The 72,089-nt window shown below is 43.6% G+C and overlaps 1 long non-coding RNA gene across 1 annotated transcript; it reads left to right on the top strand.

The window, feature by feature from the left end:
• The first annotated feature begins 49,071 nt into the window (after positions 1-49,071).
• On the top strand, positions 49,072-66,311 carry LOC122938665. Its single transcript, XR_006390046.1, has 3 exons — positions 49,072-49,130; positions 49,646-49,714; positions 66,296-66,311. It is a non-coding gene; the product is annotated as an uncharacterized LOC122938665 (long non-coding RNA).
• Positions 66,312-72,089: the final 5,778 nt, after the last annotated feature.

The following is a 72,089-nucleotide window of genomic DNA, read 5'->3' as shown; positions in this document are numbered from 1 at the left end:
TAACCGGACCGCTGCTGCATGTGTCGGCATCAGTGAAATCCCTGATGCCGGAGAATTAACTCCTACACAGCCGTGTCGGCGCTGAACGCGGCACGTGGGATGTTCGTGCAAGGAGGAAGCAGCCATTGGGTCCCTGAGCTGCTGTGACGGGGACCCGATGGCATGGAAGGCAGCCAGATGCCTTTCTTAGGCATGGTGGCTGACTTCCGGGAGAGCCTGTGAGATTCAGCCCCCTGGATCTCACAGGCAGGAAGGCTGTAAGTGTATTACAGTGTGTAATACACTTACAGCAAATGCATGACAATACACAAGTATTGTCATGCATTGTAAAGGAGATTAGACCCCCAAAAGTAGGAAAAGTAGACATATTAGGTATCGCCGTGTCCGTATTGAATGGATCTAAAAATATATCACATCACCCCTCAGATAAACACCGTCAAAAAAATTAAATAAAAATTGTGCTAAATAAACCATTTTTTGTCACCTTACAGCACTAAAAGTACAACACCAAGGAATCAAAAATGTGTATGCCCGCCAAAATAGTACTAACCTGTCACCTCATCCCGCAAAAAGTGAGCCCCTACCTAAGACAATCGCACAAAAAATAAAATAAAATATGGCTCAGAATATGGAGACACTAAAACATAGTTTTTTTTTGTTTAAAAAATGCTGTTATTGTGTAAAACTTAAGTAAATTAAAAAAACATATACATATTAGGTATTGCCGCGTCTGTAAGAACCTGCTCTATAAAAATATCACATAACCTAATCCTCAGTGTAAAAAAGCAATTTTTTGTTACCTTACATCACAAAAAGTGTAATTGCAAGTGATCAAAAAGTCATACGCACACATAAAAAATGCCAATCAAACCGTCATCTCATCCCGCAAAAATCAAAAATCATACCCTACCTAAGATAATCGCCCAAAAACTGAAAAAACTATGGCTCTCAGACTATGGATACACTAAAACATGATTTTTTTTGTTTAAAAAATTATATTATTGTGTAAAACTTAAATAAATAAATAAAAAGTATACATATTAGGTATTGCCACGTCCGTAACGATCAGCTCTATAACCATACTAGATGACCTAACCCCTCAGGTGAACACCGTAATTTTTTTAAAATAAAAACGGTGTAAAAAAAGCCATTTATTTTACCTTACATCACAAAAAGTGTAATAGCAAGCAATCAAAAAGTTATATGCACCCCAAAATAGTGCCAATCAAACCATTACCTCATCCTGCAAAAAATAAGCCCCTTTCTAAGACAATTGCCCATAAAATAAAATAAAAACTATGGCTCTCAGACTATGGAGACACTAAAACGTTATTTTTTTGGTTTAAAAAATGATATCATTGTGTAAAACTTACATAAATAAAAATAAGTAGACATATTATGTATCGTCCGTTAGAACCTGCTCTATAAAAATATTACATGATCTAACCCCTCAGGTGAATACTGTAAAAAAAAAGTGTCAAAAAAGCAATTTTTTGTCACCTTACATCACAAAAAGTGTAATAGCAAGCGATCAAAAAGTCATATGCACCCCAAAGTAGTGCCAATCAAGCCGTCATCTCATTTTGCAAAAATTATACCCTACCTAAGACAATCGTTCAAAAACTGAAAAAACTATGGCTCTCACACTCTTGTATAACGTTTGCCCATCCTAAATATCAGTGATATTCAGTCAAATTTTTTCGGCTGCTGGTGGCAGCGACATTATCTGTGCTACATCTCCTGTATAACATTTGCCCATCCTAAATATCAGTGACATTCAGTCTAATTTATTTGTACACACACTTACAAAACCTGCGATACTGTATGTGTGATATACTTGCAAGCATACCATTTAATATGCTGAGGGCGAGCAGTAAGGGACGGGGAAGTGGCCGTGCTGCTGGTGCACACAGAGGCCGTGGCCCTATGGACGTTGAAACTGTGCCTGCTGCCAGAGCACAAGAAACCCACTCATCCACGATACCTATCTTCATGTCCCAGTTTGCAGGGTGGCGCAGGACACCACTCTCGACGTCACACCAGTGCGACCTGGTGGTAGGTTGGATTGCAGCAGATAATGCTTCCAGTCGGTTAAGCACCACCCTGTCTTCCACAAAGTCCAGTCTCAGTAGACAAGAGTCTGGACAACAGAATCCTCACCCTGATCCTCCATCCACCCACCATGGAGAGTCTTGGCAAACAAGTAATACTCAGATATTTCGAGGAGCTCTTTTTATCGCCATTTCATGATTTGGCCCTCTCACCAAACCAGCTTGAAGAGGGACATGGGGAGAGCTTGCGCTCTGATTCCCAAACTCTTGAGCATCCACAGTCACAAAAAGATGACGGTGGGGAAAGGCAATTCGTTTTTCACGATTTGGATGATGATGATAAGATACATTTTCCAATAAATCAACCGCAATTATTGTCTCAAGAGGTTCATGATGAGGATGAGACACAGTTGCCAATAAGTGAGGTTATTGTTCGGTTAACAAGTCAGGAGGATGACCAGAGTGAGGAAGTGGAAGAGGAGGTGGTGGACGATGAAATCACTGACCCAACCTGAGAAGGTGGCAAGCCGAGCGAGGACAGCAGTACAGAGGGGAAGAGATCCGCAGCTCCGCAACAGGCTGAAAGAGGCAGTGGGGTGGCAAAAGGGATAAGGCGGGCCACACCAAACAGGCCTGTAACTGTTCCACGGAGCACCCCATTGCGGCAATCTCCCTTGCCAAGGGGTAGGTGTTTCGCAGTCTGGCGCTTTTTTCTGGAAAGTGCGGACGATAATAGAATTGTCATTTAAAACCTGTGCCTTACCAAAATGAGCAGGGGCGTGAACACTAGAAATCTCACCACCACCAGCATGATCCGTCACATGGCATCAAAGCACCCTAATAGGCGGGTCACACCACGGCCTTATTGTCACGGTTATGGTCGTGACTCCTTGGGAGCCGCATACAGTTGCCCGCGGTTGTGGTTGTTGTTTCAGCCGCAGCTGAGGCATATTGTAGTTGGCCTCAGTGCGGTTGCCGCGGACAACAGCTATGTGTGCGGTTCCTGGGGAGTTGTGTGCGTGTGTGGATGCACTTTGTTTGTATGTCTGGTGTGCACTTGTTGTTGTTTGGTGCGCACGGACATCGTCCTTTCACTGTGGCTGCCCGTGGCAACGTTTGGTATTATGTACATGTGGTGGCAGTGTCTCGGTCTTCGGGCTGTCTCCCAGGACGGCTGCCACCCATGTCATTGCCAGCGGCAACAGCCACAGGGTGATCAGGTTGGTCACTTCCCCTGTATGTGTATTTTCCCTTCTGTGTGCTGGAAGGGTTAACTTCCTTCCCAGTGTGTGTGTTGTGTCACTGGGTGTGGTTGACCAGTGGGTGTGGCCACTTTGCCCTATAAAGCCTGTGTCTGGAGCACAGCTCAGTAGGTTGCTTTCAGTCATGCTTGGCTGAGGCAGCCTCCTGTGGATTCCATCCTTCTTGTAAGGGCCACCCTTCCGGTCACAAGTTTATTTCCTTTGATGTGTTGTTGATGTCCCATCTTTCCTTGTGTTTTAGTGCAGCTATGGATCTGGGTCCCTGTGTGTGGATGCGTGGTAATCTTCAGCATGCCAGCACAGGGATCCAGTCAGCTAGGCTGAGACAGGTAGGTGTGGAACTGTGTGGGTTCACCTGTCTTATCCATAGACCTGTTTATGTTCCCTTTCTTCATGCTGCTTGGCCAGTGAGACTCCTGCTCCTCTGTGTCTAGGAGGAGTGGGTTGTCTTACTCTGTCTCTAGTTCAGGGCCGACTTGAGGGCTTGTAGGGACTATAAGGTTCCAGCGTATGAGCCCTCCTACCATCAAGGTCGGCTCATGCAGACAGGAGACAGGGTCAGCGTTAGGGACGCATTAGGAGGTGACCAGCTCCCTAATTCTGTGGTCCTGGCCTAGTAGCGACCGGACATCTTACATCATCGCACGGCTGAGGATTTCCCCCATCCTCAGCCGTGACACTTATCTTCCCCTGGGTTACGTGCTGGCCAATCCCCTGTCCTAGAAGCAGGCCCAGATGCCTCCTGCCTTGCATCGGACCTTTGCAAGCACCATCATCTACCACATCCACTTCTGTGCCTGGGGATGTCCATATCCCAGGCATTTAAATGAAAGTGCAAATACCCAGCAACCCACCCACAGGTCATAGCACTAAATGAGCCCCTTTCCAAATTGCTGGCACTGGAAAATTTGCCATTTAGGCTTGTGGACACCGAGGCTTTCCGCAGCCTGATAGCGGTGGCTGTCCCTCATTACTCAGTCCCCAGCAGCCACTATTTTTGCCAATGTGCCGTCCCTGCCTTACACCAGCATGTGTCCCGTAACATCACCCGTGCCCTGACCAACGCAGTTATTGGGAAGGTCCACTTAATGACTGACACATGGACAAGTGCTTGTGGTCAGGGACACTACATTTCCCTGATGACACTCGCATTATACGCATTTTGGCCAACACCGATTACTGGTTGTTCACCCTTCTCGACCCCCACCCCAAAGAGAACTTCTTAACTCTCATTCCTGTGGTGGAGAGGCCTAGCAAAATGGTGCAATACCAAAAGGTCCTTGTGGAGAAATTGCTCCAAAAATTTCCAGCTGGCAACCGAGGAGGGGAGATGAGGGAAACACACAACAGAAGCAAGGTAACACTCTCCAAGGCCTTGACAGTTTCATGACTCCCCGCCAGCACTCTCAACCTGATGCTTAAAGCCTGTGTTTTAGACGCCAGTCTTAATAAAGACATATAGCTGGCGGTGGACCACCAGAGTTATAAAGGGGTGCTGGTCTCTCCATAACTTTGCCGCATCCAGTGCCACTTCTAAAAGTAAGACAGCTTCCTACATTTTTGGCGTAGAAAATGGTAAATGAGACGGGCCCGCCGCCACTCTCCTTGCCCACCACGCCACTCCCACTTATTTAGATAGGGCATGAGAAGGGAAAAGTCACAGATAGTGGTGCAACTAACAATTGCAACACCGTCTACTCTTGAAATATGCCTAATTTAGGCATATTTCATATTAATAAATGACCTCCTATATTACTATGGAGCCCTGCCACCGGCAGGATCTCCATAGGAACCTACCTGCGGCAACCTTGGATCAGTCAGGAGGACCGAGGCTTCCACACACACTATCCGGCTCCGCATATCCTTACTAAAGGGAGCCATTGCAGTTTTTAGGCTCCCAGATGCCGTGGTCACAATCGACAATTGCATCTGAGGGGTTAAATGTGCGTGATCAACATTATTGTCGATTGTATACATTAGACCTGAGTGTCTGATGTTTAACCCCTTAAGGACACAGCCATATTTCACCTTAAGGACCAGGCCATTTTTTGTAAATCTGACATGTGTCACTTTATGTGTAAATAACTTTAAAACGCTTTTACTTATCCAGGCCATTCTGAGAATGTTTTTTCCTCACATATTGTACTTCATGACACTGGTAAAACGGAGTAAAAAAAATATCATTTTTATTTATAAAAAAATACAAAATTTACCAAAAATTTGGAAAAATTTTGAAAAATTTGCAAATTTCCAAGTTTCAATTTCTTTTCTTCTATAATACATAGTAATACCTCCAAAAATAGTTATTACTTTACATTCGACATATGTCTACTTTTGTCGCCATATGTCTATGTTTGGATCATTTTTGGAATGCAATTTTATTTTTTGGGGATGTTCAAAGGCTTAGAAATTTAGAAGCAAATCTTGAAATTTTTCTGAAATTTTCAAAAACCCACTTTTTAAGGACCAGTTCAAGTCTGAAGTCGCTTTATGAGGCTTACATGATAGAAACCACCCAAAAATGACCCCATTCTAGAAACTACACCCCTCAAGGTATTCAAAACTGATTTTACAAACGTCGTTAACCCTTTAGGTGTTCCACAAGAATTAATGTCAAATGGAGATAACATTTCAGAATTTTCCATTTTAATCAATTTTTTTCCATTAAAAAAAACAAGGGTTAACAGCCAAACAAAACTCAATATTTATTGCCCTGATTCTGTAGTTTTTAGAAACACCCCATATGTGGTCGTAAACTACTGTTCGGGCACATGGTAGTGCGTAGAGGGAAAGGAGCGCCGTGTGGTTTTTGGAAGGCATATTTTGCTAGCCTGGTTTATTTAAACCATGTCCCATTTGAAGCCCCCTCGATGCACCTCTAGAGTAGAAACTCTATAAAAGTGACTCCATCTAAGAAACTACGCCCCTCAAGGTATTCAAAACTGAATTTACAAACTTTTTTAACCATTTAGGTGTTCCACAAGAGTTATTGGGAAATGGAGATGAAATGTAAAAATAAAAAATTTTTGTAAAAAAATTTCAGTTTTTTTATTGTGTTCATCTGAGGAGTTAGATCATGGGGTATTTTTATAGAGCAGATTCTTACGGACGGGGTGATACCTAATATGTCAACTTTTTTAAAATTTATTTATCTTTTACACTATATTATCCCTTTTTAAACAAAAAAAAAAACATTTTAGTATCTCCATAGTCTAAGAGTCAGTTTTTTTTTAGTTTTTAGCTGATTGTCTTAGGTCAAAGCTAATTTTTTGCAGGATGAGAGGACGGTTTTATTGGCGCTATTTTGAGGGGCATATGACTTTTTGATCGCTTGCTATTACACTTTTTGTGATGTACGGTGACCAGAAAATACCTTTTTTGCACCTTTTTTTTATTTTATTTTTTTACCCTGTTAATGTGAGGGGTTATGTCATAGGGTATTTTTTATAGAGCTGATTCTTACGGACGCAGCAATACCTAATATGTCTACTTTTTTATTTATTTTAGTTTAACAAAATATAATTTTTGGGTTTCTCAAGTCTGAGAACCATAGTTTTTTTTCGATTGTCAGTGGCTAAATGGAATTAAAATTGGGGAAGGGGATTATAAATTTCGTACACCATGGAAGTGTGGTACTCCCTGAAGCAACCAATAATGCAGAGGCCCGGATGATCGGGGCACGTGTCCTTCCATATCCCCCTCCTGTGACACGCTCTGCACCTTTTTTCGGACCGTCCCTTCTTTCCAGTATGGGGGACCACACCTGGAAAGTGTTGGCCAGAGACGATCCGGATGCCTCCAGTTCCAGAGGTTCAGAAAAGATCAGGTCCTTGAGGACTGCCTCATAGAACTGAAGAAATTTCCCTGTGTTGCCAGCGCTCTGGGACAGCACAAAAGAGTCGTACAAGGCAACCTGTACCAAGTAGACCGCAACTTTTTTGTACCATGCCCGGGTTTGGCGCATGGCGTTATATCGCTTGAGGACTTGAGAGATGAACTCCTCCCATATACTGATTATAGTAGACGATACAATAGGGCTTGAGGACCGTTGCCACGGTACCTCGCACAGGGACAGGGGTGATGCCGTTACCATGAATTGTGGACAGTACATGGGCATCCCTCTTGTCCTTATAGCTGACCAGCAACTGGTTTCCACTGGTAAGGGCACAGGTCTCACCCTTGGGGATAGGTACCTGGAGGGGGAGGGTAGGGAGGCCGCGTTGATTTTTCTGCACGGTCTCACAAGTGGACGGTCAATCTGGCGGCGAGGGATTGGAACATGGGGATATTTGTATAAAAGTTATTCACGTACAGGTGGTAACCCTTATTTAGCAGTGGGTGTATAACGTCCCACACAAGTTTCCAGCTAACACCCAGAGGGGGGGGACTTCTGGGGGTTAAATAGGGGAATCTTGCCCCTCGTACACACAAAAGTTGTAAGTGTGTCCTAAGGAACTCTCAAAAAGTTTGTATAGCTTCATGCCATACCTCACCCGCTTAGAGGGAACATACTGGTGGAAAATGAGTCTCCCCTTGAAAGCAATGAGACTCATCAACCGGGACCTCCCTTCCAGGTACATAGGCCTCCAAAAATTTGTCCCCAAAGTGATCGATGACTGGCCTGATTTTGTACAGGCGGTCATAGGCAGGATCAGCTTGGGGGGACATGCTGCATTATCTGAAATTTCCGAATGACCTCAAAACGGGAGCGTGTCATGGCCGTACTGTAAAGTAGGGTCTGGTAGAGGACATCCCCACTCCAGTACAGCCTGACACTGGATCTTTTGACTAGGCCCATGTGCAGCACGAGGCCCCAAAATGTCCTCATCTGCACTGACCGGAGTCCAGCCATAGGCCCTAGTGAAAAAGGAGCCCGGGTGTTGAGCAATGAACTGTTGGGCGTACAGATTCACAAAGTGGTCACTGAAAAAAAGACTAAAATAGTCATATTCAGTGAAGTCCACTGTGGGAAAATGGTTGCCCAACAAAATCTGAAATCACAGGCTCAAAATCCTCTGGGGTACACCATGCAAGTTCACCGGTAGGGGGCTCTGGTGAACTTATTTGGTGGGCTGGAAAACTAGTACAAGCCCCAGAGCTGCTTGTACTAGTGTGGGCCACAGGGTCCCTGGCATGGCGGTCCCCTTGCTCCAACTGGCGGCGTCTCCACCGCCTTGGGGGCTCATCATCATCGCTAGATGATGAGGAGGACACGGATGACAAGAGGAAAGTTGGGTCATCCTCGGAGTCGGAGGCAAGCTGGGCGTATGCCTCATTGACTGAGAACATCCGGTGGGCCATAGGGGAGTGTGTGTGTGCTTGCGTGGAAAACTTTATTTAGTGTGCGTGTGTGTGGGGGCACGGGTGTTCGCGGACTTTGCCCTAAACTTAACAGAAAAAAAAAATGAAATAAAAAAAAGTGAAGACCCCCAAAAAGGCAAACTCGCTGATCAGCCGTCCGAAGCTGATCAGCAGTGGGGTGGGCGATGCGCTAACAGTGGCCGGACACTAAGAGTACACAAAAAAATAAATAAAAAATGTGTGTGTGGGGGGGGGGGGGGGGAAGCTACAGCTGTGCTGTGGACCCCAGACGCCCGATCAACAGTGAAACTTTTTTTTTCCTAAACGTTTCCTGAATATCCCTGCCTAACTTGCAGCGTTTTGATGTCCGTCTGACAAAACTGACACAATATGGCACAATTGAAAACGGATCCGCCCTCCATTGACTTTCAATGGTGTTCAAGACGGATCCGTTTTGGCTATGTTAAAGATAATACAAACAGATCCGTTCTGAACTGATTCATGCGGTTGTATTATCTGAATGGATGCGTTTGTGCAGATCCATGACGGATCCGGACCAAACGTGAGTGTGAAAGTAGCCTAACATATACAACATATAATCTCTTTTTCTCCATTTTAGATGGCCTGTTGTACGCACATTTCTTTCAGCAGTCTTTTCAAACTTTATATGATACCGGAGCTTTCATATTTCAGTTCATTCAGCTCAGTTATATAACCTTTTAACATGTTTTCACTTTGTTTCATCTTATATTATATTTCAAAGGATAAATGCATTCTACAGAGAGACTATGGATATTCCAGTGAAGTTCCGTAGTGTGCTGGTCAGGGTCATGTCAAGTTTGAAGTATGAATAAGATTTTCAGATTATTGACTATACTGATTTGACAAGAAAATGACTGCTGCCTTTCAGTGAAATCCTATGAAGTGACAAAAGTCCTACTAAGTGAAATGACTTTTCTTCTACAAAAGAACTAATTGTGCTTCAGACCACAAATTGCCTAACCAGCTTTAACACTAGAAAACATATGACACAGGGATAACTGTCTATAGTGGATATTTTATACTCAGTCAATATAGTGTACTGTTTAAGTGTATATGTGTTTTAAAAAAAAAAAGAATTTACTATTAAAATGAAGAAAACATTTTATTGAGCCATCTACATTTTTAAATCGAATCTCTAAGATCTTTCTATGTAGTAGTTACTCAAAAAATTTTATTCTCAGTAGCACGGTATGTGCTTTACAGAGCTACAGAGCTAACCTGAGCATGTTGACGTTTTGAGGAACAATTTGAAATATTGCTATGTAGTCAGTGGCATATATTGCTACTGTGTGCCACTGACTCCTATTTTAAAACTTCACAAGATACCATTTTATGCATGCACTTGTATTGAAAAGCAGAGTCAAGTACACTTTTAAATGTAGTATAGGCAAAGCTATAAGGACATATGTTATTATACAGTTATGCATTAGACAATATCCTCTTGTCTCAGGAGACACAGCGCCGGCACAAGATGACAGGTCTCAGTGCTTGCTCAGTTCAAATCTGTGCTGCTTGGAGAACAGGATGAGGAGCACTGAGCAAATGTAAGCAGGAGAATACAGCTCTCTGTGTTCTATGCACTAGGAGAGCAGCAGGCATTAAAAAACTTGTCCTGTCAATCCAGAGGAAGGGGGAAGGACAGAATCTGAAGGGTAGTGTAATAAACTGGTGCCTTGAGGACTATGACCAGGCCCTTAGTGCTCCAGGTACGTCATTTGCATATAAATAAAAATGTTGTTTTGCAAGTAATAGGACCACAAAGATTCACAATAAGAATACGATTTTTATCAGCATGATAAACCATGCCAGGCTGTATGCCTGGTCTAATATGGTTGATCATGATAACAGATGCTCTTTAAAGAGGCTCTGTGAAAGAATGGGGGAGGTGGAGGGTCGTGTCAGGTGGAGGATAAGCTACCCCCTCTATCCAGGGCATCCCGCATCCACGAACAGCAAATTTCAGTACTAATCGCCAAGTCTGATGACTTGGAGAACCGTCTTAGACGCAATAATGTGCGGCTTCTGGGGATCCCTGAAAAAGCTGAGGGGCAAGACCCTACATCATACTTTGAAAATTGTCTTAACACGTTAAGGACCTATGACGAGTATACTCGTCCTGGAGCACTGATACTTAGCGCTCCATGACGAGTATACTCATCATGGCATTAAACTGTCACCATGTCTGCAGACATGGTGACAGCACTGAGTGCCTGGCTGTTACACACAGCCAGGCACCCAGGGTCAATGCTGAGGGGGGTCCTGTGACCACCCCCCCCCCCCCCACCCATATCGGTGATTGCTGCAAACCGCAGGTCAATTCAGACCTGCGGTTTGCAGCGCTTTCTGTAGTTTCTGATCCCTGCGGGGATCAGAAACTTTAAAATGGCCAAAGTAAAATATTTTTACCCTCCCCCTGCACCCCTGAATTATTTTATGTCGGCGGGGTGCAGGGCAGGGGAGGCGGCCGTTGCGGGAGTTGCGGCAGGCAGGATCGCGATCCCCCACCCGCCTCCTCTTGAATTTTCATTGGTGGTCAGTGGTTTATACCAGAGTGTCAGCACATTGCTGACACTCAGGTATAAATGGCTGACATCGCTGCGATGTCAGCCATTTCACCCTTTCCATACAGAGGTCCGTACGGACCGCTGTATGGAAAGGGTTAGGTCAGGGAGATCCCTCCCTCTGCTATCGGGGGGCTGCTGTGCCTTTGCAGCCCCCAGATGGATGGGGTGACAGAGGGAGGGAGCTCCCCTCCTTCCCCTTCCCCGACTGCTTAGTTGTGGCAGGCGGGTAAGGTTTCCATGGCAACAGGATGCCTTCTTAGGCATCCTGCTGTCCATGGGGCTGAATAGATCTATGCTAAAGTCATAGATCTGTTCAGACAAAGTGTAAGTAAAATACAGGACCATACACTATATAGGGTATTGTACTGTATTATACAGACATCAGACCCACTGGATCTTCAAGAACCAAGTGGGTCTGGGTAAAAAAAGTAAAAAAAAGTAAAGATAAAAAAAACACATTTATCACTGAATAAAAAATAATAATAATACACTACACATATTAGGTATCGCCACGTTCGTAATGACCTGATCTATAAAACGGTCATGTTATTTTCCCCGCACGGTGAACGCCATAAAAAATAAAATAAAAACTATCCGGAAATTGAAATTTTGCCCACCTTACTTCCCAAAAAAGGTAATAAAAGTGATAAAAAAAGTTGCATGTACGCCGAAATAGTACCAATCAAACCGTCACCTCATCCCGCAAAAAATTAGACAATGGCCCAAAAAATAAAAAAACTATGGGGGCACTATAACATGATTTTTTTTTGTTTCAAAAATGATATTATTGTGTAAAACTTACATAAATAAAAAAAGTATACATATTAGGTATCACCGCATCCGTATCGACCATCTCTATAATATCAAAAGACCTAACCCCTCAGATGAACACCGTAAAAAATAAAAACTGTGCTAAATAAACAATTTTTTGTCATCTTATGTCACCAAAAGTGTAATAGCAAGCGATCAAAAACTCATATGCACTCCAAAATAGCACCAATCAAACCGTCATCTCATCCCACAAAAAATGAGACCCTAACTAAGATAATCTCCCAAAAACTGAATAAACTATGGCTCTCAGACTATGGAGACACTGTCAGATGAATGTTGTAAATAACAAAAAAAACGGTGCCAAAAAAGCTATTTCTTGTTACCTTGCCTCACAAAAAGTGTAATATAGAGCAACCAAAAATCATATGTAACCTAAACTAGTACCAACAAAACTTCCACCCTATCCTGTAGTTTCTAAAATGGGGTCACTTTTTGGGAGTTTTTACTCTAGGGGTGCTTTAGGGGGGCTTCAAATGGGACATTGTGTCCAAAAAAACTGTCTAGCAAAATCTGCCTTCCAACAACCGTATGGCATTCCTTTCCTTCTGCGCCCTGCTGTGTGCCCATACAGCAGTTTGCGACCACATATAGGGGTGTTTTTGTAAATTACAGAAACCAGGGCCATAAATAATGAGTTTTGTTTGGCTGTTAACCCTTGCTTTGTAACTGGAAAAAAAATGGAAAATGGAAAATTTGGCAAAAAATTTAAATTCTGAAATTTCATCTCTATTTGACAATAACTCTTGTGGAACACCTAAAGGGTTAACAACATTTGTAAAATCAGTTTTAAATACCTCGAAGGGGCGTAGTTTCTTAAATGGGACATGGTGTCCAGAAACCGTATGGCATTCCTTTCCTTCTGCGCCCTGCCATGTCCCTGTACAGCAGTTTACGACCACATATGGGGTGTTTCTGTAAACTACAGAATCAGAGCCATAAATATTGAGTTTTGTTCGGCTGTTAACCCTTGCTTTGTAACTGTAAAAAAATTATTAAAATGGAAAATCTGCCAAAAAAGTGACATTTTGAAATTGTATCTCTATTTTCCATTAATTCTTGTGGAACACCTAAAGGGTTAACAAAGTTTGTAAAATAAGTTATGAATACCTTGAGGGGTGTAGTTTCTAGAATGGGGTCATTTTTGGGTGGTTTCTATTATGTAAGCCTCACAAAGTGACTTCAGACCTGAACTGGTCCTTGAAAAGTGGGTTTTGAAAATTTCTTAAAAATTTCTAGATTTGCTTCTAAACTTCTAAGCCTTGTAACATCCCTACAAAATAAAATGTCATTCCCAAAATGATCCAAACATGAAGTAGACATATGGGGAATATAAAGTAATAACTATTTTTGTAGGTAATACTATGTATTATAGAAGTAGAGAAATTGAAACCTTTTGGTAAATTTGGTATTTTTTTTATAAATAGAAATTTATATTTTTTACTTCATTTTACCAGTGTCATGAAGTACAATATGTGCCGAAGAAACAGTCTCAAAATGGCCTGGATAAGTCAAAGCGTTTTAAAGTTATCACCACATAAAGTGACACTGATCAGATTTGCAAAAAATGGCCTGGTCCTTAAGGTGAAAATGAACTCGGTCCCGGCTGCCCCCGCATCCTGTTTTGATTAAGATACTTCACTACAGGGACTGAGATGCCATATTGCAGGCAGCCAGAAACCGCCCTGATATTGCTATCAATGGGCAAAAGGTTGCGTTTTTTAAGGACTTTTCCTCAGAGGTCCAAAAGAAGCGGAGCCAGTTCCTAGATGTCAAGCGGCAACTTCGTTCCTTACAAGTGTCCTACTCTATGATGTACGTCTGCGTGTGGCTGCTCTGGGATCTGTTCATTTCTTCAATGCACCGAGAGATGCAGCCACGTGGATTGACCAGCATGAGCGTCAGTTGCGACATGAGGAGAGATGATGGTCGTCCGTTTACTTCATGTTTTCATCCTTAGTTTTTACTAGGTGACCTGTTGGAAGGTTATCCCTCTACTGTTCTACTACTAAACTGCCCACGGAGCACGTGTATCATTTTATGGCGGGGGACAATCTCGCTCAGCAGAAGTAAAGAGGTTGTAATTAGGGATGAGCGAACTCGAACTGTATAGTTCGGGTTCGTACCGAATTTTGGGGTGTCCGTGACACGGACCCGAACCCGGACATTTTCGTAAAAGTCCGGGTTCGGGTTCGGTGTTCGTCGCTTTCTTGGCGCTTTAGTGACGCTTTCTTGGCGCTTTTTGAAAGGCTGCAAAGCAGCCAATCAACAAGCGTCATACTACTTGCCCCAAGAGGCCATCACAGCCATGCCTACTATTGGCATGGCTGTGATTGGCCAGAGCACCATGTGACCCAGCCTCTATTTAAGCTGGAGTCACATAGCGCCGCCCGTCACTCTGCTCTGATTAGCGTAGGGAGAGGTTGCGGCTGCGACAGTAGGGCGAGATTAGGCAGATTAACTCCTCCAAAGGACTTGATTAACTGATCGATCTGCAGCTGTGGATCATTGAGCTGCTGATACTCAATTGCTCACTGTTTTTAGGCTGCCCAGACCGTTTGTCAGTCACTTTTTTCTGGGGTGATCGGCGGCCATTTTGTGTCTTGTGGTGCGCCAGCACAAGCTGCGACCAAGTGCATTTAACCCTCAATGGTGTGGTTGTTTTTTGGCTAAAGCCTACATCAGGGTGAAGCTGTCACACCAAGTGCATTTAACCAGCAATAGTCTGTTTATTTTTTGGCCATATACTACATCAGGGGCAAGCTGCGCCTGTCACCAAGTGCATTTAACCCTCAATGGTGCGTTTGTTTTTTGGCTAAAGCCTACATCAGGGTGAAGCTGTCACACCAAGTGCATTTAACCAGCAATAGTCTGTTTATTTTTTGGCCATATACTACATCAGGGGCAAGCTGCGCCTGTCACCAAATGCATTTAACCCTCAATGGTGCGTTTGTTTTTTGGCTAAAGCCTACATCAGGGTGAAGCTGTCACACCAAGTGCATTTAACCAGCAATAGTCTGTTTATTTTTTGGCCATATACTACATCAGGGGCAAGCTGCGCCCGTCACCAAGTGCATTTAACCCTCAGTAGTGTGGTTGGTCAAGCTATCACACCAAGTGCATTTAACCAGCAATAGTCTGTTCATTTTTTGGCCATATACTAAATCAGGGGCAAGCTGCGCCCGTCACCAAGTGCATTTAACCAGCAATAGTCTGTTCATTTTTTGGCCATATACTACATCAGGGGCAAGCTGCGCCCGTCACCAAGTGCATTTAACCCTCAGTAGTGTGGTTGGTCAAGCTGTGACACCAAGTGCATTTAACCAGCAATAGTCTGTTCATTTTTTGGCCATATACTACATCAGGGGCAAGCTGCGCCCGTCACCAAGTGCATTTAACCCTCAGTAGTGTGGTTGGTCAAGCTATCACACCAAGTGCATTTAACCAGCAATAGTCTGTTCATTTTTTGGCCATATACTACATCAGGGGCAAGCTGCGCCCGTCACCAAGCGCATTTAACCCTCAGTAGTGTGGTTGGTCAAGCTGTGACACCAAGTGCATTTAACCAGCAATAGTCTGTTCATTTTTTGGCCATATACTACATCAGGGGCAAGCTGCGCCCGTCACCAAGTGCATTTAACCAGCAATAGTGTGGTTATTTTTTGGCCATATCCCAGTCTAATTCTGTCACTAAATCCATACCGGTCACCCAGCGCCTAAATACTAGGCCTCAAATTTATATCCCGCTAAATCTCTCGTTACCGCTGTCCTGTTGTGGCTGGGAAAGTTATTTAGTGTCCGTCAAAGCACATTTTTTGTTCTGGGTTGAAATACAATTCCCAATTTAGCAATTTAAAAATTTAGTGGTTTCTGCTGTATCAGAGCTATTTGAAATCTATCCCTAAAAGGGTAGATCATATTGAAGGTGCACATAGGGTCATTCAGAATAACTTCACACACCCGCTACTGTGCATTTCCAAGTCTAATTCTGTCACTAAACCCATACCTGTCACCCAGCGCCTAAATACTAGGCCTCAAATTTATATCCCGCTAAATCTCTCGTTACCGCTGTCCTGTTGTGGCTGGGAAAGTTATTTAGTGTCCGTCAAAGCACATTTTTTGTTCTGGGTTGAAATACAATTCCCAATTTAGCAATTTAAAAATTTAGTGGTTTCTGCTGTATCAGAGCTATTTGAAATCTATCCCTAAAAGGGTAGATCATATTGAAGGTGCACATAGGGTCATTCAGAATAACTTCACACACCCGCTACTGTGCATTTCCAAGTCTAATTCTGTCACTAAACCCATACCTGTCACCCAGCGCCTAAATACTAGGCCTCAAATTTATATCCCGCTAAATCTCTCGTTACCGCTGTCCTGTTGTGGCTGGGAAAGTTATTTAGTGTCCGTCAAAGCACATTTTTTGTTCTGGGTTGAAATACAATTCCCAATTTAGCAATTTAAAAATTTAGTGGTTTCTGCTGTATCAGAGCTATTTGAAATCTATCCCTAAAAGGGTAGATCATATTGAAGGTGCACATAGGGTCATTCAGAATAACTTCACACACCCGCTACTGTGCATTTCCAAGTCTAATTCTGTCACTAAACCCATACCTGTCACCCAGCGCCTAAATACTAGGCCTCAAATTTATATCCCGCTAAATCTCTCGTTACCGCTGTCCTGTTGTGGCTGGGAAAGTTATTTAGTGTCCGTCAAAGCACATTTTTTGTTCTGGGTTGAAATACAATTCCCAATTCAGCAATTTTAAAGATTTAGTGGTTTCTGCTATATCAGAGCTATTTGAAATCTATCCCTAAAAGGGTATATAATATTCAAGGTGCACATAGGGTCATTCAGAATAACTTCACACACACACGCTGCTGTGCATATCCCAGTCTAATTCTGTCACTAAATCCATACCGGTCACCCAGCGCCTAAATACTAGGCCTCAAATTTATATCCCGCTAAATCTCTCGTTACCGCTGTCCTGTTGTGGCTGGGAAAGTTATTTAGTGTCCGTCAAAGCACATTTTTTGTTCTGGGTTGAAATACAATTCCCAATTTAGCAATTTAAAAATTTAGTGGTTTCTGCTGTATCAGAGCTATTTGAAATCTATCCCTAAAAGGGTAGATCATATTGAAGGTGCACATAGGGTCATTCAGAATAACTTCACACACCCGCTACTGTGCATTTCCAAGTCTAATTCTGTCACTAAACCCATACCTGTCACCCAGCGCCTAAATACTAGGCCTCAAATTTATATCCCGCTAAATCTCTCGTTCCTGCTGTCCTGTTGTGGCTGGGAAAGTTATTTAGTGTCCGTCAAAGCACATTTTTTGTTCTGGGTTGAAATACAATTCCCAATTTAGCAATTTCATAATTTAGTGGTTTCTGCTATATCAGAGCGATTTGAAATCTATCCCTAAAAGGGTATATAATATTCAAGGTGCACATAGGGTCATTCAGAATAACTTCACACACACGCTACTGTGCATTTCCAAGTCCAATTCTGTTAGTAAATCCATACCGGTCACCCAGCGCCTAAATACTAGGCCTCAAATTTATATCCCGCTAAATCTCTCGTTACCGCTGTCCTGTTGTGGCTGGGAAAGTTATTTAGTGTCTGTCAAAGCACATTTTTTGTTCTGGGTTGAAATACAATTCCCAATTTAGCAATTTCATAATTTAGTGGTTTCTGCTATATCAGAGCTATTTGAAATCTATCCCTAAAAGGGTATATAATATTCAAGGTGCACATAGGGTCATTCAGAATAACTTCACACACACGCTACTGTGCATTTCCAAGTCTAATTCTGTCAGTAAATCCATACCGGTCACCCAGCGCCTAAATACTAGGCCTCAAATTTATATCCCGCTGAATTTGAATACAATACATTGGGCCAAATAATATTTTTGTTGTTGTGGTGAACCATAACAATGAGGAAAACATCTAGTAAGGGACGCGGACGTGGACATGGTCGTGGTGGTGTTAGTGGACCCTCTGGTGCTGGGAGAGGACGTGGCCGTTCTGCCACATCCACACGTCCTAGTGTACCAACTACCTCAGGTCCCAGTAGCCGCCAGAATTTACAGCGATATATGGTGGGGCCCAATGCCGTTCTAAGGATGGTAAGGCCTGAGCAGGTACAGGCATTAGTCAATTGGGTGGCCGACAGTGGATCCAGCACGTTCACATTATCTCCCACCCAGTCTTCTGCAGAAAGCGCACAGATGGCGCCTGAAAACCAACCCCATCAGTCTGTCACATCACCCCCATGCATACCAGGGAAACTGTCTCAGCCTCAAGTTATGCAGCAGTCTCTTATGCTGTTTGAAGACTCCGCTGGCAGGGTTTCCCAAGGGCATCCACCTAGCCCTTCCCCAGCGGTGAAAGACATAGAATGCACTGACGCACAACCACTTATGTTTCCTGATGATGAGGACATGGGAATACCACCTCAGCATGTCTCTGATGATGACGAAACACAGGTGCCAACTGCTGCGTCTTTCTGCAGTGTGCAGACTGAACAGGAGGTCAGGGATCAAGACTGGGTGGAAGACGATGCAGGGGACGATGAGGTCCTAGACCCCACATGGAATGAAGGTCGTGCCACTGACTTTCACAGTTCGGAGGAAGAGGCAGTGGTGAGACCGAGCCAACAGCGTAGCAAAAGAGGGAGCAGTGGGCAAAAGCAGAACACCCGCCGCCAAGAGACTCCGCCTGCTACTGACCGCCGCCATCTGGGACCGAGCACCCCAAAGGCAGCTTCAAGGAGTTCCCTGGCATGGCACTTCTTCAAACAATGTGCTGACGACAAGACCCGAGTGGTTTGCACGCTGTGCCATCAGAGCCTGAAGCGAGGCATTAACGTTCTGAACCTGAGCACAACCTGCATGACCAGGCACCTGCATGCAAAGCATGAACTGCAGTGGAGTAAACACCTTAAAACCAAGGAAGTCACTCAGGCTCCCCCTGCTACCTCTTCTGCTGCTGCCGCCTCGGCCTCTTCTGCTGCTGCCAGCCTCGGCCTCTTCCTCCGCCTCTGGAGGAACGTTGGCACCTGCCGCCCAGCAAACAGGGGATGTACCACCAACACCACCACCACCACCTCCGTCACCAAGCGTCTCAACCATGTCACACGGCAGCGTTCAGCTCTCCATCTCACAAACATTTGAGAGAAAGCGTAAATTCCCACCTAGCCACCCTCGATCCCTGGCCCTGAATGCCAGCATTTCTAAACTACTGGCCTATGAAATGCTGTCATTTAGGCTGGTGGACACAGACAGCTTCAAACAGCTCATGTCGCTTGCTGTCCCACAGTATGTTGTTCCCAGCCGCCACTACTTCTCCAAGAGAGCCGTGCCTTCCCTGCACAACCAAGTATCCGATAAAATCAAGTGTGCACTGCGCAACGCCATCTGTAGCAAGGTCCACCTAACCACAGATACGTGGACCAGTAAGCACGGCCAGGGACGCTATATCTCCCTAACTGCACACTGGGTAAATGTAGTGGCAGCTGGGCCCCAGGCGGAGAGCTGTTTGGCGCACGTCCTTCCGCCGCCAAGGATCGCAGGGCAACATTCTTTGCCTCCTGTTGCCACCTCCTCCTTCTCGGCTTCCTCCTCCTCTTCTTCCACCTGCTCATCCAGTCAGCCACACACCTTCACCACCAACTTCAGCACAGCCCGGGGTAAACGTCAGCAGGCCATTCTGAAACTCATATGTTTGGGGGACAGGCCCCACACCGCACAGGAGTTGTGGCGGGGTATAGAACAACAGACCGACGAGTGGTTGCTGCCGGTGAGCCTCAAGCCCGGCTTGGTGGTGTGTGATAATGGGCGAAATCTCGTTGCAGCTCTGGGACTAGCCAATTTGACGCACATCCCTTGCTTGGCGCATGTGCTGAATTTGGTGGTGCAGAAGTTCATACACAACTACCCCAACATGTCAGAGCTGCTGCATAAAGTGCGGGCCGTCTGTTCGCGCTTCCGGCGTTCACATCCTGCTGCTGCTCGCCTGTCTGCGCTACAGCGTAACTTCGGCCTTCCCGCTCACCGCCTCATATGCGACGTGCCCACCAGGTGGAACTCCACCTTGCACATGCTGGACAGACTGTGCGAGCAGCAGCAGGCCATAGTGGAGTTTCAGCTGCAGCACGCACGGGTCAGTCGCACTACAGAACAGCACCACTTCACCACCAATGACTGGGCCTCCATGCGAGACCTGTGTGCCCTGTTGCGCTGTTTCGAGTACTCCACCAACATGGCCAGTGGCGATGACGCCGTTATCAGCGTTACAATACCACTTCTATGTCTCCTTGAGAAAACACTTAGGGCGATGATGCAAGAGGAGGTGGCCCAGGAGGAGGAGGAGGAGGAGGAAGAGGGGTCATTTTTAGCACTTTCAGGCCAGTCTCTTCGAAGTGACTCAGAGGGAGGTTTTTGGCAACAGCAGAGGCCAGGTACAAATGTGGCCAGACAGGGCCCACTACTGGAGGACGAGGAGGACGAGGATGAGGAGGTGGAGGAGGATGAGGATGAAGCATGGTCACAGCGGGGTGGCACCCAACGCAGCTCGGGTCCATCACTGGTGCGTGGCTGGGGGGAAAGGCAGGACGATGACGATACGCCTCCCACAGAGGACAGCTTGTCCTTACCCCTGGGCAGCCTGGCACACATGAGCGACTACATGCTGCAGTGCCTGCGCAACGACAGCAGAGTTGCCCACATTTTAACCTGTGCGGACTACTGGGTTGCCACCCTGCTGGATCCACGCTACAAAGACAATGTGCCCACCTTACTTCCTGCACTGGAGCGTGATAGGAAGATGCGCGAGTACAAGCGCACGTTGGTAGACGCGCTACTGAGAGCATTCCCAAATGTCACAGGGGAACAAGTAGAAGCCCAAGGCCAAGGCAGAGGAGGAGCAAGAGGTCGCCAAGGCAGCTGTGTCAATGCCAGCTCCTTTGAGGGCAGGGTTAGCATGGCAGAGATGTGGAAAACTTTTGTCAACACGCCACAGCTAACTGCACCACCACCTGATACGCAACGTGTTAGCAGGAGGCAACATTTCACTAACATGGTGGAACAGTACATGTGCACACCCCTCCACGTACTGACTGATGGTTCGGCCCCATTCAACTTCTGGGTCTCTAAATTGTCCACGTGGCCAGAGCTAGCCTTTTATGCCTTGGAGGTGCTGGCCTGCCCGGCGGCCAGCGTTTTGTCTGAACGTGTATTCAGCACGGCAGGGGGCGTCATTACAGACAAACGCAGCCGCCTGTCTACAGCCAATGTGGACAAGCTGACGTTCATAAAAATGAACCAGGCATGGATCCCACAGGATCTGTCCGTCCCTTGTCCAGATTAGACATTAACTACCTCCCCTTAACCATATATTATTAGACTCCAGGGCACTTCCTCATTCAATCCTATTTTTATTTTCATTTTACCATTATATTGCGAGGCTACCCAAAGTTGAATGAACCTCTCCTCTGTCTGGGTGCCGGGGCCTAAATATATGCCAATGGACTGTTCCAATGTTGGGTGACGTGAAGCCTGATTCTCTGCTATGACATGCAGACTGATTCTCTGCTGACATGAAGCCAGATTGTCTGTTACGGGACCTCTCTCCTCTGCCTGGGTGCTGGGCCTAAATATCTGACAATGGACTGTTGCAGTGGTGGGTGACGTGAAGCCTGATTCTCTGCTATGACATGCAGACTGATTCTCTGCCGACATGAAGCCAGATTGTCTGTTACGGGACCTCTCTCCTCTGCCTGTGTGCTGGGCCTAAATATATGCCAATGGACTGTTGCAGTGGTGGCTGACGTGAAGCCTCATTCTCTGCTATGACATGCAGACTAATTCTCTGCTGACATGAAGCCAGATTGTCTGTTACGGGACCTCTCTCCTCTGCCTGTGTGCTGGGCCTAAATATATGCCAATGGACTGTTGCAGTGGTGGCTGACGTGAAGCCTCATTCTCTGCTATGACATGCAGACTAATTCTCTGCTGACATGAAGCCAGATTGTCTGTTACGGGACCTCTCTCCTCTGCCTGTGTGCTGGGCCTAAATATATGCCAATGGACTGTTGCAGTGGTGGCTGACGTGAAGCCTCATTCTCTGCTATGACATGCAAACTAATTCTCTGCTGACATGAAGCCAGATTGTCTGTTACGGGACCTCTCTCCTCTGCCTGTGTGCTGGGCCTAAATATATGCCAATGGACTGTTGCAGTGGTGGCTGACGTGAAGCCTCATTCTCTGCTATGACATGCAGACTAATTCTCTGCTGACATGAAGCCAGATTGTCTGTTACGGGACCTCTCTCCTCTGCCTGTGTGCTGGGCCTAAATATATGCCAATGGACTGTTGCAGTGGTGGCTGACGTGAAGCCTCATTCTCTGCTATGACATGCAGACTAATTCTCTGCTGACATGAAGCCAGATTGTCTGTTACGGGACCTCTCTCCTCTGCCTGTGTGCTGGGCCTAAATATATGCCAATGGACTGTTGCAGTGGTGGCTGACGTGAAGCCTCATTCTCTGCTATGACATGCAGACTAATTCTCTGCTGACATGAAGCCAGATTCTCTGTTACGGGACCTCTCTCCTCTGCCTGGGTTCCGGGGCCTAAATATCTGAGAATGGACTGTTCCAGTGGTGGGTGACGGGAAGCCAGATTCTCTGCTATGGGACCTCTCTCCAATTGATTTTGGTTAATTTTTATTTATTTAATTTTTATTTTAATTCATTTCCCTATCCACACTGTTTGCAGGGGATTTACCTACATGTTGCTGCCTTTTGCAGCCCTCTAGCCCTTTCCTGGGCTGTTTTACAGCCTTTTTAGTGCCGAAAAGTTCGGGTCCCCATTGACTTCAATGGGGTTCGGGTTCGGGACGAAGTTCGGATCCCGAACCCGAACATTTCCAGGAAGTTCGGCCGAACTTCTCGAACCCGAACATCCAGGTGTTCGCTCAACTCTAGTTGTAATGTTACTGTTGTACCCGGTTTCATGGAGGGCTTGTGCCTCAGCCTGTTAGAAGACGCAATACAGGCGCGATTTTGTGGTTCCAGTTTTTGTTTTTACTATTTTTTTGTTTTGGGGATTATTTACAGTATATCTGTGTTGATGCTCTATATCTTTGATATAATGCTTGCTTGTCGGTGCACTACTGCCATAGTATTGTTTGTACCTACAACAACACCCACGTTACGTTATGTTATTAGCTGGGTCATGCTCCTAATATTTAAATATGGCTAATGTATTTAATATTGTTAGTTGGAATGTGCATGGCCTGGGTTATCTGTCAAAGTGATTTGCCGTGCTAGATTATCTACACCCGTACTTTCCCGCTATTATATGTTTGCAGGAAACCCATTTTTTTGCAGGAAGGGGCACAGGCATTCCATAGGTCATGGATGAGCCATACATTTCACTCAGTGTTTTCTAGCTATTCCCGCGGGGTTAGTATCCTGGTTCATAAATCAATTCCTTTCCAGGTTCAGTCGTCCAGTGTTGACCCTGACGGCCGCTTTGTATGTATACACTGCACTATCTACACGCAGGAGTACCTGCTGGTGTCACTATATATACCTCCACCTTATAGTAGTGTGGCGTTGAGAGGCGCCCTGACATTTATTAACAGTAACCCTGACATTCCAGTTATTATGGTGGGGGACTTCAATAACACTATACACCCTTACTGGGATAGACATGGAGGGACGCAGGTGGACCCTGTTTCATCCTTTGGTAGATTGCTGGAGGAAGTGGCCCTGATAGATTTGTGGTGTGTTCGTCGTCCCAAGGTGCGTCAGTTTTCTTGCTATACCAGATCACATGAGGCCTTATCACGCATTGATTTGGCGCTGGGATCTGAGTTGGTGTGTAGGCAGGTGGAGGAGGTGAAATACCTGGCTAGGGCTCTGTCTGACCATTCCCCTCTGCTTTTGCGACTGTCTACTGCACCCGTGGTTCCGGTCTCTCAACGGTTGTGGACATTTAACTCTTTTTGGTTACAGGTGATTGATTGTCCCCATGTTAGCTCCACTATACAGGAGTATTTTACTTTAAATGTAGGCTCAGCCGCAAGCGGGGTGGTGTGGGACGCCATGAAGGCCTGTTAAGGGGTACGCTTATTCAAGGGATTAGCAGAGCCAAGCTTAAAAGTAGACAATTTGGAGAGTTTTTGAGGGATCGGGTGGGGGTAACGGAGGCGCAGTATGTGGAGAAGGGTAATGAGTTATCTCTATCCGTCTGGAAGGAGGCACAGGATGCCTATAACTCGCATGTTGTGGAACTTGCACGCACAAAACAATCCTTTCAGCGACAGAAGTATTATGATGAGGGAGAGAACGCGGGCCACCTACTGGCCGTTGTGGCTAGGGCGCAGACCGTGTCGGCATATGTGACAGCTTTACAGAGGGAGGATGGGAGGGAAATAGTGGATAGCCAGGCCATAGTGTCGGTGTTTCGTGCCTTTTATGCTGATCTGTACCAATCGCGTCTAGATTATAATAGGGAAGATATATCAATGTATTTGCAGGGGGGATCCTTGCCTACGTTGTCAGACTCAGATAGTGCATATCTAAATGGCCCGCTACAATTACTGGAAATCAAGGAGGCGGTGGCCTCTATGGCAAATAATAAATCACCAGGTACTGATGGGCTGCCGGTGGCAATCTATAAGAATTTTGGAGACATCTTACTGCCCCAGCTGCTGAAGGTTTACCAGGAGGCCTCAGAGACTGTGTCGCTTCCTGCGTCAATGCAATAGGCTATTATTGTGGTTCTTCCTAAACCTGGGAAGAATCCACTTCTTCCGGATTCCTACCGCCCAATCTCATTGTTACCCACAGATATAAAGATACTGGCCAAGGTGCTAGCTTTGCGCCTTTCTAAGGTTATCTCTTCTATTGTGCATATGGATCAGTCAGGATTTTTACCGAACAGATCTACAGCGATTAACATCCAACACCTCTACCTTAATATGCAGATTCCGGTAGATAACCCAGGGGACGGAGTCATCTGTTCCTTAGATGCCGCTAAGGCGTACGATAGTATAGAGTGGGAGTATTTGTGGGAGGTACTAGAGAGGTTTGGTTTGGGGGATAACTTCATAGCATGGGTACGGTTGTTATATGGTGGGCCTACGGCTCGAGTACGGGTGAATGGATGTCTATCAGAAGGATTTCGGCTTTATAGGGGAACTAGGCAGGGCTGCCCCCTATCTCCGTTGCTATTTGCCCTGGCTATCGAGCCATTAGCGGCTATTGTTTGGAGCCATGCTTGCATCATAGGGTTTAATCGAGGCGGGTCTCAGGAGAAAATAGCATTGTATGCGGACGATGCCTTACTGTTCTTGGCCGAGGCTAAAGAATCCCTACCAGTAGTTATGGATGTGATTGGCACTTTTGGGCAGTACTCTGACCTGGTTATCAATTGGAGTAAATCGCCCCTCCTCCCTATAGACTGTGTAGATCACTCTGCGGATTATGCTCAGTCAGGATTACAGGTGTTGAGTGAATTTAAGTATCTGGGGGTGGTGGTGTCTAGGAAGCTTACTGATTATGAGAAACTGAATTTGTCTCCCCTCGTGGGCAGATTCAAACAAAAACTTCATGTCTGGTCTAAGCTGCCGTTGTCAGTAGTAGGATGGATTAATCTTATCAAGATGATGTGGATGCCGCAGCTGCTTTGCTTTTTACATAATTCCCCCATATGATTACCGCTCAGGTTTTTTCACTCAATTATTAGGCTGTTTAGGGAGCTGATATGGAGGGGGGGCTCAGCATGATTGCGGCTGGAGACACTGCAGAGAGGTAAAACTGATGGGGGATTGGCTCTTCCAAACCCGTGGGTGTATATCCTAGCTTCCCAACTTCAGCATATGAGGGGCTGGGAAAGGGGAGAGGGAGATACCCAATATAGACTATTGAGAGACTATTTGGCGGTAACAAATCTCTATAAAGCATTAGAGGCAGATAAGCTAAAACTGTCAGGTGTGGCGTTCCCTATGTTGCGAATCTTGCATAAAACTTGGTGGAAAGTGAGGGACATGCAGGGAATTAAAGGCGTAACACAGTATACTATACGGGACACTCCGTGGTTGCCTCATTTAGGCTCTTTGCAGGAAATGGGGGGTTGGCGTAACAGGGGCATTATTAGAGTCCACCAACTTATTGATAATACTGGTCTCAAATCTTATGAGCAACTTCAGACGGAAACTGGATTACCGTCCTCCGATTATTATAGGTACCTGCAGCTGCGCCATGCCTTCCGGGCTGACCATGACTGCGGTATGTTGAGTACGGTACTGCAAAACAAGATTATTGCGTTTATAAAGAAGAGGGATTCCTCCTCTGGAGTTATTTCTTTGCTCTATGAGACTCTGCTGGATCTATTTCTGCAAGACCATCTTGTAAATAGTAGGACAAAATGGGAAGCGGAGATGGGGCCATTAGAGGAAACTCAGTGGCAAGGGATATTGGAGAGGATTCCGCAGCTCTCTCTCAGCGGGACCCATAGGCTATCTAATTCATAGGGTTTATAGAACTCCTCAGTTTCTGTTTAATATTGGACTCCGGTTGGATTCCAAATGCCCGTGATGTGGGGAGGAAGATGCGTGTATGTTGCACATGCTGTGGTCATGCTTGGCACTGGAGGGTTTTTGGAGCACGGTGCTGCATCTCATTGACTGGATGTGACCCCATTTGTCTGTATATTGGGGTATGTGGAGTACTTGCCAACCACTGAGACCAGGAAGATAGCAGTGGCCAGAATGTTGTATATGGCTCGTAAGTTGATTGCTCAATATTGGGTGGATGAGGGTAGTCCTAGTAAAAACAAATTTATAGCCAAGATTAATTGGTTACTTAATTTGGAACATGGGGTTTATAGGAAGAGGGGTGCAATGGCCAAATTTGAAAAGCTCTGGACTTCCTTGGATTGATGCCCCTGGGCTGGCGTCCAGGGAACTTCAGAGATACCGTCTGGGATTAGTGTGAGGGTACTATCGCTTAATGTGCTTATCTGGCAATGTGCTTGGCGATTTCTTATAGATGGGATACATGGAATGTTTCTACACTATGTAATGTAATGTGGGGAGGTTATGGCCGATAACAAATGTATATTCCAATTATAAGATCGCAGCTTTTCTATCAATGTTTTGTGGGAATGTTGTAGGGAAAGGGCTTGTGCCTTTGTAATTATCATGCGGTAGTGATGGTGTAACCGAATGTTAAAGCTATGGAAGATGGAGGGCATCATAATGATGGTTTGTGGGGGGAGGGTATGTGGGGGTTTGGGACTTATGTTTGTATTATTAAAATGCTAATAAAAATTACTTAATAAAAAAAAAAGAGGCTCTGTCACCAGAATTAATTCTGCTAAGGGTGACTGCAGATGTAGCGGATGGCGCCTCCACTTACGGGTGTAATGCCATCAATGGTGCATGCGCAGTAATCACCTTTGCTGCTTGGCAAGGAGCAGAAGATTTGGCGAACATGCGCTGTTCTAGCAGACCAGTGCCCAGGCATGAGAAGTCTTCACGTCTCGCGCTGTGAATCTAAGGAGAGGGTGTTTGAAACACCGGGGCATCGTTGGAGCAGTGCTTAAACCGCATAAGCCCACCTTTTGGTCCTCCATCGGCTCATTTGCAGAACAATAAAAGTGTACATTTCTCCAAAAGCACCTACACCTACAAAAAAAGAAAAGTATAATTTTACTCAGCTACATCAACCAGCTATATCAGGCTATATGTCGTTTAATAGGGTTGATCCTGGTGACAGAGCCTCCTTAAAGAGAACCTGTCACCGGGATTTTGTGTATAGAGCTGAGGACATGGGTTGCTAGATGGCCGCTAACACATCCGCAATATCCAGTCCCCATAGCTCTGTGTGCTTTTATTGTGTAAAAAAAACAATTTGATACAAATGCAAATGAACCTGAGATGAGTCTTGTCCCTGACTCATCCCAGGAACAGGACTCCTCTCAGGTTAATTTGCATATGTATCAAATCGTTTTTTTGACACAATAAAAGCACACAGAGCTATGGGGACTGGGTATTGCGGATGTGCTAGCGGCCATCTAGCAACCCATGTCCTCAGCTCTATGCGCAAAATCCCGGCAACAGGTTCCCTTTAAGTCATTTTTACCTTTACCTACTCCTAGTATTATATACTTTGTGGTCACTATAACTGGTTCGATCTCAAGAACTCTTGTTTCGGTTCATTCCTGATAATTGCCTGCGCATCAGCCCATATAAATGACCTGTATGATAGAAGAACTATATTAAGTACTGTACATCCCGTCTATATTCTCCTGAGCTGGATTCTACTTTCTTGATGCTATAATGGTGCTAGTCTTGGTTGTGGTGTTATGATGCCACAGAAGAACTAATGAAGATGTCATAATAGTGCTCATCTAGGTTCTATTGTCATGATGCCATATATGGGGTTTCGCTCTGGTAGACAGGATTAGCGGATTAGTTTAGAGGCAACAACACGTTCTTTGGATCAAACAGTTCATTATTTTAATCACACTTTAGGCAAGTGACAAAACAAGCAGTCATAATGAAACAAAAAGTCCCCTTGTGGTGTTGGTGGTAATTCACACCATGCAGCAATTCTACCTCAGAGTCCTTGACCATGGCAGCACCACCCTTTTTTTTACGCTAAACAGGTAGCAAAGCCTTCATCCAGATACAAGGCTCCCAGATCCCAACACAGAGACTTTGCTTCTGAGCCCAGCTGCCTATTTAAGGATAGCCAGGTGCTGCCAAAACCGGAAACGGCACTTAAAATCCGGCCTGGTATTTGACCTCACCTGGTTGCAAATCAGCCCAGCAGCACATGCTGGGAGGAAAATACCTGCCTTTCCAGACAAAACCTTTCACTGTGTCACATACAATCCCCCCCCTTTGTTCAACCCTGTAGGGGGTGCACACACGCCAGTGTACCCAGGACAGGGCATCCGCGTTTCCATGTAACTGGCCTGTCCTGTGTTGCACCAAAAACTTAAAGTTTTGTAGGGAGAGAAACCATCGGGTGACCCGGGCATTTCTGTCCTTGGCCTGGCTCATCCACTTGAGAGGGGAGTGGTCAGTCACCAGGTAGAATTTTCTCCCCAATAAATAATAGAGGAGAGATTCTAGTGCCCACTTGATAGCCAGGCACTCTCTCTCCACCATACTATACCGGGTCTCGGCTGGAGTGAGCTTATGGCTGAGGAAGACAATGGGATGCTCCGCCCCCTTGATTTGAGGCATCGGTATGTACTGTAAACTCCCTTTTGAAGTCGGGTGTCGCCAAAACTGGGGACCCGCACAGGGCCAACTTCAAAGAGGAGAAAGCCTCTTCCGCCCGATCATCGCAGCGAACCATCATTGACTTGTGTCCCTTCAAGAGTCCTGTCAAAGGCGTGGCTAGATTAGCAAAGTGGGGCACAAACCTCATGTAATAGCCAACCATTCCCAGGAATTACTTTATTTGCCTAGTAGTGACAGGTCCGGGCCAATTCCGTATTGCCTCTATTTTGTTCACTTGGGGTTTGATGACTCCGCGCCCAATGACAAACCCCAGGTACTTAGTCTCCTCTAACCCTATTGCGCATTTTTTTGGGTTAGCGGTTAAGCCAGCTTTCCGAAGGGAGTCCACTACAGCCTGCACTTTGGGTAGGTGACTTTCCCAATCGGTACTGTGGATGACAATATCGTCCAGGTAAGCCGAAGTGTACTGACGATGTGGACGAAGCACAATGTTCATTAGTCGCTAAAAAAGCCATGCAGACCAAAGGGTAAGACCTTATATTGATACAGCCCCTCAGACGTGATGAAGGCAGTTTTCTCTTTGGCAGCCTCAATTAAGGGCACCTGCTAGTACCCTTTCGTGAGAAAAATACCGAGCTTGTTCTAACCTCTCGATGAGCTCATCCGCCCGGGGCATGGGATACGCATCAAATTTGGAAACCTTGTTAAGTTTTCGAAAGTCGTTACAAAACCGCAACGTCCCATCCGGATTGGGTATCAATACTATAGGACTGGCCCACTCACTTTTTGACTGCTCAATGATGTCTAGCTGCAACATTAGCTGCACCTCCTCCAATATGGCCTGTCGCCGAGTTTCGAGTACCCGGTATGGTTTTAATCTGACTTTTGCCCGAGGCTCATTGAAAATGTCATGCTGGATTACGGAAGTGTGTCCAAGTGCGTGTTCCGACTAACAAACTCCCTGGCCTCCTGAGTCTGTTTAGAGGAGAGGCTGTCAGCAATTTTTACTGTGGCAGCCGCCTCTCTTGCATCAGACAGAGGGGGCGGTACCTCTTCTCCTAGAAAACCCGGCCGCGGGTTGTCTTCTGTACAGGTTTCCCTATCTTTCCGAGGTTTGAGTAAATTCACATAGTAAACCTACTCCGGCTTTCGCTGCCCTGACTGGTGTACCTTGTAGCTTATATCTCCAATTTTCTCGAGTACCTCGTAGGGCCCCTGCCACCTAGCCAGGAACTTACTTTCCATAGTTGGCACCAGAACCAAAACCCGATCAACCGAGTTAAATATCCGGACCCGAGCCTGCCAATTATAGACCCGACTCTGGGCTTGCTGAGCTGCCTCCATATGCTCCCTAACAAGAAGCAACACTGTCTCTATCCGATCTTGCATCTGGGTAGCGTACACTCAATTACACTTTTATGTGGAGTGGGTTGTTGTTCCCATGCCTCTTTGGCTACGTTTAAGAGATCGCAGGGGTATCCGCCATATAGCAGTTCGAAGGGAGAGAACCCAGTAGAGGCCTGTGGTACCTCTCGCACTGCGAACATTAAATAGGGCAGAATGAGGTCCCAGTCCTTCCCGTCTTTAGGCACCGCCCTTTTGAACATATTTTTTAATGTTTGGTTAAACCTTTCTACCAGATCGTCCATTTGCGGATGGTAAACGGACGTTCGTAGCTGTTTTTGTGCAGCAACTTACAGAGTTTCCTCATCACCTTGGACATAAAAAGGGTCCCCTGGTCAGTCAGAACCTCTTAAGGTAGTCCTACTTGGGAAAACATCACCATTAATTCCTTAGCTATATATTTGGCCGAGGTATGTCGCAGTGGCTCCACCTCCGGGTACCGAGTGGCATAGTCTAGAATGACTAAGATGTGTTGATGCCCTGTGGTGGACTTCGGTACTGGGCCTATGAGATCCATAGCAATTCGATCAAATGGTACATCGATAAACGGGAGAGGTACTATGGAAATGTGGCTGGTCGGGCAAGACTACCAAAACTCTTCCAGTTCTTTGAATATGCTGGGCCAGTAAAACCACTGTAGAATACGATCTTGAGTTTTCTCCAGCCCCAGGTGACCCCCGAGAACGTGTTGGTGGGCTAGATCTAACACAAGCTCGCGATAAGCCTTGGGGACCACCAATTGTTCAATATGTTCACCCCATAGTTGGTTTTCTTGATACAACATATCCTGATGAACCACAAAACGGGGAAACACTGACTCTGCCCCAGGTTGCTGTAGTTCACAATCTACTATTTACACATTTTCCCAGGTGCGAGACAGGGTTGGGTGGTACAAAAATTATCCCCAGAGACCCAATTATCCCCATTTAGGTCTGCCAATTCAGGACCCAGCAGCAAGTCCTCAACGTCTCCCACCATCACACTTAGCGGGGTTGTCTCCCCCTCTTCCAACGAAGTGGTGGTCACCCCTACCGCTGGCCCTTTGGTCTCAGGTTCCCAAGGATCTAGTCTCCCCCCTGAGCCGGGCCACTCTGCTAGGGTTACCCCTGTCTCATGGGCATCAGTCACTCTCATAGCAGGCCACAGTGCTAGGAAGCCCGGGAAGTCTCTCCCTATTATGCATTCATAATGTAAATTTGTGGCGACAGCCACATCGTGGGTCCACCTACCGGCCACCGTACTTAGAGACACCAGCACGGTGGGGTAGTCTTTTAAGTCTCCGTGGATGCACATCACCCCGACTTTACAGCCAGTATACTCAGGGGACCGCACCAGGGTAGTCCTTACTAGGGTCACCAAACTCCCTGACTCCAGCAGAGTCTCTGCCGGATTGTCTCTCACTTCCACATGGTACAAATGATCTAGAGACTCAGGGTTACCTGTTGCACACAGCCTCCTGGCATATAGTGACATAGGTAGTGTCCATGAGCTGAACCCGATGGGGACAGTTAGCCAGCAGTCAATCGGAGCAAAGTCTGCCGTGGGTACATCCCGGGCGGGTTTTATCGGCTGAAATCTCCGGGCCTGGGGTGGAGATTTCAGGGTTTGCCGACCCCCCCTCCCGACAAAACCCTCCTTTAGATTAGTGGTAGCTTCATAGCGTTCTACCAGGTACACCATCTCAAGGGCATTGCCAGGAGACACCTGGCCGATCCAGTGCTGGAGAGGGTATGGCAAAGCCCTCCAGAACATATCGGCCAACAGACGATCCAGCATAGCAGTGGGGCTCAGCACATCAGGCTGTAGCCATTTTTGCAAGTAGTGAAGTAAGTTATAATACTGGGATCTTGCAGGCTCAGACGGGTTAAACCCCCACTGATGCACCCGCCAGGCCCGGACCAACACATTCACCCCCAGTCTTGCCAGAATCTCACCCTTGACTTTCTGGTAGTCGGCCGCTTGATCGTCCGGCAAGTCGAAATATACCCACTGGGAATTGGATGCCAGAAACGGAGCGATGACCTCAGCCCACTGGTCACGGGGAAGCTTTTCCCTGATGGCCACTTTCTCATACATTGCCAGGTAGGTTTTGATGTTGTCTGCGGGGGTCATCTTAGGAATCGCAGCACGGACTGCTTTCCGGGCATCGTGGACGCTCCTGCTGTCTGCAAAGTCATCATGTGTTGTAGCAGCAACCGGTTAGTCTCCTGCTTATCAGCCCTGCGTTGCTGCAGGTTTGTCTCTCGCTGCAGCAGATTAGCCTTCATGAGTGCCTTCACAACAGCCTCCATTTTGTCGTGGGGCACTGGTTGTAATAATCAAACAAAAAGTCCCCTTGCGGTATTGGTGGTAATTCACACCATGCAGCAATTCTGTCTCAGAGTCCTTGACTATAGTAGCACCAACCTGTTTTCACGCCAAACCATTAGCAAGCCTTCATCCAGACACATGGCTCAAAGATCCCAAATCCGGTTGGTTATTTGACCTCACCTGGCTATAAATCAGCCCAGCAGCCTATGCTGGGAGGAAAATACCTGTCTTGCCAGACAAAATCTCTCACTGTGTCACACATAGTAGTGTTTTTGTGTGCTTAGGATGGATTCTTCTGTGAAGCTGCCACAATAATGTATGTCTAGGTTCTGCAGTGATGATGTCACAATGGTGCTGGTCTGTGTTCTTTTGTGATTATGTCAAAAGTATGTTGGTCTTTGTCTACTGTAATGATGTCACAATAGTACCAGTCTGGGTTCTTCCTGGATATCACAGTGGTGCTGGTCTGAATTCCACTGTGATGATGTCACAATGATGCTGGTTTGAGTTCAACTATGATGATGTAACAGTGGTGCAGGTCTGTCTTTTTCTCTGAGGATGTCACGTTGGTGCTTGTCATGCCCTCTGTTACTGTATATGGTGATGTCACAATGGTTCTAGTTTGGGTTCTATTGTGAAGGTATCACAGTGGTGAAGGTTTTTGTTCCTAGAGTGGATTTTACTATGAAGATGTCACAATGGTGATGGCCTGAGTTTTACTGTGTTGATGTCACAATAGTGCTTATCTGGGTTCTATTTTGATGATGTTATTATAGTGCTTCTCTGGGTTTTACTTTTATGATGTCACAACAGTCCTGCTGTAAGTTCTACTTTGATGATGTCACAATGATGCTTACCTGGGTTCTACTGATGAGGCTACAATGGTGCTGATCTTCGCTTTGGGTGCATCATAATAGAAGTTTATGGCCAGCATAACGGATCAGTCCGGTTTCCATTATGCAGGTGTCTTCTCCTGCATAACGGAAACCAGACGGATCCGTTATGCTGGCTATAGACTTCTATTATGACGGAATGCATAACGGAATGCCCCTAGAGGCATTCCATTATGGAATTGTGTTATGGTGTTATAATCCATAATGCAATTCAGCATATACTCGAACCTGAACTCGAACTTCAAAACTTGAAGTTCGCTCATCCCTAGTGATAAGAAATCCAATTCAGAATTTTAAGGAGAACATACCTTTGGTCATGCACATCATAAAAAAACCTTCACCCCAAACCCATTCATTTTTAGAATTGTTTTTAAAAATATAAATGTATCTACACCTTCCTTCCAACTTCAGCCAACTGCAGTGAGGTTCTTGCAGTTAGTTATACATGACTGATTTGATATACAATAGCCTTAAATCATATACAGGAAACAGTGCACCACCAATGAGGCAAGGTGAGGTGATCGCCTCAGGCAGCACCAAGAAGGGGCAAGAAGGGGGCAGCAGAAGGGCCATGGGCAATGAGCTCTTTTATTGTGACAAAGGGGTTAGGTTAAGAAATTGGCATGGGGGGGCGCAGTTTCCGTTTTCTCCTCAGGCAGCAGAAAGGCTAGGTGCACCCCTGGTAACAACATAATACAATAGGTAGATTTCAAGTCACATAGTGCATTCCTGAATTGCTATTATGCCATGGCCTTACATATTCTTTATCCTAGTAATTTATTATATAGAAACCTACAGGCATCAGACATCATGATTATAGGTTACATTTCACAGTGGAAGCTTTTCACCGGAGCTTCTATTTAATGTACATGGGGGGGAGAAACAGAACTGGATCGCACATCCACAATGCTATGCTTTGATCTAACTCGCTTATCAGCACTATATTAAAGTGTACAGCCCCCCATACTGCATGCTGTACAAGAGGCATTAGTGTACATTTTGATCAAAAGGCATAAGCCCACTCACCACGCCAAGGTCGCTTCTTTTGAGTGGGACCTACTCTGACAAAAGGGCGCAGCGCAGTGCTGTGACAAAGCGGTAATGCCCTGGTAGGCGGCGGGACCCAGGAGTCAAAACAGCATCCCTGCTGTCTGACAATGCCACCCTTTTTAATGTATCAAAGATAAAATACAATTGCAGTAAAGATTTAGTATATAACTATATGCTGGGATTCATATCCACTGAGTGTGGAGATTGCTTTATAGTTAGGTGCTGGCAGGATAGGTCATCAATATCAGATCGGCGGGGCTTCAAGTCCTGGCACCCTGACTATCAGCTGTCTGAAAAGGTGGCTGTGCTCACTTGAGCTTTGGTGAGCACTGTGGTCTCCTTACATCTTGTCAAGCACAGCGCTATACATTTAAGAGTGGCTTTGTTTGGTTGGGGTTGGCGCCATCCAAGAGGAGGCACAGCATGGGTAATTGACTGTCATTTTATACCTGAATTTTGCTGTTTGCACTTGCACCTGCACTTTAATTACTGATTAATTTGTCATTAATTGCTCTCTCTCTCTGCCCCCTTCCGGTTGATGTCGCCTTTTCCCCTGCACTAGTTTTTATAATAACGTGTATATGAAATGATACTTGTTAATAAAGTTTATTATCGATTTCATCTGGTAGTTTTTCTTGGGAATTTGGCCTAGGAAGAGGACTAAGAATTCACATAGCGCCACGGCCTCTTCAAACAGTTGATCTTTGGGGGTGCCAAGAGTTGGACCCCCACTGATTTGATATTGATGAGCTAAGATAAGATAAGCCATCAATATCAAAATCCTGGATAAACCAGTTAAGTATATTATGCCTATTGGCAATTTTGTGTTTTGTAAAAATAAAAGTTGAAGAAAAATCATTATAGTTATAGCTAATTGATTGTTGGAGATGACTAATGAAAAATAAATTTGTGACTGATTGGATTAGAGGTAATGTAAAGACAGGGTTAATATACAATCAAATTCTAGATGTGTAATAATAAAATTCTAAGAATTCAAAGCACTGTATGTATAAAACAAACATGTAAAGCAGTTTGCTTCTTATGTTATCTGGTAGCCACCAGAGGACTAAATGAACGAATCACAGGAAACAAAATGAATATATTGTACTTGCTTTCTGTGAGTAAAAAGAACAGTGTGAAGAGTAGATTAGATGTATGAGCATTTTCTGAACTCCCTTTTCTTCTTTGTTCTCTAGAAGGCAAACTGCTGCTTCATCCCCCTCCAGCCATTGATAATACGATTCAAAAACATCAGAGGGAATCTAACCCAAGATAGGTGCATCACTCGAGGGAGCTTGCTAGCCTTTGTTTTACAGTGTGGTTCCGCTTGAAATCATGGAGTATTTGCAAGCAACATCTTATTTCATGGCCCTGCTCCTTAATTTGAGAGATTAAACTTAATGCTGTCCGAAGGGCTTTTCTATGAAGGTGGTTAGCATAGTCATGTTGGCACGGAAAATCAATTAATGCACTGACAGTACTTTTGCATCACATGACGGCCACACTAGCTTGCTTGTGTATATGAAATAAGTAAGCAATTCAAATTTCTAGCATTGTATAAAAGTTTTGTTTTTAGTATTGTATAAAAATACAATTTTGTTCTTATTATTTCTTACCCTGTACATGTACAGAAGAAACGCGGAGCAGCAAAAGTACATACAATTTTTTTGTGTTTGCGTGCAGAATTTAGCTGGTTCCTACTGTACCTATACTGAAGACATTTGTAGGCCTAGGCTCTGTTACAGATCACCAAATGTGGACTCACTGTGCCAACCAACCGGTTTAACTTAGGGCTAACACTAAGGACATTATCCTGGTGCTTCCCTGGTATTCAACCTTTAACCCTCTGCAGGGATTTCAACTTCACTGCAGGGAAACAATCAGGCCACTACCTACTGGGATAGTCTTGGTGTGGTTGGAAGCTGACTAGGGACTCCAGTGCAAGCACCGGGTGATTAGGATGCAGAAAATGCACTAAATTAGCAAGTATGTGAAACTTAAACAGGTTTTTGGTAACTCTGAGTCCTGGCTGTAGAGAAACAAAAAGTATAGGGAGAGCTTGACGCGACATGAGAAGACTCAGGCAAGGCAAACAGGCTGGATACTGGTTAGGAGCACAAACAATACAGATGACCTAGGTAAAAAGCTTGACAAAAACAGAACTTGACATTAAAAAGTAGAGGTACTGCAACACATGGGTTGAGCAAGTAAACATTGGAGAATTCCCAGGAACACAGGTGGGAGATAATGCAGGGACAATGCAAGAGAATAGCAGAAGCAACAAGGGATAAAGCAAGGTATAGTCGGAACACAATCCAAGGTCAGGGCAGGCTGAGCAAATGCATATTCCAGATATCAAAAGTCATGGCAGGCAGCAGGGAGCAGATTCAGTAGACAGGCAAGGTATAGTACACACCTTTGCTGGTAACTAGACACTAGAAAACCCAAAGCTCAAGCACCCTCTCCTTGGGGAGGCAGCCTTAAATACCAAAGGAAATTCAGCCATTGTCTAGGAAAGGATTAGATGATATGTGCACGGTCCCTTTAAGGGGCCAACACGATGTAAGGGAACACAGACTGGAGCAATGGAGGCAGCAGCTTGCAGAGTTTGCCAAGTGTAATGGTAAGTAGCAGGGCAGTGGCAGCATGGACACCTGACCTAACAGATCCATCAAAGAGATTGATTTTTTAGAAGCAAAGAGACTGGTGCTCCATAGTGTACACCATCCTCAAATGGTGATGCTACCTAGGAAGTTCTAAGTGCCCACCAGGTCAAAGAAGAACATGCACATCAAAGATACGTAGAGCTATCTATTCAATATCGGTATCCCACGTGCAGTATATGGTCATGGCTGCTGCTCCCTTTGTGTGGATATGGGCTGTGGTAGCCACAGTGAAAAGTTCAGAAGAACAGTAAAAACAGATTAAAGAGTGCCGCCAATCCATTAGAATAAAACATTTATTAAAACAACAACAAAAAGAGAATTTTGTATGACGCATATCGCCAGTGATCTACTGGCTTCTTCAGATTCCAAGAAGCCAGTGATCTTTCCTCTTTTCAAGTCCTCATGAAAGCTGGTTTCATCAAAGTATTTGATGATTTTCACAACAGTGCTTGAGGATACCTTCAAAGTTCTGGGAATTTTCTGGATTGACTGACCATGTCTTAAGTATTTCTGTACTTACTTGAGTGGTTTTTGTCATAATGTGGAAGAACAGTAGTAGAATAGGGTCTAGCACTGTATGAAGCTGTATACCAATCACGTTTGATATGGCAGGTAACAGACTTGCAGCGTAGAGGGGAGGGAAGGGGAGTACCCTCTCAATAGGGAGAGGGAGTAGTGGTGACCCCTAACTCACCTAGCACTGGCACCTGGCTGCCCTGACGTCCCTAGATGGGATGCTAACCCATATGCCGATCACATGCCTTGTCCTGGCTAACCCTGAAATAAGCCTTAGGTAGTGATTAGGGAGGAGGGAGCACTAGTCCTCACCACTGACACCTAGGGTAACAACAGGGGCAGGACAAACAACACAAACAACACAAACAATCCCAAAAGGGAGAAAACAAACAGGAGAGAACCGGAGAACAAACAGCACCAGTTCCAACAGCTCCACAGCAACTCCAACTCCACCACAGGTCAGAATAAAAGATCTGGAAAGAAGGTCTATATCTGGCAACAAGAGAAGCAGAAAGGGAGAATATATAGTAGCTGGGAGTGGCTGACAGAGAACAGCTGAAAGGAAAATCTACAGGTTCCTAAATAGGACATAAAGGATCGCAAACCTAAGCAGGAAAACCTAGACTGGATTCCGTTCCCACCACTAGGTGATGGAGCGATCTCTTGAAACCGAGCAAGTAGCCACCCGCTGCAACCTTCTTGTGGCAGGTGCAGCACTATGAAATGCCTTTTGCGCTGTGGCATTAGAAGAATTTTGATTTCTATGACTTTTAGTCTAACCAGACTGTCTATTACTCTGTAATCCCTCTAGCACTGTTCAATGGAAACAGTAGGTTTAAAGAGCACACCAAATGCTTGAAATAACTTCTTTATTAACTTCAACTTTTCTTCATATATAACACTGCCGTCTCCGCAGCAAATAGTCCATGTACATAACGCATGTTGAAAAAATATCACAAAATGGCAGTATGCATAAGATGGTGGTTCAATTGTTCAATCTTGTCATTCAACATAAAATGGTGGATATATTTCTCTCTTGAGTATCTGAACTCTCACTTTAAGTTATTTAAGCACTTTATGATTCTCTGAGAGGTATATCTGAGGTCTGACTAATAGTTCACGTGCTGAATTTGATCGCAATTTGCAGTATATAGTTAGCAGTAACTGTTTGCAGATTGGTTGAGTATGATCTGGAATGGTCATATGCAATTTGGTAAATATAACTAAGCCTGATGGGAACGTTCCCATCAGGCTTAGTTATATTTATCACTGGAATAGGGACGTATATATTTATACCTTTATCTGTTAGTGGTTTATTCGTTGTATGCAATTTGGATTGGAATATGGAATTTGAATTTGGATTGTGAACTTTGTAGTTGGCAATTGTATGGTATTTGCAATTGGTGGAACTGTAAGTAAACACTCATATAACTGGTTCAGTATACAGTTCTAATCACTATATTAACAGCTCTTGTGGAGTGGATGTCTGTTTAGCTTCTCTCTCTGGTGAATAATAATTTCTAGCAGCTCCTGCTAGGGAATTTCCCACAGAGGCTGTGTGTGAGGCTAGCTGTGATTGGTCTAAACTTCTGCCCAGCAACAACAGTTTAACTCTATGCTTTCTGTTGTTTCTGCTGCATAATTGAGCTTGCCTCACATCTATATAATGAATCTTAAAGGCATATAATTTTTTCTGCTTCTGTGAACACAATATATATAACAGTTATTTGACATCCAAACATGAAGTCACTGTAAATAACTCTGCCTTTGTTTTTAACACACAAACAAAGGAACTTTATTAAGGTTATTGACAGATCTAGCTGTATAAACATAAAAGCTATGTTAGCAACCTAGGACAGGTCTTAGCTGGCCAGCTACACTCCCACTAAAATTACCTATAATTCTATGTTCTCAGTAGTAGGACTTAAACATGAATTTGATGAATTTTCCATCATGTTCTCAACTCTCAAGTGTCTTTTATCACTCTTAAGTAAAACAACTAACTTCTGTATAGGACGTTCCAACATGAGTGGAGTAGTGAGACGTTTTCACTTTTTGTCAAGTTTTGAGTCTTCTATTTGTAACAACACTCTTCTTACTAGTTCGTCTTCATCCTTTTGAACTTCTCGAACCTTGGCCAATTTCCATTGACTTCTTGGTAAATATTCTTCTTTCACTACCACTATGTCACCAACTTGGAAATTTTTTCTCGGTGTTTGCCATTTACTTCTTAGCATAAGATTGGCTAAGTACTCTTTCCTCGATTTATTCTAAAACTGATCTGATAGATATTGAACTATTTGCCATCTCATTTTAGCATATAAATCATCTTTGGTGAACTTGCCAGGTGCTGGCTGTACGTAATCAGAATTAAGGTGAAGTAGATGGTTGGGAGTTAAAGGGTCCAAACTTGTTGGATCATTGATGTTATCAACTGTAAGTGGACGATTGTTAACAATAGACATTACTTCATAGAATAGAGTCCAAAGTGAAGCATCATCTATTCTTATGGTGTTCTTTTCAACACTGAACTTAACACATTTCTTACAGTTCTGATTTGTCTTTCCCAAACTCCTTGTGTATGGCTTGCATGTGGAGCATTCATGTGTAAGTCACACTGTTTCTTTGACAAATACTCCGTAAATTTTTTTTTATCGATCTCTTTTAGAGCTTTCTTCAATTCATTTTTTGCGCCGACAAAATTAGATCCTTGGTCAGATCTAAGCTCTTTGACAGTACCTCTAATGGCTATGAAACATCTCAAGGCGTTGATGAATGCGTCAGTTGACATATCTTCTAACATTTCCAGGTGAATTGCTCTGGAGCTCAGACATGTAAATATTAGTCCATATCTCTTGTACTTCTTGCAGTTCTGTTTGGTGATGAATGGGCCAAGACAATCCATTCCACTATAAATAAATGGTGGTGATGGGTTTACACGATCTTCCAGTAAATCTGCCATTCTTTGGTAGGTCTACATGCCTTTCTGCAGACTACACATTTAGGCCTCATGCACACAACCGTTGTTTGTCTCCGCGTCCGTTCCACAGATTTTAGCTTTTCAGATGTGGACTCATTTATTTCAATGGAGCCATGAAAAATGCGGATAGTGCACCGTTTGCCATCCGCGTCTGTGATCCGTGGTCCCAGTCCGTCCCAAAAAAATATAACCTGTCCTATTCTTGTCCGTGGAAAACGGTTTGCGGACCCATTCAAGTCAATAGGACCGCTAAACGCGGAGGCACACAAGATTGTCGTCCGTGTCTGTTTTATTCCTATCATTTGCATGGCAAACCTGTCTTAGACTTTTTTTTACCTTCCTTTATGTTGGGTGGTCCTTCAAAAAATAAAGGAAGACATACGGAAACAAAAATGGAAACGGATCATGGAACCCCATTTTGCGGAATGGAAAACAACAACGGTCGTGTGCATGAGGCCTTACTTTGCTATAACTTTTCTTACTTTCACTATCCAATAACCACCTTCTCTCAAACAGCTTTGGGTAAAGCTTCTTTCTTGATGCAAGGATTTGTTGTGGTAGTGATCAATAATCAATCTTGTGAAGGTAGAATTTTTGGGTAGAATTTTCTAGTCTCCCTCCCATCTTCAGTATACCATCCTGCAGAACAAGATTAAGCTTGTACAATGGGTGGTTGTTTGGAAGCCTTTTAGGTTCTTGACTAAGTCTCTTCAACTCTTCACTGTAGAATCTCTGTTGAATGAGTCTTATGACAGTTTTTTCAGCTTTCATTCTTTCTTCTACATTCAACAATTCCTTCTTTCTGATTCCCTTTGCCAAACGTTGAATTCGAGCTACTACATTTATGACCGTATTTCATTTTGAACATCTGGCTAGTCTTTCAAGTATGTCATCTTGACACTTGGCAGCAGTGCTCAAAGTTTGTACAACTTTTACTTCTGGATCACCCATAGACAATTCTGTGTAACCTTTACTGGGCGTGATTTCCTTTTCCCAAAGGAACTCTGGACCGCTGAACCAATTTGAATTTTTCAATTCTGTTACATTCAGGCCTTTTGAAGAATGATCGGCTGGGTTATGCTTTGTGTCAATGTGATGCCAATGTTCTGGATTTGTTATTTCCCGAATTTTCTCAACTCTGTTGGCGACAAAGATATGGAATCTTCGAGCTTCATTGTTTATGTATCCTAGGGCAACTTTTTAGTCCGTCCAAAAACATTCTTCATCTATTTTCAATTCCAGTTATTCTCTCAGAAACTTGCTTATTGATGCTGAAACAACATCTGTTGTCAGTTCAAGTCTTGGTATTGTCTGAATACTGGTAGGTGCAACTCTGGCCTTTCCCATAAGCAGGGAACAGACTATCCTTTCTTCTCCTATCACTATGATGTAGGAGCACTGACCATAACCATAACTACTGGCATCTGAAAAGTAATGAAGTTCTATTTTCTTGTAATTTCTGAAATCAGGAGGTACAAAACATCTGGGTATCCGAACTTCTCTCAAGTTTTGCCAGTCTCTTATCAAACTCTCCTAAATTTGTGAAGGCACAGGTTTCTTCTTGCGCATAACTCTTGGCTTTCTTTCACTAGTTTCATTGCAGATTCTGTGGACTCTAGACTTATAAGACCATCATCTACATAAAAGTTTTTCTTCAGAAAATTTGCTGCTGATGGGCAATCCTTTTCATTCTGATTGGCCAGGTAGTTCATACCATAATTGGCGCAACCTGGAGACGATGCTGCTCCAAACAAGTGTACTTTCATTCTGTATTCTGCTGGCTCTGAATCTGTATCTCCGTCCTCCCACAATAGAAACCTCAGAAAGTCTCTGTCTTTATTCTTCACATGAAACTGGTGGAACATCTTTTCAATGTCGCACATGAATTCTACGGGATACTTTATAAATCTACAGAGTACTCCAGGCAGAGTGCTTGTAAGATCTGGTCCTTTTAGTAGATGATTATTCAATGCAACACCATCGTACTTTGCTGAGCAATGTCTTCTTGGGATACACTCTTTTCTTTAAAACTTATGTCTGCAAAGTCGGATTCAAGGATCTTGATTACTTTTGCTGGACTTACAGTTGGTAACTCTTGGACAGATATTAGATGACACAAACCTGTCACCTGTCTTGAGTTTGCGATCTGCTGTTTGCCTCCAACAACACCCCATCCTAGATCAGTTTGAACAGCGTAGGGTTCACCCTTTCCTCCTGTGATTATCTTTCGTGGTATCAAGGCTTTGGGACAATCGTAGCCTATCAAGAGTCCAACACCAAACTCCTTCAACAGGGACATTTCATGACATATGACAGATAGGTGCTCCCATTTATTTTACTGTTTCACAGGTAGGTTTGTGATCTTGATCTAGAGGTATATTGATCTAGAGGACCTGTCTTTTTGCTGATGACACAAAGATTTGTAACAGGGTTGATGTTCCTGAAGGGATACACCAAATGGAAAAGGATTTAGGAAAACTATAGGAATGGTCAAAAATCTGGCAACTAAAAAGTAATGTTGATAAGTGCAAGATAATGCACCTGGGGCGTAAAAACCCAAGAGCAGAATATAAAATCAGTGATACAGTCCTAACCTCAGTATCTGAGGATAGGGATTTAGAGATCATTAATTCAGAAGACTTAAAGGTAAGCAGACATGGTCATAGAGCAGCAGGACATGCTAGCAGAATGCTTGGGTGTATAAGGAGAGGAATTACCAGTAGAAAGAGGGAGGTGCTCATGCCGCTCTACAGAGCACTAGTGAGACCTCATTTGGAGTATTGTGCTCAGTACTGGAGACCATATCTCCAGAAGGATATTGATAATTTGGAGAGAGTTCAGAGAAGAGCTACTAAACTAGTACATGGATTGCAGGATAAAACTTACCAGGAAAGATTAAAGGACCTTAACATGTATAGCTTGGAAGAAAGACGAGACAGAGGGGATATGATGGAAGCTTTTAAATACATAAAGGCAATCAACAAGGTAAAAGAGGAGAGAATATTTAAAAGAAGAAAAACTGCTACAAGAGGACATCGTTTTAAATTAGAGGGGCAAAGGTTTAAAAGTAATATCAGGAAGTATTACTTTACTGAGAGAGTAGTGGATGCATGGAATATCCTTCCTGCAGAAGTGGTAGCTGCAAATACAGTGGAGTTTAAGCATGCATGGGATAGGCATAAGGCCATCCTTCACATAAGATAGGGCCAGGGGCTATCCATAGTATTCAGTATATTGGGCAGACTAGATGGGCCAAATGGTTCTTATCTGCCGACATTCTATGTTTCTATGTATTTTGTATAAGCTGGAGGTAGATCTAATGTGAAGTTCAAATGAAGTCCTCTAACTCTCAGTCCTTTGACTGTTCACTACCGTGTCTCTCTCCGTCATTGTGGTGAGTTTGAGCTTCACTGGTTCTGTAGCCACTTCTTGCAGATTTCTTGATCAATGAAGGCGACGTCACTCTGGGCATCCAGTAGCGCACAGGCGTATACCTTCTTGTTCCTCCATTTAGGATTTGAAATGCACACTGGTACAACCATTGATGTGCCGTTGCTTTATCCTTCCCTCACTCTGCAAAATAATTCCAATACTTTATTTTTTTCCTCAGTATCTTTAGGTAGTGAGGATTTATCCTTCTTTGGACATTCTTCATGTAGTGGTGTAGGATGGCGTCCTTTGCAAATGTTGCATGTGGCCTTTTTCTTACACTCCTTTGTAACATGGCCTTTTCTTACACATTTGAAACACAGTTGGTTATCCAGTACAATTTTTTTCTTTTCTTCTGGGGACGTCTCCTTCAATTTTTGGCACTTGTGTATGGAGTGGTTCTCTCCATAGAACATACACTTGAAGGTAGTCTGAAGATTTGTTGGTTCTGTCCCTTTACTGATCCCAGTAGTGACTTTGAACTTGCTCTCGTAGTTATCTGGACCTTTAGCTGCTGTGTTAGTTGCAAAGCTAGTTGCTCTTGCACGTCTTATCTCTTTTGCAGGCCTTTCTTCTAAGGATTTTAAAACGTAAGATGATGTTACTGAATTACATGCTATCCGGGCTTCTTCATTGACGAACTCAGGGAACTCTTTAAAACAATTTTGAAGTTCTTAACTAGATCTATCTATTTAGTCACATAGCGATTCCATCTAGAAGCCACTTCTTCAGGTATCTTAGTTAGCATCCTGTGGTTTTCTAGATAGTCGTTCAGTACTTCCAGTCCTTGAGCATGTGGGATGCCATTGCTGCATGCTTGCAGGAAGTCACCATGCTTTTGGAGTCTGAAGTGTTCTTTAGGACCTATTTTAGGCCAGTTATTCAGTTTCTCTAAAGGCTCTTTGTACTAAGAAAGAATGACCAGATTTTTGCATTCAAATAGGCTTCTTCGTCTCTTCTATAGAAGTTACCTTCAAGAACTTCCTTGGCTTCTTCACCAACATATATTTGAAGGTAGAATAACTTGTCGACTAAACTGAAGCAATCACGCTTAATGATGATTTCAAAGCTTCTTTTCCATTCTATGAACTTCAGTACGTCTCCTGAAAATACAGTAGGTTCCGGAATGGGAAGTCTAGTGAGGACTGTTTTCTGTGCTCTTGCTAGGAAAATGGTTGTAACATTCTCCTGACTGTTGCAGTGACATCTAGGAATAGAATCATCCAGTTCTATTTTTTCATTTATCTGAATTAGGGGAGTCCTCTTCTTCATTTTTTCCGTTAGAGATAGAAGGTAAGTTCACACACCCTTTTCCTAACACTGGACTAGGTCTCTCTTTCCCTTTATGAGCAGGTATGAAAGGATAATGACTTATTTCCTCACTAAGTGCTAGAGATTTCCATTCTCCTGGGTGTATGGATAAAAATAGAAGTCAGTTTCTTCACTTAGTACAGATTTGACTACTCTGATTCATATCCTCTTGTGTACTCTAAGTCTGGCTTTTCTGCAGATGAGAGTTCTCTCATAAGCTTTACTAAATCATTAATGATCACAGTACATGTGTCCATGTTCCTTACAATGTCCTGGGAAGGTAAGTAACCGCAGGTTGACATATGCTGCCATAAGCTCTGATTCAGATTCTTCTACCATATCACTCAAGTTCCCTTTTATACTTTCTTATTTTAACTTTCCATGAATGCCTCTAATGTATAATTTCCACTTCTCATACATTCTGGCAAACTTTTTTCCTTTTAATGCTGCGTCTTGCTCCAAATTTTCCAGCATTTTTGGGGTCAGTTTTCTGGCACGTGATGAACGTCTTAGTTCATCTGTTTAGGCTATATTTGTTTGAGGCAAGACTAATGCTGCATCAGACTCTTCTAACTTAGACAGGTTCTCTTGCTCTCCCCCCTCTACTTTATCTAGCTTTGCATCCTCTAACAGTGGCATAGTAATATCAGGTTCAGATATTTTACTTTAAATGATATAACAATTAATATGAATATTAAAGAACCTTTCACTTTAAATGCAATACTGACAAATGCAGAAATAAATGATTTTCACTTTAAATGCAATAGCAATATATGCAGGCAATAAATGACTTTCACTTTAAATACTTTAGAGTCTGTGTAATGCAAACTGTCCTTTGTTTTTATTTTAAAATCTCTTATTTCTGAACACAAAAAAATTCTCTTTATGCCAAAGCCTATATGCAATGATATGTGACAATACCAATCTTATGTATCTCAGCCCAACACAACTTATGGTCTCAAATACATTATAAAGGTTAGAATTTCCACAAATGAAATCTTCTCAAAGCATACCTGTTAATTGAAAACCATTCCAGATGACTACTTCATGAAGCTGACTGGGAGAATGCAAAGCTGTCATCAAAGCAACAGAGGAAAATCTAAAATATAAAACATTCTAGTTTTTTAATACTTTTCTGTTTAATACTTAATTCCTTGTGTTCCTTCATCATTTCACGTCTTCATTATGACTCTACAATGAAGAAAAGAAGGAAAAAAACGTGTCCATACCTGTAGATGTTTTTATTTATTTTTTATTAGAGATGGCCTTGCGGTTCGCCCGGCGGTTGGTTCGTGGCAAACTTTACAAATTCGCGGTTCGCCGAACATATGGCGATATTCGCCGGCGCTATATTCTTTTACATTGTGAAGAACTTTGACCCATGACACATCCATCAGGTGGTACAGGACAGCCAATTGGGACATTTCAGCACATGGACATACCCCCTAACTTATAAATAGACCTGATCTGGCTGCCATTTTACATTCTGTCTTTTGTCAGTGTAGGGAGAGGTTGCTGTGTGGAGCAGGGACAGACTGTTAGAGTGTTAATAGTGACACAAATCGCTAGCTAATAGGTCCACAAAAGTCCTTTTAAGGACTTGTATAGGTGTGCTATTGATTGGTGTGCAGTATATAGGGGTGTAATACACTTATAATATAATACTAATACTAATATAGAAAGCATATTATAGTGGATTTGTATAATGCAGCATTGTGACTGGTGATCGGTTCTGCAGCGATACTACAACTACAAAGAGTGACAAACGCAATTATAAAAAAGTATTATAACTGGTGTGATAGACCAGTGGCCCCCAAAACCACATATTTAAGCGGGGTGTTATATAAGAATATACTTCTCAAATAGTGTATTTTGGTACTGAAGAAATGTATCCGCTTTTACTGCGTTACCTCTGCTACACACATATTTTTTTTATAACTGGTGTGGTAGACCAGTGTCCCCCAAAACGACATATTGAAGCGGGGTGTTATAGACCTTCTTCCACATACACTGCACTTTTCTAGAGACTTTTAAAAAATGACAGGAAGAGGAAGAGGCAGCCCTTCTGCAGGGGTAGTAGGGGTAGGGCAGGCGCACCAGGCCGGATCCGAAGTGGGAAGTTGCAGAAGGTGCGTTCAATTGCATCAAAGGACGCACCAGACTTGGTTGAGTGGCTCACTCAGCCTTCCGCTTCTGTACCCTCCTCATCCTCTCTATCTGCACCCTCTTCACTCTCTGCTGTGTGCACCCCCAAAGAAAGTTAGTCAAGAGACATCTTGACAAAGTCAGACAACAGATATGAGCACAGTTGCTGACTATGGTCAGTACAATGTCTGAAAATAGGAGGTTACCCTTTGTTTCTACCCACTCAGTTGTTAGTAAACAAATAGCAGGTACGCTCAGACGTAATTGGCAGATTTTAACACAATCTTTTCCAGATATTGTGGAATTTCAGGCACCACCGCTTATGTCCTATAGGAGGTCCAAAAATTTGGGTGATGAATTAGTACACTCCTTTCTGCAGAGGCATGACAAGTCACGCATCTCCGTGGAGGGCTGCTACCCCTGCCTCAATTGTTGCATCTGCAACAATCTGCTGAAGGGTGAAACTTTTTTTCATCCCCGCTTGAGAAAGAAATATGAGACTGGCGGTTTCTACATATGTTCCTCTGACTACATAATCTATACACTGCAGGCCACACAGGCCTGCAAGTTGAGGATTAATCAACACAGGTATTCCATTCGGAAACTGTTTACAAAGATGCAGAATCAGTCGGGGGACATGGAGGGTGAACTTCCAGTCCCAGAACATTTCTATAGATGCAGGCATAATGTTGCACAGTTGAGGTTCAGGGTCATTGACGGTGTTCCCCCACTACAGAGAGGGGGCGACCGGGAACAACTACTTAAACAATTAGAGCTTAGATGGATCTTCGAACTGGACACCATTGAACCAAAGGGGCCCAATCGGGAGATCAGGGTGGGCTCCCTTTTCTAAGTCGCCATATGGGATGTGTTATTGGGGTGTTTTTATACAGATTAAGTTGTAGTACCCGATGTTGAATCGTGAAGTTATTTATATATTTCTTCTTTTCTTTTATCATCTATAGATTTGGCTACCATGTGAAATACAAGTGAAGAATGAAATACAGCCTTTAATATCAGCGACTGGGGAGCCGGCCAGCAGGATCACCATTTCTTCATACTGAATGTATGCTGGGTTTTGATTCCCTGTGCTGGATATATGCTTCAGGTTTGGGTTATACTAATAATGGGCAGTTTTTGCCAACTTTTGACCCTGTCTCCCTGGGGAGCTGCACGATCTATGCGGATTAGACTGAGGGTCAATGGCATATGGGGTTACTCATACGAAGTATGATAGAGCCTTAATCCTAGATACTTATAGGACACAATGGGGGTAAGCAGGGTAGGGGTCCTCTACTTTGTAGTTGGGCTCAGACCAGGCAAGGGCTGACATCTGTGGCCTCCTTTTGACCGAGGTTGGCGATGGATGTGGCCCTAGTACTCCCAGTCCCAATACATTTTAAGGTGTGTCACTTCGGCACATCCCGCTGGTGGAATCCTGTGGGGATTGTGCAGTCGGATGCCCAATATCTGCTAATATAGGCTTTAGTTTACCCTATGTGCCATTTTGGTTTATAACTGGAGTAATCACTCTGAAGATTTCTTGTTTGCATATTTTGTGCAGCCCCTACGATGTAGAAAGGGAACTTTGTGATCACTGAACTGTGTTATTCCTTTTGCCAGGCTGTTATCCAGCAGGGGACTTAACCATTATCTAAATAAAATTGTATCTCATTTGGATCTCTGCAATGGGTAGGTTCCTGCGTCGCTGATTATTGGTTAATATTTATGGCAACATATATATTTAGATCTGCGCTGTACCTGTGGGGATCTGCATTTGTATATTTGATTAAATGTGCTGAGCTTATTACCAGTTGAATAGGTCCATACATAACACAATATTGTTGATGCAGGACCCGCGGTTGTTATGACACTGGCCGCACGCCCAATCACGTGATTGGTCATGGGGCGGAGGGCGCCGTGCCAGTTCTTGAACTCCCGATCATGTGACCACTATGTCGGACACGTGATCCATGGGATTCTCGCCTGGATAAACTCGAGCATGCGCAGTGACATGCGGAAGACGCCGACCAACACAAGTCCAATGCAGGATGCAAATCTTCACTTAAACACATGGTATGCTTTATGTTAATGTACACAGAGGTTTTAATGTTGTATTAATGGATCATGGTCATTGTATTGCATGATTGGATGAGCCTGTAAGGGGGAGGGTCTAATCTTTTGTAGAGCACAGCCCCCTGATTAATTTGTATTGATGCACACCCCTATAAATGTTTTGGGAGTCACTTGTAAACTTTATGTAGCTTGAGAAAGACTTGGATGTCGAAACGTTGCTGATTACTTTGGTGTAATAAAACACAGAATTTTTGAGAGTGCCGTGACCTTTTGTAAAGTCTATCTACACCCCCAAAGACACCATCACCACCACCACCATATATCCTCTGCTTGAGTCACAGGAATTATTCTCCTCCTCCATCCTCCCTCTCCTCCTCGGCTGACTCCTCCTTTTCCGCTGCTACCGTCTCTTCCGCTGCGCCGCCCAAGATCCCCAGAACCTATTCGACATGCCAGGTGAGGCGTTGCCATGCTGTGCTGCATCTGTTGTGCCTGGAAGCCAAGAGCCATACCGGTCCTGCACTCCCTTCAGCTTTGCGTTCACAGGCAGATCAGTGGCTAACACTACTCAATTTGACAGTTGGTAATGTGGTGTGCGACAACGGTGGCAATCTGCTGAGAGCGCTGAAACAGGGCAAAATTACATACGTGCCGTGCATGGCACACATCCTGAACTTGGTTGTGCAGCGATTTGTTGTCAAATACCCTAGGGTCCAGGACGTCTTGCGGCAGGCCAGGAAAATCTTGGGCCATTTCAGAAGATCTTACACGGCCATGGCTCACCTTGCTGACATTCAGTGGCAACACAGCCTGCCTGCCCGTCTTATTTGTGACTGCCCGACGCAATGGAACTCGCATATCCTCGATAGGCTGCTCCAGCAGAAACGTGCAGTTAACGACTACCTGTACGAACTCTGCGGTAGGACAGGTTCTGGGAGCTTGGTTTTCTTTCACCGCGCCAGTGGCTGCTCAGGCGCAACGCATACAGACTTCTGCGGCCATTTGATGAGATCACCAAACTGGTCAGTCACAGCCAGGGCGCTATCAGTGACATTGTACATTTTGCCTTCTTTCTGAAGCGTGCATTGCGTTGTGTCATTGATCAAGCCATCGAGGAGCAGGAAGATGAGGAAGTCGCAATGCTGGATGAATTCCCAGGGGGGAGGCTACTCCATCTGAGACAAGTCAACAACAGGAGTCTGAAGAGGAGTCAGAGGAGGATGGTGCCGGGGAGGAGGAGGAGCAAGAAGAGCATGCTTTAAACCTTTCTGGGATCCCTGGTGTTGTCCGTGGATGGGGGAAAGAGAACGAGGACGACATTATCCTGGATAATGAGCAGGAGCCAAGCCACTACACTGCTTCCAATTTAGTGCAAATGGGGGCCTTCATGCGCCAGTGTTTTAAGAGGGACCCCTGTATAAAAAGCATAAAGGGCAAGGACCAGTACTGGGTGGCAACATACTTAGACCCCTGGTACAAACAAAAAATGGCAGAAATGTTACCACCATCACAGAGGGCTGTCAGAATGCAGCACTTCCTGGCCTTGCTTAGAGAAATGCTGCATTCTGCTTTTTTGGGTGCTGGCAGAGGAATTTCCATTCACAGAGAAACAGTTGCGGGTACCAATCCAACAGTGCCTGCAAGAAGAGGGCGGTTTGAAGATCTATTTGTCACTTCTGATATGAGAACATTCTTTCAGCCGACCCATCGACAGCTGTCCTCCGGATCCAGCCTCAGAGAACGCCTAGACCCGCAGGTGTCCGACTGCATTGGGTTAACAGCCGATTTGGACGCTCTGAGAAGTGATGAACCCCTGGACTACTGGCTGGGCAGGCTTGACCTCTGGCTAGAGCTTGCACAATTTGCAATGGAACTGTTGGCTTGCCCCTCGTGAAGTGTCCTGTCTGAAAGGACGTTCAGCGCAGCAGGGGGGATCGTGACCGATAAGCGCACTCACCTAGCTCACGACAGTGTTGACTACCTAACATTTCTAAAAATGAATGAGGCATGGATCTCGGAGGAATTCAACACATGTGACCAGTAGACCATGTTTGATTCAAATTACTCATGACACCCCATATCCGCCACCACCCATAACAATTTATGGTCCCTGTCTTCGGTAAATACAGCGGCATAAAAGGCCTTTTATGTCCGTTGAATGCCTAATTTTTGTGGCCTGTAATGGCCAACATGTATTTATCCTAATGTACCACCAGCCACAGAATACAAATTTATTTGCTGTCAGGGGAACGCCTGTCGGCTAATTTCTGGGACCTGTAATGGCCGACGCGTACTTCTGTATCCTGTGAATGCCTAATGTACCACCAGCAGCCACAGAATACAAATTTATTTGCTGTCAGGGGAATGCCTGTCGGCTAATTTTTGGGGCCTGTAATGGCCGACACGTACTTCTATATCCTGTGAATGCCTAATGTACCACCAGCAGCCACAGAATGCAAATATATTTGCTGTCAGAGGAACGCCTGTCGGCTAATTTTTTGGGGCCTGTAATGGCCGACACATACTTCTGTATCCTGTGAATGCCTAATGTACCACCAGCCACAGAATACAAATTAGTTTGCCGTCAGGGGAACGCTTGTCGGCTAATTTTTGTGGCCTATAATGGCCGACACTTACTTCAGTATCCTGTGAATGCCTAATGTACCACCAGCCACAGAATACAAATTAGTTTGCTGTCAGGGGAACGCCTGTCGGCTAATTTTTGGGGCCTGTAATGGTCGACACTTACTTCAGTATCCTGTGAATGCCTAATTTTTCAGACTGGAATTGAAAATCAATGGGTCTGTAAACGTTCCTCTCAATTGTGGAATGGATGCGGACACATTTTACAAACGTGTGAATGGACCCTATATGTATTTGACATGTATTTAACGGCAGCTGTCAGTTCTGGCTGATTCAGGCCGAGCTATTACACTAAAATCAAGCAATATTAAAAAATATATATATACACGTTAAAATTGTACAAACGATTTATATAACTTATTAGAAAAAATAATAATAATTATGGCAACTTTTCCAAAAGCATGATCATCTCATGCACCCCCTTCATGGCCTGGCGTTGCCTCTCCTCTATGGCCTTCATGCGCTTCTGAATGGCACGCATATCGTTGCACTGCTCCTTTTGCATTTTAGCCAATTTGGCCTTCAATGTCTTCATTCCTGTTTGAAAAAAATATATATGAACATTATTTCAACTCTTATTAAACCTTTAAACCTTTATTTTGTGGTGCATCTGCATTTATGATCGCTTGCTATTACACCTTTTTGTGATAAAAGTTGTCCAAAAAATAGCCTTTTTTGAGAGTTTTACATTTTTGCTTAAAAAGGTGTCCACCTGAGGCTTTTTTGGTATGATATTTTTAGACAGCTGGTTGTTACAGGTGCGGCAAGACTTAATATTTTTCTTTATTATTTAGTTATTTCTATTTTACACAATGAAAGCATTGTTGAACCAAAAACAATTCATGTTTTACTGTCTCCATATTTTGAGAGCCATATTATTGTTTTTATTTGGCGATTCTCTAATGGTAGGGTCTCATTTTTTGCAGAATGAACTGACCGATTGTTACTTTTTTGGGGGGCATATGCCTTTTTTTATAGCTTGGTGTTCCACTTTTAGTGATGTTAGGTTGAATAAATTAATATTTTCTTTTAATTGTTTATTTTATTTTTTTAAAGTGTTCACCGGAGGGGTTAGATCATAGGATATTTTTATAGAGACAGTCAATATGTACACGGCGGTACAAAATATGTCTGTTTGTCTATTGTTTACCTTTTTTAATTTTTTATTTAAAGTCTTTATACACATTGACGATTTAAATCTCAATACGTTAGTGATATTTATGATGATTATATAGTTTATTAGTTAGTGATATTTCAGTACAGTATAATTTTATTTTGTTTGTTAGTTAGTGATAGTTCTATTGAGTTTAATATTATTTGTTAAGTTAATTGTATTAATGTAGATTAAAGAGTTATTGTCCAGTTTGAATGCAAGGAAATGTCGCACTAAAATGAGAAGGAGATCCAAAACGGGTGCACCCACTAACAGACAGCACCCAGTCTGAAAACCACTGAGGAAGGGGTCTGCTTTGTAAATCCCCGAAACGCGTCTGGTATCCTTCCCCCCACCAGGACAAAGTGGGTCTACAAGTCAGAGAAGCCTGGAAGCTATCATCTGCGGGCCAGAGCAATTACCGGAACCATCGGTATTGCACCACGCAGGTAACCCAAACCGCGTGCAACAAACTTTTTAACTGGCGCCAAATTTGAAATAAGCTACCAACCCTTGAGACCGGTATAGTATACCAACACACCGTGTCGAGGAATCACCATCCAGAAGCCTCGGGTAAGCACTTGTACATCCCACTTGCAAGCGATCGCACCACTACAGCGGGAAGCCGCTGTGCGTACTAGCAGCCAAACTGTCACATAACATAGGCAGTTAGCTGCATACGCTTGGGACCCTGATCCCTTTTGCTTGAGACAATCACTTAAAGACTGTTTGCCGGAACGGATTATCACACACAGAACTTTTTCTTCAGGATCCAACTAGTGAACGCTTTCACAGTTGCTGCATGAACTTTACATTTTAATCATATCCATCGGGATCATTATCAATTTATTCATCTATCTATTGTATTTAATTCTCTTTTATTCACTTTATTGTTGTTATTATTATTGCCCATCATCGATAGTACCGTATCTCCTTTATTCAATTTTAGTATAACCTTGTTATTTTATTGCACTATTGATATTTTATGACATTTATTGTACTTTTATTGTCTCAAATAAATTCAAGATCCCTATACTTTTAGTGAGTGCCCCACTTTAATTCCTTATAGTTATTGTCCAGTGTTATTTTTTTGTATTACTATAGTGTATGTTGTCGCCTCATTGTTGGCCCTTTTAATGTTTATGTACATGTTATGGATTTGCCGATCGCCCTATCCGAATGGAGGGAATAGGAACTTCTATGATCACAGAATGTTCAGATTTTAGATAAACAACTCCAAAAACTTAAGAACATTCAATATAAATAAATTCCAATATGGAGGAAACTATATATATTTGCAGTGGCTGCCAGCCTTATGACGCATAACTTAATAAAAAATTAACAGTATGAAAAAAGACATATCCTCCACAGTGTCTTGATGGAATAATAAGGCGAGATGGGATGGGATTATCTCCTCCGTGTATCATAGGATGATCTTCTTCTCTACACCAGAGTCGGCTACTTCTTAATCCCATCACTAACACAATAGAACAAAGGGACAAATAAACCAACACATTCATTGGGAGTCTCAGAGCAGAGTTAACCCTAATTGCATTTATGGATTCACACCATGCTACTTTGATGGGGAATACGAAAGATGGGGCCTATAAACTCAACCAAAAATTCATGATTTATAGTTCCCTCTAAACCAAATAGGTCAGAGTGGGGGTCTGCATAGTCCTGGGTCCCTAGCCCGTAGGAAGGAGTCTAGCCCTCAGGCTTCTACTGCAGACACAGTGATGGTTCAGTCCGTCAGTCTTGTCTAGCACAAAGCCAACATATCACATCACCCAAAGAACACCATCCCTACAATGAAACATGGTGGTGGCAGCATCATGCTGTGGGGATGTTTTTCAGCAACTGGGACTGGGAAACAGGTCAGAGATGAGGGAAACATGGACAGGCATATTCTTGAGCAAAACCAGTCCCACTCTGTGTGTGATTTAAAAACATAGAAACATAGAATGTGTCGGCAGATAAGAACCATTTGGCCCATCTAGTCTGCCCAATATACTGAATACTATGAATAGCCCTTCGCCCTATCTTATATGAAGGATGGCCTTATGCCTATCCCATGCATGCTTAAACTCCTTCACTGTATTTGCAGCTACCACTTCTGCAGGAGGGCTATTCCATGCTACACTACTCTCTCAGTAAAGTAATACTTCCTTATATTACCTTTAAACCTTTGCCCCTCTAATTTAAAACTATGTCCTCTTGTAGCAGTTTTTCTTCTTTTAAATATTCTCTCCTCTTTTACCTTGTTGATTCCCTTTATGTACAGTACAGACCAAAAGTTTGTACACACCTTCTCATTCAAAGTGTTTTCTTTATTTTCATGACTATAAAAATTGTAGATTCACACTGAGGGCATCAAAACTATAAATTAACACATGTGGAATTATATACATAACAAAAAAGTGTGAAACAACAGAAAAGATGTCATATTCTAGGTTCTTCAAAGTAGCCACCTTTTGCTTTGATTACTGCTTTGCACACTCTTGGCATTCTCTCGATGAGCTTCAAGAGGTAGTCACCTGAAATGGTCTTCCAACAGTCTTGAAGGAGTTCCCAGAGATGCTTAGCACTTGTTGGCCCTTTTGCCTTCACTCTGCGGTCCAGCTCACCCCAAACCATCTCGATTGGGTTCAGGTCCGGTCACAGGTTATCTGGCGCAGCACCCCATCACTCTCCTTCATGGTCAAATAGCCATTACACAGCCTGGAGGTGTGTTTGGGGTCATTGTCCTGTTGAAAAATAAATGATGGTCCAACTAAACGCAAACCGGATGGAATAGCATGCCGCTGCAAGATGCTGTGGTAGCCATGCTGGTTCAGTATGCCTTCAATTTGGAATAAATCCCCAACAGTGTCACCAGCAAAGCACCCCTACACCATCACACCTCCTCCTCCATGCTTCACGGTGGGAACCAGGCATGTAGAGTCCATCCGTTCACCTTTTCTGCGCCGCACAAAGACACGGTGGTTGGAACCAAAGATCTCACATTTGGACTCATCAGACCAAAGCACAGATTTCCACTGGTCTAATGTCCATTCCTTGTGTTCTTTAGTCCAAACAAGTCTCTTCTGCTTGTTGCCTGTCCTTAGCAGTGGTTTCCTAGCAGATATTCTACCATGAAGGCCTGATTCACACAGTCTCCTCTTAACAGTTATTCTAGAGATGTGTATGCTGCTAGAACTCTGTGTGGCATTGACCTGGTCTCTAATCTGAGCTGCTGTTAATCTGCGATTTCTGAGGCTGGTGACTGGGATGAACTTATCCTCCGCAGCAGAGGTGACTTTTGGTCTTCCTTTCCTGGGGCGGTCCGCATGTGAGCCAGTTTCTTTGTAGTGCTTGATGGTTTTTGTGACTGCACTTGGGGACACTTTAAGAAATGAAAGACTGACTGACTTTCATTTCTTAAAATAATGATGGCCACTCGTTTTTATTTACTTAGCTGCTTTTTTCTTGCCATAATACAAATTCTAACAGTCTATTCAGTAGGACTATCAGCTGTGTATCCACCTGACTTCTCCACAACGCAACTGATGGTCCCAACCCCATTTATACGGCAAGAAATCCCACTTATTAAACCTGACAGGGCACACCTGCGAAGTGAAAACCATTTCAGGTGACTAACTCTTGAAGCTCATCAAAAGAATGCCAAGAGTGTGCAAAGCAGTAATCAAAGCAAAATGTGGCTACTTTGAAGAACCTGGAATATGACATATTTTCAGTTGTTTCACACTTTTTTGTTATGTATATAATTCCACATGTGTTAATTCATAGTTTTGATGCCTTAAGTGTGAATCTACAATTTTCATAGTCATGAAAATAAATAAAACTCTTTGAATGAGAAGGTGTGTCCAAACTTTTGGTCTGTACTGTATTTAAAAGTTTCTATCATATCCCCTCTGTCTCGTCTTTCTTCCAAGCTGTACATGTTAAGGTCCTTTAATCTTTCCTGGTAAGTTTTATCCTGCTGTCCATGTACTAGTTTAGTAGCTCTTCTCTGAACTCTCTCCAAAGTATCAATATCCTTCTGGAGATACGATCTCCAGTACTGCGCACAATACTCCAAATGAGGTCTCACTAGTGCTCTGTAGAGCGGCATGATCATCTCCCTCTTTCTACTGTTAATGCCTCTCCCTTTACACCCAAGCATTCTGCTAGCATTTCCTGCTGCTCTATGACATTGTCTGCCTACCTTTAAGTCTTCTGAAACAATGAACTCTAAATCCCTATCCTCAGGTACTGAGGTTAGGACTGTATCACGGATTTTATATTCTGCTCTTGGGTTTTTATGCCCCAGGTGCATTATCTTGCACTTATCAACATTGAAATTTAGTTGCCAGGTTCACCTTCCAGCAGGACAATGACCCCAAACACAATGCTACAGCAACATTCGAGTGGTTTAAGGGTAAACATATAAATGTGTTGGAATGGCCTAGTCAAAGCCCAGATCTCAAACCAATAAAAAATCAGACTTAAAGATTGCTGTTCACAAGCGCAAACCATCAAATTGGAAGGAGCAGAATCAGTATTGCAAGGAAGAATGGGCAAAAACGCCTGTGGTAAGATGTGGCAACTGCTCATAGAGACTTAACCAAAGCAACTTGGAGCTGTGATTGCCGCAAAAGGTGGGTCTACTAAGTATTGACTTTAGGGGGGGTGAATAGTTATGCACATTGACCTTTTCTGTTATTTTGTCCTATTAGTTGTATGCTTTACAATTAACCAATTTTAAAGAAGGTCTAAGTTGTGGGCATGTTCTACAAATTACATGATGGAAATCCTCAAACAATCCATATTAATTCCAGAATGTGAGACAACAAAAAAAAGAAGGAAGTCAATGGGGGTGAATACTTTTGCTAAGCACTGTATACATTACATTGTGTTGGCAAAACATACAAAAGTTATTTACGCATTGTGGTAAGGTGAACAGAAAAGTTTATGGTAAAGTCCTGGAAGGGGTGTATATCCCACCCAGCTTCCTCAACTGGGTGAGGTAAATAAAATCCAGGACAGGTTTTCCCCTAGCCTGAGGGATCCCAGCTGAAGCCAGCTGGGATCATCAAGGGGAAATAGAGCACAGTCCAGGCTGTCAGTCTGGGGAGAGGAAAGCCTGGAGAAAGCCTGGAAAGCTGGCTGCCCTGCTGGCTAGAGAAGCCGAGTGCTCTGTGTGACCTGTGTTCCATAGGTGAGCTAGGATCTTCACTGTATTAGCCAGGGCCCAGACGGGCAGGTGTTTATTTCAGTTTGATTTATGTTTTGTGGTGCTGGTCCTTCACCTTACCCAGTGAATTATAACTGGGGTTGCCTGTATTGCCAGAGTGTGATAAATAAAGCAGCATTTGGACTTTAACCCTGTGGTCTGCAAGAGAATCTGTCATCGCCGCCCAGCCTGAGAGTGTAACCCCTTACAGCATGTACCTGGGCATTTTTTGTCCCGGATTCTTTTTATAAACCGGGGCTGTCTTCTCTTCATGTCTGACCATTTTTTTCTAATGGTCAGACAGCGGTGTTTTACACCCGTCTGGCGTCAGATTTCATAGGCCAGCTCCTGCACAATTCTCTGCTTCTCGGCGTGGGACCAGGTGCGGTTGTATCCCTGCCCCAACATCCACTGCAAGAGAAAAATGCAGGCATATAATCCCAATTTTTTACAATAATAGTATTGAAAATAATTTACTCAAGTAAACTCCTAAAAGTATTTAATGCTTTGAGGTGGAAATATTAGATTTAGGCACACGGGCGTGTTTTTTCAACACTACGGACCATACAAACCCATCCTGCTGTCCTGCAGAGTGGAAAAGCGCACGGCGTCATTGGTTGCTATGACAACGTGCGCTTCCGGCCACCACCACTGTACTGTGATACACTTGTATGATCTATACAACTATATTACTGTACAGTGGTGGCGGCAAGAAGCGCACTGCGTCATAGAGAGTTAGAAACCAATGACGCCTTGCGCTCGTCCACTCTGCAGGATGACAGGCGGGTTTGTACAGTCCGTAGTTCTGAAAAAACAAGCCCGTGTGCATGCGGCCTTACTGTTACAGTTAGAAGATGGGATTGTATTACAACTGTATGTGGTTGGGGTCTGAGCTATCAGATACTGTCCAACTAAGCAGAGATGTACCTGTCTAGTGAAGTGACGGTATGGTATGGGTGTACAGCTGGTTCGTCTCCCCGGAATGCACCCTGGGTAACTCTAAATGAACCAGCAAATACTGGCGGTCTGACAAAGAAAGCTTCTCCTGAGTCCTGACTAACAGGATACAAACTATCATCTATAGACTCTGCGTGTGTGTGTGGTATATTGTGTGTGTGTGGTATAAAGTGTGTGTGTGGTATATAGTGTGTGTGTGTGTGTGTGCAGTATATAGTGTGTGTGTGCGGAATATAGTTTGCAGTATGATGTGGATGTGCATGTGCATATTAAATCTATTTTTCTGCTTTCCATACAAATATGCTACTAACATAGTGGGTGTGATGTCACGGGAATACTTAGTGCAAAAATCAATAATATCTAGTGAGACCTTATAAAATGTGAAAATTTGTGCACTTAAGAAAAATTTGAATCGCAGAAGGTCACACTGGCATATAAAGCGATTGTTCAGACCTACAGGTGAAATGTAATCAAATACACTACTTTAATATAAGATTACTTACAGTCACCAGGAGTTCTTCCTCTTCCTCATTGAACTTCGCTCCAACCATCGCATCCATCTAATTGCTAGTCGGTGCAAACCAGTTGCTGTAGGCCACACCTTCAGAGAGCATGTGCTCTTGCGATTAATACTTTGCCAAAATTTCGCCGATAAAAAAAGAATGCTTGTCGATCGCAAATTTGCTTAATACTTCTGGTAAGTCAGTGTCCATGTTGTGGGACTATGTGTGCGCATCTACTAAGTATTTAGTGGCTGCAAATATGACCTGGAGGTTTTTCATGTTCGCCTGCCATTAAAATGAATGGGACCTGCAGCGAACCTACGGTTCGCGAACATTTAAGCGAGTTCGAGCGATCGCGTTCGCGAACCGTCCCATCAGATGTTCGTCCATCACAATTTCTTTTTTCATTGTCCATCTGGAGAAGTGAAGACCAGAAGTAAAACAATAAGATGCTGGATGTTGAAAAAATTAATGTGAAGAACTTTATAAATTTCTCCCCATGCCTATCATTTATAGGCAGGGACGAAGATGATGGCATTGACATAATTTCAGTATCAACTGCTTGGTTCCATTTGGTTCAGCAAAATAAGAGCAACTCTTTGCAGCGACTTTCTACGCTGGCTCAAAAAAGGTGTCACATTCTGTCTAATGAAAAACTACTTGAGAGATGACCAAGATGTCCATCTCAGTCATAAAGACTGCTGGTAACAACAGACAAAATCAGCCAGCAGTTAAGGTCAGATAAGTTTTTATACTACTGTCCCTATCTCACAAAGAATACAAATGAAATAGTAACATATGTTTTTTTATAGATAGATGCAAAGCTCCAACCTGGGTCTAAAATTCCTAATGTCTTACCCTGTAATCCCAAGTAACTTTATACGTGACAATAAGGCCTCATGCACACGACCATTGTGTGCATCCGTGGCCGTTGTGCCGTGTTCCGTTTTTTTTCGCGGACCCATTGACTTTCAATGGGTCCGTGGAAAAATCGGAAAATGCACCGTTTTGCAGCCGAGACTGTGATCCGTGTATCCTGTCCGTCAAAAAAATAGGACCTGTCCTATTTTTTTGACGGACAACGGTTCACGGACCCATTCAAGTCAAGATTGGCATCCGTGTCCGTGATCCATGGCCGTAGGTTACTTTCATACAGACGGATCCGAAGATCTGTCTGCATAAAAGCTTTTTCAGAGCTGAGTTTTCACTTTGTGAAAACTCAGATCCGACAGTATATTCTAACACAGAGGCGTTCCCATAGTGATGGGGACGCTTCTAGTTAGAATATACTAAAAGAACTGTGTACATGACTGCCCCCTGCTGCAGTCAGCAGGGGGCAGGCCCCCCCCCGTAGTTAACACATTGGTGGCCAGTGCGGCCGCCCCCCCTCCCCTGTAGTTAACTCATTGGTGGCCAGTGGGCCCCCCTCCCTCCCCTGTAGTTAACTCGTTGGTGGCCAGTGGGTCCCCCTCCCTCCCCTGTAGTTAACTCTTTGTTGTCCAGTGCGGCCGGCCCCCCCTCCCTCCCCTGTAGTTAACCCGTTGGTGGCCAGTGGGCCCTCCCCCCTCCCTCCCCCTCCTAATTAAAATCTCCCCCCCATCATTGGTGGCAGCGGAGAGTACCGATCGGAGTCCCAGTTTAATCGCTGGGGCTCCGATCGGTAATCATGGCAACCAGGACGCTACTGCAGTCCCGGTTGCCATGGTTACTTAGCATTTTGTAGAAGCATTATACTTACCTGCGAGCTGCGATGTCTGTGTCCGGCCGGGAGCTCCTCCTACTGGTAAGTGACAGATCATTAAGCAATGTGCCGCACAGACCTGTCACTTACCAGTAGCGATTAAACTGGGACTCCGATCGGTACTCTCCGCTGCCACCAATGATAGGGGGGGAGATTTTAATTAGGAGGGGGAGGGAGGGGGGAGGGCCCACTGGTCACCAACGAGTTAACTACAGGGGAGGGAGGGGGGCCGGCCGCACTGGACAACAAAGAGTTAACTACAGGGGAGGGAGGGGGGCCCACTGGCCACCAACGAGTTAACTACAGGGGAGGGAGGGGGGCCCACTGGCCACCAATGAGTTAACTACAGGGGAGGGAGGGGGGCGGTCGCACTGGACAACAAAGAGTTAACTACAGGGGGGAGGGGGGGCCGACCGCACTGGCCACCAATGAGTTAAAAACAGGGGGGGGTCTGCCCCCTGCTGCCTGGCAGCACCTGCCAGGCAGCAGGGGGCAGTCATGTACACAGTTCTTTTAGTATATTCTAACCGGAAGCGCCCCCATCACCATGGGAACGCCTCTGTGTTAGAATATACTGTCGGATTTGAGTTTCACGATCTAACTCATATCCGACAGTATATTCTAACATAGAGGCGTTCCCATGGTGATGGGGACGCTTCAAGTTAAAATATACCATCGGATTGGAGAAAACTCTGATGGTATAAAAGGGACTCCTGACTTTACATTGAAAGTCAATGGGGGACGGATCCGTTTGCAATTGCACCATATTGTGTCAACGTCAAACGGATCCGTCCCCATTGACTTGCATTGTAATTCAGGACGGATCCGTTTGGCCCTGCATGGCCTGGCGGACACCAAAACGACTATTTTTTCATGTCCGTGGATCCTCTAAAAATCAAGGAAGACCCACGGACGAAAAAACGGTCACGGATCACGGACCTCCGGACCCCGTTTTTGCGGACCGTTAAAAAAAAACGGTCGTGTGCATGAGGCCTAAAACAGATAATTCCTCACCCAAACTAATGTGGGATTCATGCACTTGTTAGTAAAGGTAGTATTAGGTAGTATTGTCCCTGTTATGAGGGGGTCGATATCTGTCACTCTATGGTGGGGATCTTTAGCTGTTACTATAATGGTGCTATCAAGAGTTGTCACTGTTATAGGAACATTAATGGAGAATGAATATATTTGTGTTACTATAGAGACTTGAAATGGCTACAGGAGCAAGGACTCAAACATATCTTGTCGTTTTCATTGGTACCATATGTTTTTGAGATGCTTTGTTTTTTGAGATGTGATGAACAGAAAACAGCAATTGTGCTATTTACTTTTTTAATTTTAATTTTTATTTTTTGCATCAGACTCACTGTCAATCTGCAGTCTAATATATGGGTGTGTTTATCAATTTTTTTGCATCATACTCATTGTCAGTAGGTGGTTAGTTCTGTTATTCATGCTTTGTTTACATTCTGCAGCAAAGCTGTGGGGCATGTAACAACAATGCCTGAGCTCTCCCTCATGAATATTTGTGGGTGTGAATAATCTGCCCTTCCCTTCCCTCTGCACTGCAGTGCTTGCTCTGCACAACCTATTTTGCATACAAACCCTATCACATGATCATCTCCTAGCTCAAACAGATATATATATATATATATATATATATATATACACATACAGTTTTATATATATATATATACACATATATATATATCAGTTCTGATCAAAAGTTTAAGACCACTTGAAAAATAGCAAAAAATCATATTTTACATTGTTGGATCTTAACAAGGTTCCAAGTAGAGCTTCAACATGCAACAAGAAGAAATGTTAGCGAGACAAAACATTTTTTGAGCATTCAATTAATTGAAAATAACGATTAAACTGAAACAGGCTGTTTTTCAGCTGATCCAAATTTTAGGACCCACATGCCTTTAAAGGCCAATCTGTGCAAAGATGTGGATTCATTGTCATTCTCTGTCAGGTAGTACACGTTGTGATGCAAAGGCCACAAAAACCTCTCCCTTTTTAACTGTGGTCGGAGTTGTTCACTGCATAGCAGGGTCTCTCACAGCGCGCCATCGCTGCTGAGGTGGAACACAGTAAGACAGTCATTGGAATTTCTTAAAGATCTGAGGTTATGGAACAAAAAGTCAAGTGGAAGACCACCAAAAGAAATTCATCAGCACTGAGCCAGAGGACGATCTGACCAATTGATACTGTGCGACTGCCGACCTAACACAAACGCATGTGAGCAATTCAAGAGGTCCCTGAACGCAAAGAACTTATCCTTTGACTTGCAAGAGAGCACAACATGTAACATTCAAAGGTGGAGAAATTTGATCTCGATGAGTTACCTTGATGGTGGGGCTCCGATCGGTCCTTGATCTGGCTATGTCCAGATGTTGCAGAGAGCATTCCTCATGACTGAGGGCCCTTGTCTGTGTGGTAACGACTGGGTTTTTCGACAGGACAACGTACAGTACACAATGCCGCAGGACAAGGCACTTCTTTCAGGAGAATAACATCACTCTTTTGGCCCATCCTGCGTGTTCCCCTGATCTAAATCCAATTGAGAACCTTTGGGGATGGATGGCAAAGGGAAGTTTACAAAAATGGACAAAAGTTCCAGACAGTAGATGGCCTTCGTGCTGCCATCTTCACCACTTGGAGAAATGTTCCCACTCACCTCATTGAAACGCTTGCATCAAGATGCTGAAACGAATTTTTGAAGTGCTAAACAATAACAGCGGAGCGGAGTTCATGTTTGGAAGTTGGATTTCTGTTTTGGGGGGTTTCGTTTTTTTTTTTGGGAGGTATGGTCCTAAACTTTTGATCAGCTGAAAAACAGCCTGTTTCAGTTTATTCGTTGTTTTCATTTAATTGAATGCTCAAAAAATGTTTTGTCTCACTCCCATTTCTTCTTGTTGCATGTTGAAGCTCTACTTGGAACCTTGTTAAGATCCAGCCATGCTAAATATGATTTTTTGCCATTTTCCAAGTGGCCTTAAACTTTTGATCAGGACTGTATATACATAGATAAAGAGAAAGAATTACACAACAGCACAATTTCAAAATGATGCCAAGTGCAATACCCCAAAAAAGTTCCTGAACAGGAAACCGACAATGTAGATAAAAATGGAAAGGCAGCACTCCGATCCACTTTTCTTCACTTGAAGACTGGAGTGCTGCCTTTCCATTTTTTTCTATCTATATATACACACATACATACATATATTTCTATATATATCATCGATATATGTATATAGAGATATATATTTATTGATCTATATCTCACCACTCTGTCACTGGGCCACTGTGTTTACTCCTAATGCTGTTGCCACTTCAACATTCTGTGACTGGGACACTGTGTTGTCTCCTCATGCTGTTGCCACCTCAACACTCTATGACTGGGACACTGTGTTGACTCCTCATGCTGTTGTCACCTCACCACTCTGACTGGGAAAGTGTGTTGACTCCTCATGCTGTTGCCACCTCACCACTCTGTCACTGGGCTACTGTGTTGACTCCTCATACTGTTGCCACCTCCCCACTCTGTGACTGGGACACTGTGTTGACGCCTCATGCTGTAGTCACCTCACGACTCTAACTGGGACACTTATTTCATTGATTGGACTCCAGTTGGCTGACACCTCACTCCAATTAGCTCTTGGAGATGTCATTAGTTTAGGGGTTCACATACCTTTTCCACCTGCACTGTGAATGTTTACATAGTGTGTTCAATAAAAAAAAACATTCTAACATTTAATTATTTGTGGTTATTAGTTTAAGCAGACTGTGATTGTCTATTTTTGTAACTTAAATGAAGATCAGATCACATTTTATGACCAATTTGTGCAGAAATCCATATCATTCAAAAGGGCTCACATACTTTTTCTTGCAACTGTAATAATGAGACCCAGAGATTAGAGGTTTCTGGGTTTGATAATGAGAACTGTCAGTAATGTCTTCTTTCTTCTCCATTCCTCAGGTGCAGACATCTGTGGTAAGTACATTTTATACCACATTTCAGCTTCTTGTCATTATTATTCTCCATAAGATTGGTAGGTTATAACACAAGTGCATTTCCCCAGGATTAATGGTGCAAACCTATACCAACTGCAAGACCTGCGCTGAGGAGAAGGTTGTCTGCGCCGGGGGCCCAGGTACAGTATAAGATTTCTATCATAGACCAGAGGATCTAGGATTACATTATATAATACATACCTCTCCATTCAGTGTGTGTAAAATATGTGTATAGTATGTGTACTGTGCCTATTATACAAAGGTGAGAAGCACTACATAGCACCCGCTGACTATCATATGCCATCTTCTCTTTTCACAGACTACTTGGCGAGATGCAGCTGCCTGTGCACCTCCAACAGATGTTTCAGTAAAGTAGAAGTTTCTATTCTTATATCTACATTCATATAGTACACCAGTAAAAATATAGGATCCCAAATCCTCACCGTACACTAAATATTTCACTTATTGTCACTTCCAATAGTCCATAGTTCATGGCAGAGAATCAAACTTCCTGAAGCAGGAGGACATTTACAATAATATGATTCCGTCTATAAGCAAACTATACGGGTGATTTGTGGCAGTCTGTACAGTATATTGTCCATATGCTGGTGACAGAGGGGTAAAAGATACCAGCATATGATTATCATATTTATTATAATATTATTTGGCACATATTTAATTTCTTTCTTCTTTTCTCAGATCTGAAAACTGGACGGTCCTGCTCTCCATGTAAAGACCACAAGTCTCATCTCGCAGAGACTGTAAACTGTGGAGGTGAGGAGACAGCAGAATATAATCAGTTACTATCAGTCCCCTCTATGATGCCCATATTTCCTATTACGTCATATGGAAGGAACAATGTTATTGAGACAACCCTTTTAAATGCAGGACAGAATATCTATACAATTGCCTCTGTAATATCTTCTTTCATTTTTTTTCATTCTAGACATAAATATAAAAGTTCCAGAGTATGAAGAACTAATTCTGAACTGCAGCTTTGAATGGTACGCGAGGCTGGAGGACTCCTATCAGAACGTGTTCACCTTGGTAAGTAAAATGCAGATGCCCAAGAAAATAAGTGTAAAACTGGGAGATTGTTAATAAGTTATATGACCGTCATATTAAAGGGGTATTCCCATCTTCAGTTTTCATACTTCATTCCATGTGGGGTCTAGGACCTCATCGTCCCCTGCATTGTCTTCCACCCAGTCTTCCTCCCTGACCTACTTTTCAGTCTGCACACTGCAGGAAGACGCAGCAGTTGGCATCTTTGTTTCGTCATCATCAGAGACGTGCTAAGGTGGTATTCCCATGTCCTCATCAGGAAACATAAGTGGTTGTGCGTCAGTGCATTCTATGTCTTCCACCGCTGGGGAAGGGCTAGGTGGATGCCCTTGGGAAACCCTGCCAGCAGAGTATTCAAACAGCATAAGAGACTGCTGCATGACTTGAGGCTCAGACAGGTTCCCCGATATGCATGGGGGTGATGTGACAGACTGATGGGCATGGGTTTCAGGCGCCACCTGTGCGTTTTCTGCAGAAGACTAGGTGGGAGATAATGTGAACGTGCTGGATCCACTGTCGGCCACCCAATCGACTAGCGCCTGTACTTGCCCATCCTTATAGCGGCATTAGGCCCGACCAAATATCGCTGTAGATACTGGTGGCTATTGGGACCTGAGGTATTAGGAAGTTGGTTAAGACCTGGCTTTTTGTGTAGGATGACGTAGGGACCCACCAATATAGCCGTCGACAAGCGCTTCGATCGGATTGAGTTCCTCTAGAGCGCTATACAAGGACTTAGTAACACAACATAACATAACATAACAGTGGGATGTGTAGTTGTGGCAGAACGGCCACGTCGTCTCCCTGCACCAGAGGCTCCACCAACATGCCCACCACGACCATGACCGCGTCCCTTATTAGATGTTTTTTTTTTACTCTATATGACAGCGGTATTTGTGGCCTAAATGTAACACTCACTTATGCATGTCTAATCCCAGATGTGCAGTATATCACAGTTTTTTTTTTAACACTAGTAAGCAAAAAGCTGTATTTGTGGCCTAAATTTCACAGTCACTTACGCATGTCTAATCCCAGATGTGCAGTATAGCAGAGGGTTTTTTAACCCCAGTAAGCAAAAAGCCATATTTGTGGCCTAACTGTGACACTCACTTATGTACCTATAATCCTAGATGTGCACTATATGAAACAGATGTTTTTTTATTCACCCCAGTATGCCCCAGTATATGAGAGCCGTAATTCTGGCCTAAATTTCAGTCACTTATGCAGCAATAATCCTAGATGTGCACTATATGAAAAAAATGTTTTTTTTAACCCCAGTGTCTCAAAGCAGTATTTCTGGACTTGCAGACATGCAGATATCCTGTGCTGGTGCACTATCGTTGCATAAAATGGCTGCCGATTATGTATTGATATTGACTAACTGAAAGAAAAAAAGTTAGTTTTCAGTAGTAGTTGGCTCAGGGCAGGCTTAAAACAATTGTGCACTGCATCCACAAAACACATTTTCTGCAGATCGCTGAGTAAAGAAGCAGTTCTTCATAAGATTTCTCCCTGATCTCTCCCTCACAGCAGCTGCAGCCTATCCCTACACTAATCCAAGCAGAGTGAGGGGCAGCGCTACGTGACTGCAGCTTAAAAAGAGGCTGGGTGACATGCTGCAGTTGGCCAATCAGCCTTTCAAAAAGCGACATAAAAATCGCTGAACACCGAACCCGAACATTTACGTAGAGTACAGACCAAAAGTTTGGACGCACCTTCTCATTCAAAGAGTTTTCTTTATTTTCATGACATATTTTCTGTTGTTTCACACTTTTTTGTTATGTATATAATTCCATATGTGTTAATTCATAGTTTTGTTGCCTTCAGTGTGAATCTACAATTTTCATAGTCATGAAAATAAAGAAAACTGAATGAGAAGGTGTGTCCAAACTTTTGGTCTGTACTGTAAATGTTCGGGTTCGGGTCCGGGTGCCGAAAAACCTAAAGTTAAAAAAAAACTAAAAACCTAAACCTTTACAGTTCGGGTTCACTCAACTCTAGTAATAAAATGTATTTAGAAAAATGATCACTGTCAAATCATTAAGAGATTTAACAGTGATCATTGTGATGTGAATACCCCTTTAAGGCAGCACTTCCCAAACCTTTTCCTTCGTTACCCAAAACCTTTATCAGAAGTTTACCCATGTCAGCATTTACCCATGTTATGTCATGTCAGCAAATTATCATCAGTAATGTTATCTATTTTTGTCTTAATAATAATGAAAATGAATTATAATTAATTGTGACATATGAGGTTCTAACAGTTCTCTATATTATCTCTCTCGCATCATGACATGAACCCAAAATCACCCGGGAGCCCTACCTAGTGATCAAGGGCATACTCAAGGGGGACTCCGGACGGTACATCCTGGACTCTGAAGTGCCAGTGAGTAAGATCAGCTACAATGTGGGAGGTGAGGACATATTATTACTGACACTATGCTGGGTGGTAATACTTAGATACATGGGATTCATATCTGCTTATAGGTTATAATTAGTGAGAAATGATCTAGTTCTGAAAATCTGAACTGTTACCTATAGTGTGGGGTTATTTTATATTAGTATTTGTAAGGAAAAAGTTATCATTTAAGCCGCTTTCGTATTTTCTAACCACTTTTGGTTTTGAGAGTGCATCTGAGCCGCCATGATACAGACAATTCTGAAATATATATAATATTATTTCATATATAAGATACACTACAAAGTCATTATAATTCTCTTCATGGTATGAACTATTAATATAATTGTTTTCCTTATTTAGTTATCAGTGGATCGGAACAGGCGATAGAAAAATACCATTCTCACCCTAGACTTCCTGATGTGCTTGACATCATAGTGCCTGAGTCGTCACTTCTAAAGGAGCTCCGTAACAACAATGCTTCCCTCATAGCAATATCTGTGGCCTGCTCCGTCACCAACATGTTGATCGCTAGCATATGGTAGGTAGCATTTATAAGCTACTCTATGGAGATAGCGTATTATTGCTGCTTAATATTTACACAGCGTAAATAAGGCTACATTAAATAAGGCTACATAGTAACATAGTACATAAGGCCAAAAAAATACATTTGACCATCCAGTTCGGCCTGTCATCCAAATGCACACAAACTTTTTTTGTTTCCGTGTCCATTCAGTTTTTTTTGCGGATAGGATTCGGACCTATTCATTTCAATGGGTCTGCAAAAAATACGGACAGCACACCGTGTGCTGTCCGCATCGGTATGTCCGTTCCGTAGCACCGCAAAAAAAAATACAATATTTCCTTTTCTTGTCTGTTTTGCGGACAAGGATAGGCATTGTTGCAACGGGTCCGCATAAAAAACATATGACATACAGACATCATCCATTTTGGTCATGTGCATGTAACCTAACTGATAGATCTTCTTTTTTTAGCGTCTGCATATTCTGGAGGAGAAAAAATCTAGAGAGCCTCTGGAAAAAGATCCAGTGTAAGGCCTCTTTCACACTACAGTATGTTGCATTCAGTGTTTTGCGTTCCGTTTTTCACGGATCCGTTGTTCCGTTTTTTGCTTCCGTTGTGGTTCCGTTTCCGTTCCGTTGTTCCGTTCCGTTTTTCCGTATGGCAAATACAGTATACAGTAATTTCATATTAAAAATTGGGCTGGGCATAACATTTTCAATTGATGGTTCCGCAAAAAACGGAACGGATACGGAAGACATACGGATGCATTTCCGTATGTGTTCCGTTTTTTTTGCGGCCCCATTGACTTGAATGGAGCCACGGACTGTGATTCTCGGCCAAATATAGGACATGTTCTATCTTTTCAACGGAACGGAAAAACGGAAATACGGAAACGGAATGCATACGGAACACATTCCGTTTTTTTGCGGAACCATTGAAATGAATGGTTCCGTATACGGACCGTATGCGGAACGCAAAAAACGGACCGTATACGGAACGCAAAATACTGTAGTGTGAAAGAGGCCTAAAGGTGAACAGTGAAGCATCATTCTGAACTAATGCAACCAAAAAATAACTGAAAAGTAAAAAATCCCCTTTCTTAAAAAAAATATAAAAAATAATCTTCCCTTCTCCCACTTCTCATTTTCTCTTTTCTCTTTAATCCCTCTCTATAAAAATTATTTAAAAAAAACTAATATTTCCCCAAAAAACAAAAATAACCTTCCCTTCCCCATTTCCTTCCTCCAGTTCTCTCCCCCCCCCCAAAAAAATAAAAATAAAAAAAAACACAAGAAAATTCTGACTGCAGTGTTTCCTTTGTTTCCTTCACCTTAAATGACTATACATGGAACAAGAACTACAGAGACTATATCATAAATACCGTAGACCAGGAGGATCAAGCATATTTTTATTCTTTATCCCAGCACCAGTTTCCAGATCTCTATCGATATAACTTTGACCTAGTGGAAACAAGTCTTTATTAGAAAACCTCTCTAAATCTAGATGAGTAACTTCAAGCTACTCGGCTCCAATGTAAAATACTTAAAGGGGTTATCCAAGTAATGGAAAAAAAAAAAATTATTATAAAACTCACCTGTACTTACATACACATTAGTTAAGCTTAATTTTAGTTTACATGCTGCAGCAAAGCTGTGGGGGCTTGCAACAACAATGGCTGAGCTCTCCCTCATTAATATTTGTGGGTGTGAATAATCTGCCCTTCCCCGTCCCCTGCACTGCAGTGCTTGCTCTGCACAACCTAACCTAGCAT

Source organism: Bufo gargarizans, chromosome 5, assembly GCF_014858855.1.
Source record: "Bufo gargarizans isolate SCDJY-AF-19 chromosome 5, ASM1485885v1, whole genome shotgun sequence".
Lineage (NCBI taxonomy): Eukaryota > Metazoa > Chordata > Amphibia > Anura > Bufonidae > Bufo > Bufo gargarizans.
This window is presented reverse-complemented; position numbering and strand designations above follow the sequence as displayed.